General features: G+C 39.4%; 1 protein-coding gene across 1 annotated transcript; it reads right to left on the reverse strand.

Annotated features, from left to right (window-relative positions):
• Nucleotides 1-10,106: 10,106 nt before the first annotated feature.
• On the reverse strand, nt 10,107-36,292 carry HAS2 (hyaluronan synthase 2). Its single transcript, XM_081116879.1, has 4 exons — nt 35,551-36,292; nt 23,565-24,191; nt 14,366-14,467; nt 10,107-12,987 (listed from the first exon to the last, which is right to left on the reverse strand). The coding sequence occupies exons 2-4, from the start codon at nt 24,189-24,191 to the stop codon at nt 12,058-12,060; spliced, it is 1,659 nt and encodes a 552-aa protein (XP_080973005.1). The 5' UTR covers nt 35,551-36,292; the 3' UTR covers nt 10,107-12,057.
• Between the last annotated feature and the right edge of the window lie 35,797 nt (nt 36,293-72,089).

Below are 72,089 nucleotides of genomic sequence, written 5' to 3' on the forward strand. Positions count from 1 at the left end.
AAAAATTAAAAGATGTCCCCGGCAGGGCATGGCTCAGGGGTTGAGCATCGAACTACCATCCAAGAGATCGAGGTTTAATTCCCGGTCAGGGCACATGCCTGGGCTGCGGCCTCGATCCCCAGTAGGGGGCATGCAGGAGGCAGCCGATCAATGACTCTCTCATCATTGATATTTCTCTCTCTCTCCTTCTCCCTTCCTCTCTCTAAAGTCAATAAAGATATATATTTTTTAAACATTTTTAAAAAAGAAAAGAAAATACATACTAAGGTATTTAGTGGTAAAATATCATGATTTCTGATATTGCTTTTTCAAAATTCAGAGAAAAAAAGTTGAAGTAAATATACCAATTGTTCAGTGGCTTGCTGGTGGCACTGGGGCAGTTGTCCTGAACATCTTGGTCTTGAAAGTACAAGATAAAGGGTAGGTAACCAGGGAAATTATGAAGCAGAGCCTGAGGCAGACTTTTCTGAGAATGTGAAAATGAAGGTAGCAGTGAAAGTTTGACTAGTTCAGTTCATCTCATGGATATTTACTTAACAATTGAGCACTTACTTCATACAAAATGCTGTTAATTATTTTGGAGAATTCAAAGGTTTATAAAGCAGTTCCTCCTTTCAAGGAGCAAGAATGAGGTTCCTGAAAAAGTTACAATGTGTGGTAGGAAGGGTCAGGAAAGGTCTTTTGAGTCAGGAGGTTGGGGAGGGTGAGGGGGCATCCAGATGGAGAGATCACCTTAAGTAAATGTGTTCATTCATTCATTCATTCATTCATGAGTACTTGGTAAGCATGAAGATGCAAGATAAATTAATAAGGCCAATTAATAAGATGACTAAGGTGTTGTGTCATCCCTAACCCAGGGCATATTCTTCTTCTATCTTACATTGAGGCTCTTTTTTTCAGAATGACTTATGCATTCATTTTCCTAGGGCTCCTATGTGTAACAAGACAACATAAACTAAGTGGCTTAAAACAACAGAAATTTATTTTCTCACAGTTCTGGAAACTAGAAGTCTGAAATCAAGGTGTTGGCAGGACCGGCCTCTTTCTAATGGCTCTGGGGGAGACTGCCCCATGCCTCTTTCAAGCTTCTCATGGTTGCTGGCAATCCTTGGCACTCGTTGGCTGGAGGACTATAATCTCTGTCTCTTGTCACATAGCTATTTTCTCCGTGTCTCTCTTCTCTTCTTATAAGGACACAAGTTATATTGAATCAAAGGCCCGCTCTACTCCAGAATGACCTCATCCTAACTTATTATATCTTCAACAACTTTATTTCCAAGTAAGGTCACAGTCTGAGGTGCTGAGAGTAAGGACTTCAACATATTTTGGGGGGAGGACAATTCAACCCATCGAAACCTGTGATCCCAAAATCAGCTTCTTCTATAAAGCATGTGCCTGGGGTTTAACTCACTTAGAAAGATGACAGCTTAGCCTCAAAAACAATTTTCTCAACCTATGTTAAATTACACAGTCTCTGGGGTGACATGGGAAGCATGAGATGAAAATGATGACAGCCCTGGCTGGTTTGGCTCAGGGGTTAGAACATCGGCCCACGGACTGCAGGGTCCCGAGTTTGATTCTGGCCAAGGGCACGTACCTCGGTTGCAGGTTCAATCCCCGCCCCTGTGTGAGGAAAGCAACCAATTGATGTCTCTCTCTCTCTTTCTCTCTCTCTTTCCCTTCCACTCTTTCTGAAAAGCAATGCAAAACCTATCCTTCTGTGAGGATTAAAAAAAAGAAAGAAAGAAAATGATAAGAACAATATTTAGTCCCTAAATTTGTGTGTGTTTTTCTCTTAATTTATATTACTTAAACATGAACACACATTGTTAGGGTGTTGATGGACCCATCTTATATTGTGCAAACATAAGTTGAAGTTTTAAGGAGCAGTCTTTTACGGTTTGATTTCCCAACAAATTTGTGGATCTGTTTAGTGAGAACGTATCACCCCCTCCTAGGTTTCTTGGCAACTGAGCTATTTTTACCTACAGAGAACTAAGAAGGAGCCGAAGGGTATTTAAAACAACAGATTGCCAACTGTTTGGAGTTATGAATTCAGGTCCTTGCTTAACATCTTCCTGAACAGCTGCCTCCTACTATCCCAGCTCAGAAGCCCTGCTTCCAACTGAGCAGACACTTTCTGAACACCTGCCGTACAGGGCCCACCAGTCAGGCAGCCCAGGCCTCATATCTAGAAGATGCTCAATAAATGTTGGTCAAATGAGGGAATGCTGTGAAGAGGCAGGGAGGATTCTTACCTTGAGACACTATGCAGTTTTTTTTCAATTCTTTTCCACAAATAATTACTGATTACCACCAGAGTAGCATGGCGCCATGGGCCTGGATTAAATCCTGGTTCAGGGGCTTCTGCTTGTGGTAGTTCAGCAGGTTTCTTAGCCTCTTTAATGCTCAAATTTCATAATTATCAAATTGTAAAATAAGACCCATCCAACAAATGTGTTGTGGGAATCCAGGGCCTGGTGTATAAGTCATTTTGGGGGAAAGAAGGTAGAGAAATTCTTGCTTTGACTCTTTTCCTGTTTTTTTTTCCCTTCCCTTCTTTTTTTCTGTAACCCAGCAATGGTGAGACCTTAAGTGTAGCTTTAATTTTAAAGAGGTGGGAGCCTCATTCCATTTCCATCAGCTCAAGATGATAAATAGAAATTAAGAAATTTAAAAAATTGAAAACCTCCACTTTCCTGGATTCCTACCCTCAAAAAGTGACATATGCTTAAGAAGGATGGATGTATATTCTCTCAGATTTTATCATGATCACCATCATCTCATTCTCATAACTGTCATATCTCATCACTCTCATGAATAATAATTATAGCTAGCATTTATTGTTAATTATAGTCCGGGCACTGTGCTGAAACCTGCCTATGCAGAGCTCATTCAGCCTCATCTTTTGAGACAAGTACTATACTTTCCTATCGAAGCTGGAGAAGCAACATGTCCTAGTACTTAGGCACTTCATCACTGGAGTTAGACTTGCTGGACTGAAATCATTGTCTACTGAAGCATGTTACTTAATCTCTCTGCTCTCTTCTCAAAGAAATGGAAGTGAGGTTTATGATAAGAATATCTACTTCAGCCCCGTTGGCGTGGCTCAGCGGTTGAGCATTAACCTAGGATCCAGGAGATCTCAGTTTAATTCCCAGTTAGGGCACATGCCCGGGTTGTGGGCTTGATCCCCAGTAGGGGGCGTGCAGGAGGCAGCCGATCAATGACTCTCCCATCATTGATGTTTCTATCTCTTTCTCCCCCTCTCCCTTCCTCTCTCTGAAATCAATAAAGACATATTTTTTAAAAAAGAATATCTGCTTCAGAGAAATATGAAAATTACAAAATAAAGAATACCTGCTTCATAGAAATAAAAATGCTAGCATATAGTGCTTTCAACGTATTTTATAGAGTAAGAATTCCACAAATGTTTGCTATTTTTATCTCTATCTTTCATATAGAGGGACAAATTCAGGCTAGACTGAGCTTGTGCAATTTTTAACAGTGGCACTGAGATTGGGCCTTAGGCAATCCGATTCTACAGCTTGCATTCAAAACCTCCGCACCCACATCTAAACAGAGGTTAATCACTAAAGCTGGCAACCATCAAAGAGCTGGCGCAATGCCATCTAAACCTAAGGGCCAGGGAGAGGCACAGATGACAGAGGCTCATCACATCCTCACAGGCTGGAGTCAAATTAAAATGCAACTTTGTTTGGAGATTTCCATGACACTCTCCAAACAGGATGGAGACACTCTGATTTAAAACCCTTTAAGTCCTGGAGATTGAATTGCAGAAAAGGTCAAGAGCAAGAATATGGGAATCTCTCACTTGCCTTTTGAGGACTGAGCTCAGCTGGAGTTTTAAAGGGAGGGCAACAGTTTCACGTTGCCTTCCCTTTCCTCCTGAGTTCCATAGACTAAGCCTGAGGACAGCTTGTTCTAAGTGTGGGTTGTCCATAGAGGTTGGACACACAGGGTGGTTTAAATTACTAAACAGCTTGTGGAATCCAGTCTTTCTCTTGAAGAAAGCCAGTGGTCAGGCTGCCCTGCTTGGGTAATTAGTCTGGGTTTTGAAATCCACAGCTTTGTCCTACAGCAGTTTGATTTACATAATCCCAACCTAGGCACCTACCTGCTGGCTCTTTCTCAGATGCATTTAGCAACAGCTGTGACTGAGGTTTGACACTGAAGTTTAATAATGAATTAAAGCACTGACTCCCTAATTTATAAGAACACACACACTTTTTTCCTCTTTGTTATTTTTTATTACGTGCATAGGCTTGAGCCAAGCTTTTCTGGACTTCAAGAGTTCTTCCTGTTTTGCTTTTTTTTTCCCCTCTCAAATCTGGCACCTTGAGTATTGCAAGACAGAGTTGATTCAGAAGGAATCTCCAAGACTTCAACTTGGGGGGCCCAACCAGGCCTAAATGAAAACCATCATGGCCAGCCCTGGGGAAGCCTAAAGTTTGAGCACAAGCTTTGTAAGGGGGGCAGGTTGCCAGGGACCCTCCTCTGTGTTGTAAGGAGCTCAGGGCACCCAATTAGGTGTTCCAGAATGCCATGTTCTCTGCTAAGCTTCCAGAAAACTGTGTACATAGCCTGTCGCTCCTTGAATTTTTTAAAAATTTGACTCTTTTTCTGTTTTTTCAAAAAATGAAAACAAAGGGTTAGGTGTCTTTAAGAAACCCATTTGCCTAAGTAGTGAGCTCTGAACAACTAAAACTCCTGTCTGTCCCTCAGACCACATCTCCATTGCTTTCACTGGCTCCCTTTCCACAACTCATAGACCAGACCATTTAGTTTTTTATTCAAAGAACAGGCTTAATGTTGATTTTTGTACACTGCTCTTAAGAGTTCTGACCCCTGACGCTCAGCTCATCTGCAGGATGCGCAAGCTATAACTCAAGCCCACAAAAAGCCACCTTGACTTGAAGAATCTCATGTATGAGAGAAGGATTTTATAGGTTACCTCATTCCTTTGGCCTTTAATTCCAAATTTTTCATATAAATGATAAAGACCTATGATTACAAACTCTCCTTTGCAAGCCCCCGTTCTGTGCTTCAGTTGTTTTTTTGTCTCGAATGTAGGTATTAGACTCAATTATGCCCAGTTTCTTACTCTGAATGTATTATGTTTCTATGATTGATATTTTAGTGCCTCCTTCCTGCAGAGGAGCTTTCTTAACCTCATGGAAGAGTATTGTAAATAAGGAAACGGCAGATGAAGCAAAGTCCTTACAGTTTTTCTTAATTCTCACCTAATGATCAATCTCATAGGACTCTTAAAATCTAAAATGTCAGGGCAACTACTTAGAAATACGACTGTAAGGAAGCAATAACACCAATGCTTAAGAAGAGGAAAGAAGAACATTGGTGATTTTATCATGAAACCCTCCTCATTAGCAGTAAACAATCTATGGCTCATAGACCGAGGATCTTACGCTCTTTCCAATTTCCTCCCTTTCAATGCTGTTTTTCCCTTTTCTCCTGCACCCCCCCTCCTCTTTTTTCCTATCTTTTAATGTTAGTTTTAAACAGTATCAACACTAAATATTGGTGTGCTCGGAACTGGACCTGAATAACATACCGTACTAGCTACTGATTTATTGGCTATTAGCTTCAAATTCACACGTCTTCCCGCTTTTGTGAGTGTGAACCCAGGACCTTCAAATATTTTTCCTTTGGCTGGTTGGATGATGTTTAAGCTTTGTGGGGAGAGGGCGCTGTGACTGGGGCCATTTCAGGAGGAGAGCAATTTGCTCCCTGGTTGTGGCATGATCCCCAGAGTAACATAAAAGGACTCTGTTATTTTAACACCCTGCAAAAATGCATTTATTGATATGTGATTTAACATAATTCCATTAGAATTTATAGAATAAAACAATTATAAGGAGGTTATGAGAGACTGGAAAGAATAAATACGTTTTGAATTCTGCTTAATTGTGTTAATGAATTTTAGAAAAACTCCTTATACTTCTGAGTCCCAGTTTCCTCATCTATAAAATGGGGCTATTAATTCTTAATTTATAGGCTTGCTTAGTGTTAAATAAAATCTTGTATTTAAAACTGCGTCTCATTTGGTAAGCACTCAACCAATATTTACTTGTTATTGACCTATGGGCTTTGTTTTTTTTGTTTGGTTGGTTTTTTTGCTAAGTTATAATAAATAAGAAGATCAATTATTTATTCACTTATAAACAAATACGTAGTCCTTAGGTGTCAATAAACATTCCATGTTGGTAAGATATGTTCACAAAGATGAGTAACATGTAGTCTTCCTCCTGGTGCAGATCACAGCCTATTAGAGAAAAAGAAACTTTTAAATAATTAAATATAGTACATTAAGGGCATTATTACTGGAAAATACAAGTGTCATTTGGAACTAAAGGAGAGAGTCACTGACTCTTATTTAGTGACTGCTGCAAAGGCTTTCCAGAGGAGGTCATTATTTTCCCTGGGCCCTGCACAGGATGGTGTGGCCAGTGTAGTGAAACTTAAATAAATTAATCAAGTACATGGATAGGAACTAGCTAAGTTAAAGTGATTATCTACTAATTTTTACTCTAAACTTAAGCCTCCATATGCTGTATCATTCACACATCAACTTAGTTTAAACAAGAAAAAAAAGAATTTTATCAGTGGGTTTAGGGTAAAAAAAAATAAATAAATGATCCTTATGTTGTCATTCCCAGTGGCAGACGAAAAGAGAGGATGAGGCTCTAGCTGTAAGGTCTCATTTATCTGACTCCAGAAGTTCAGCTGGGTTCGATGAGCTCTGAAGAAATATTTCAATGTTGACACACAGATTCTCAACCAGTCCTAGTTCTGTAGATTTCCCTTATCTGGTCTATAAAAGAAATGACTCGAGTATGGAAAGGAAAGATAGGTAGGTAATACCTATGGCATTTTTTAATTTGTCTCTGGCCAGGTAGTATCACTCTCATGGAGATGCTTTCTTAATTGTAGCAGGGGAGTTCTTTATACTTTCACAAATGAAAAGATTGGGGTGTCTACTAAGAGTCAACCAGGTACGGTTGAGTCAGCCAGGACTCAAATCCATCTGATGACAAAGCCATGTTCTTCCTATTGGCCCATCTACCTCATTTTAGATATTCCAAAGCACTTATTTTGTCAGGCACAAAACTGAAGCCAAAACATACTAGATAATTATAAAAGTTCACCTGCTTTATGTCTAAAGGAGAAGAAAGCCACCTATTCTTAGAGAAAATCTTAAGGTCACGTAGAAGTCAACAAATGGGTGGATTAAAATGTATCTTTAAGAAGTAAAATTCCTTGGCATTTGAGTTGTATCCCAGCCCTTGGTCCAGTGATTTGTTGAGTAAAAAAAAAAAAAAAAAGAAGGAAAGAACAAAAGGAGAAAGGAACACTAAGGAAGCCTGTTGTTTAGAAAGGAGAGAAAAAAGAAAATTTTATTAAACTCCTCTTATGTCGCATGCATTTTTCCAAGGCACTCTCATGCTCTCTTGATTACACAATAACTCTGAGAGGTGACTGTCATTCTCATTGTTCTTCAGATGAGAAAAATAGGGCTCAAAGAAGAGTAATTCTCTCAAGTTTTCACAGCTAAGCAGAGGAGCCAGTGTTTGAATACAAGTCATTCTGCAACCAAACCCCAATTCACAGTGAGTCAGAGCTCCAAACTTGTTCTGGCCTTGTGAACATCCAAAGTGGGGTAATATGGCCACAATTTGTTTTAGGGCAAGAACTTCAGAAACTCCATTTTTGATATGGTATAGTATTTCTTCATGGTGCTGACAACTTCAGGTACTGTGATAGACTACCCACGGTGGCTTTTTATTTAAAATCTAAATGTCAAAGACCTATAAGCTTGAGAGCTTATAATTTACAATTCCTTTTGAGGGGGAATAGATTTGCACATAGTCTCAATGTCAGGTTTAAGAGTAGTTACCCAGAAATTGCAAATTTGAGGTTTCTGCATTATAAATGGGATTCAAAAATAGTTGAATCAGGCTATAGAAATTTGTTGTGTTTGGCCTACTTATCCCTGTTTTATTTTTTCAGATGTGCTTAATTTTATGGTGTAACTAAAGATTTTGTTTGTGTAATGCATTATTAAGACAAAATATTGTTTTATAGTCTTCCAAAAAACTTTTCTGATCAGGTTGTGAGCTTGGATGAGTTTTGTAAGGCTTTTGTTTTACAAACCATGAGTCAGCAAATTTTTAAGATTGTACCACATAGCAAATGTACAACTGTTGAAAAATAATGTATAAAAAATGCATATAACAAATATTAAATTGTGTACCTGTATGTTACTGTTGGCTACATTATTCTTTTGTTGACTAATAAAGTGCAATACTTTACTCTTCATCTTTAAACTAGGAAATGGAGATTTAAAAATAGCAAGCCCAAAACACCTGGGTAGAAGAGACCTCGGGGTTTGTAGTCAGCTGTGAAGCCTTGAGCAAGGTGCTAAAATCAATTAGATTGTAGTTTATTCCTTTGAGATAAGGAACCTGAACTTTCTCTTCTCTCCCTCTCTTGTTTTATAATTTGCCTCATTCCAACAAAGATTCGAGGCATTTTAATTCATCTAAATGAACTGTTTTCTTTTTTGCTATGATTCTAATAGCTTCATGAAAATGGGTATTCAACTTTGATTCTCAAAGATCCTTCTTCCAGGATTTTTATTCCCTTAAAACTTTCATCTATTTTTTTAATTGAATAAGTACCTCATATATTATCTGGAGAGGTGGGGATATGTAACTTCTATGACATACTCATGCCTGTGTTCTGTCTGAGAGTGAACATGTATACTGTGATTCTATCCTGACCTGATTACAAAAACGATAGCATTTGATTTTGTGACTCAACAATCAACTCAGTCCAAAATAGACAATAAAATAACCTTTCCTTTAGTTTATAAAGCAATTGTGCTTCTTTTCAGTAAGTACTATCATAACATTGCCGAAGTTGTTTCAAAGATTAGGCTTACCCACTCATTGTCCATTTCCCCAACATATCAGGGTTAAACTCCTTGTAGCCCTGAACAGCAGAGCTAAAACATGTCACTTATGTTTTCCTAAGCTCCAGTGTGGAGACTTTCTGATAGCAAATGGGTAAGTTGAACTCTTTTGAGAAGAACCTGTTTCCGTAGCTCAGAGGCTGAGCCAAATGGAGGCTCCTCCCTTTTGCCCGGAGGTCTCCACACCTGAGGCCGATTACTCTATTTAAGGAGGTTAATTAGCTATGTTTGTTGCTTCTAAATCTTGAGTGAAAACAAATTCCATCTGTGGCATCAGGTATTATATACCAGCATTACCTAAACTATGCACTGCAGGATGGTGATGTTAATCCCAATGTTAACCAACCTCCCTCTGGAAAGGGTACCATAGTCATCAAAACATGTGGATTTCTATATGTAATGAGCCTCTTGCAGATTCATAAAGCCCATCAGAACATTGAAGGTTTCTGAGAATTTCTGCAGCAAAGAACCTGATTTGCTCAATGTTTCTTAAACATGCATAAGGATAGAGGTAGTTTATATCATAGACAATCTTTCAATATCCTGAAGCAATGACATAGCAAACACTATGCTAACAGTTCTTTCTTCCAACGAAAAGCATTTCCTATAGCAAAGCTCCAAAAATGCCATAAACGTTCCTAAGAAGAGTCGCTACTTGAGTCTTTTTTCCTTCCTGGTTCTTTTGTGTAGTCTTTTGCTTACTCACCAAATTTTCAGCACCTGATTGAGCTAGTCACCACAGAGAATTTAAAAAATGATGAAAGCATAGCCACAGGCTAAAAAACCTTTTTGTCTCACAGGATACCGTGTCCAATAGTCATAACACAAGACTGCGTGGCCGAGAGTACAGATTAAAGGGACGTATAGGAATAGGGATAAGGGGTGTGCCAGTCTTATTCATGTTCTAGATTTCAGAACCACACCTATTTGGGGAATTTCTACCTTATGGGTAGTAAAATTAAATGACTTCTATTATCTTTGACCCACCACATTTGTTCGAGTTTTCTATATAACCCATTCTTATATCCATACCATTACAATCAGGCAATGTTGTGTTTGAAATTCCCCCTTCCCTTAGAATAAAACACAATAATCTTATCAAAAATATTTTATTTACAAAAAAATTAATTATACTATACATCCTATACTGGAAATACATTGAATAATTGCTAAAATAAATACAGGCAATTAATTCAATCTTCTATAAGAATGAGAGAATTTGACATTTGAATGTTATCAAAGCTTAACTTAGAACATAAATAGTTAAAAAGGCAAACTCAAGTTTTAGTCTCATTTATTGGCATGGTGTTTGTTTCCCACAAGCTCTCCTATTAGTGAGAGTTGGAGTGGCAGAATGTCATGTACCTTGTTGTCTTCCGAAGGTAGAATGTGCATCTTTTTCTTAGAAGAGATGGAACATAGACGTCTGTATGAAAAAGAAGCAGAAAGGCAGGAAGCACATGACCTAACATTTCTCCCATGACTCTGCTTCATCACAATATTTTCTATGCAACTATTCGTGGGTTCAGTTGTGTTTTTAACACAGGTCTACACAGCACCAGCTACAAAGCAAGATGGGTCATGTCAAAAGTCAAACTGGATAACCAAGGCTCTGGAGAAGCAAAATTAGCTAGACTACAGGTACCTGGTTCATTAGCTTTATGTGCCAATTCTTAATACACTTATTAAACCTTGATATCATTTCTACTATGTAAACATATTTATGTTGGCCAACAGAAAAAATGAAGAAATTATCTGTATAATTCAGAATAAAAGCCTCACTAGAAAGTAAAAGAGGCTGATAATTGGAGCTTGAACTTGCCATTTTGAATCTGTATGCTTTACATTTATTGTAATTTATCCAACTAAATCATGGAAACCTCATAGTAGCACGTAAAGGGAACTGGCAAGCTGTAAGTAAAGTATGTTCAATATACAGACAGGATGTGGTGATTCAGACCACAGAACAAAATGAACTGTATTGTGTTTGTCCAAATTATACAGATAATTTTTTCCACTTTCCATATTACTCAGCCTGGGAAAACACTGCCTGTGATATGCATGTTATGTCCAGTGCTGGCTGCCCAGTGTTTTCTTTTGAGGACTAGCATTCCCTTTTTTTAATCTTATGAAAAAATTGCACTTTTCTACCCCTTTGGCCTTGATTTTCAATTATTTACTTTTTCTTTCACACACAAGTATGTATTTTTACTCCCAAAGTGTGACAGGTATATTGGCCTTTCCTAAAAGAAATTTTAAAAAGCTAAAATATTGGATGTTTAAATACTTTTTCACAGAAATAAACTATTCAATTTGAAAAGGTAAAGAGAGAAACATTTTATTCTTTCTATCGTGAACAACATCAGTCAACCAAGCTTCACATTTTGAGTAGGTTTTCTAAGTTTGAATTTTTTTCAGAACCTATTTTATTTTTTTTAAAAAAAGGAAGAACAGGTGTAAATTTTGGCAGAGAAGTAAAATATAGAATATGCAAAATTTGTTTTAAAAATTGGCATACAAAATTTTAAAACACAGTACAATTATATAAAAATACAGCACAGCCAACAGCCTTTAAAATTTCCTTTGGCATTTCATTTGGTAGAATTAAACAGAAAACCTTTCTAAAAAAAAAATTAGCTATCCAACACAGTCCATAAGTTAGGTTCTATATGTTGTAAGAACTTTTCCTTGAGTTTCCAAAATCCTTTTCTTCCATGATAACCCACATAAAGCATGGCTAGTGAGGTATATAGGGCAAAACACTGTTAGGCAGATGTACAGTAAGGAAAAAGTGCATAAACAAAGATTTCTTCCCATTTTCATAGAAATAACAGGTTACATCTGAGTTTCTTCTTGTTGATGCATCGTTTTTACTTTGGCAGGATCAAAATAAACCCATAGAAATGTCTTTGTTCAAGTCCCAGCAGCAGTGATATGTCTCCTGTGGTGGCACTATCTGACGCCACAATACTGTACGGTCCCTACGGGAGCTCAGGTTTTGTCTGTGCCTGCGCGTGTGACTGCGGACGTCAAACAATGTAGGATCATACGTCAAGCACCATGTCATATTGTTGTCCCTTCTTCCGCCTGCCACACTTACTGATGAGAACCACATACAGAGTCAAAAGCATAACCCAATAGCATACATAGAGCAACGTTCCAACAATTAGAACTGTCTGTTTGGATTCTGAGAATGGCTTTTTAGATTCCTTATAAATGGTGAAAATCACACCACCCAGGAGGATTGTAAACCAAACCGAGACTGGAATGAGTCCTATGAAATTAACAACAATGGTTTTCCTTCCAGAGGTGCCCCACCCAGCTTTGTTTATCGTTGCGATCGCAAACATCTTGGCGGGGAGTAAACTTGACATGTACAACACCGAGTAGAGGGACATGAAGACCATGACGATATTTCCTCTAAGGCAGCTGGCAAAGGATGACTTTATGAGACCTACTAACTGCACAGTTAACAAGAAGAGCAGGATGTTCCAAATTTTACCCCGGTAGAAGAGCTGGATTACTGTGGCAATGAGAAAGAAAGGGAAGAATCCAGTGATAACCGCTTCGTAGGTCATCCACAAATGATGTTTATGAAACCACATGGCATTGTACAGCCACTCTCGGAAGTAGGACTTGCTCCAGCGGGTCTGCTGGTTTAACCACCTGAGATACTCGACAGGCGTTTCTGTAAGGCACTTGGATCGAGCCGTGTATTTTGTTGCATAGCCCAGGCTCAGCACTCGGTTCGTTAGGTGCCGGTCATCACCAAAACTGCACTGGCTGCCCATGAACTCTTGATTGTACCAGTCTTCCACAAATTCGTGTAGCAGTGAGTTTCTGTACATCCCCAGAGGTCCACTGATGCACTGGACACACCCAAAGTAAGACTGGCAGGCCCTCTCTATGTTAAAAGCCATCCAGTATCTCACACTGCTGAGGAAGGAGATCCAGGAATCATACTTGTTTAAAATCTGCAGAAAAGAAGAAAAGAGTAAAAGGTAAGCCTTACTTAAAAATGCCAACAGAATCCGTACATCCTGAGGTTACCAGGTAGAGTAAGGTGTGTTATTTTGGCATCCTATGTTGGCTTCCTTCCTCTTTTTGACATGATTATATTTTATTAGCTCTGCTTCTGTATTACGAGGTTAATTTGGTAAGTTGTGTGCATGCATGAGGACTTTGTGATGATAATTTTTTTTTTCCTACTTCACCCTGTCCTCTTTTTGCTATGCTTTTTGTTCTTGTTCTGTTCTCATAGTGAGATTTTTTTTTTTAAGGCGTTAGTTCTTAGTCCCTAATTTCTTCTTCCAGATACTCTTTCCTGCCATCTATGATTTGAAGGTTTTTAAAGCCCTATTGCCTCCTGTTCTGGTTAATTTCCAACTCATCTAATCTTTGGCTATAAATTTTCCTTCTCTTCCTTACTATTTTGCAATGCCAGTGATAAAAGGGTTTGCTTTGGCCTCCTTCCAAAATCTGAATCCTGAAATAATGCTCTATGTAAAGGCCATTCAAAATTATCAGCTTTTTCTTGGCAATATTTCTGAATCCTCTGCTTCTCAATTTTGTTCTGTTTTCATCTAGATTTCACATGCTTCCTTTTTACCACCAGGTTATTTTTTGTCCATTGTAGCACATTTTCATTACCTTCACTACCACCACAAATATACAAAATGAGTTATACAGTAACACAATGCCTAAACTTTAAAAATTCAATGTGCTTTTCACATTTTGCTAAAATCTAATCTCATGTTTCCAAAGAACTCGTTTTAACTTCCCCAGACTTTCGCATATTCATTTTCCCATTCCAATATTTGTTTCACTAATGGTTTCTCCACTGCTAGCAAATACTGTTAGATAAATAATAATTAGTAAAAAATAAGTAATTGGAAAACCTACTTATTAATTAACTGCTCCTTTGTCTTTCTCACTGGTATAAATTTGAGTTGCTGTTTCTCTTTTCTTTGTTTTCCAATTTGGATTTTTTGATCAATCACATATTGGTCAGCTTCTAAAGACATAAGTATATAATAGAGAATCCATCTCCTGCCATACTTTAGTTTATTTGCAAGTAAGTGAACTCCAACAACAGATTACACCAGAACATTAAGTTATGGCTCAAGAACATAATTTATCAACCACTACAGACATGGATTATACCCCAAGATTAATCAAAGAACACCTAAATTTTTTCACTTGTACAAAAGAGGCAGTATCCTGGTTTCAAGACACATTCTAATGTGTAATACCTGGCACAACGTTTGGCGTGTAGTAAACGTACATTCGGTGAATCAATGAGTCAGAGTGCTACTAAAGTGACTGAGGCAAAAGTGAAGCCATGCTACACACCTGGACATCTCCCCCGACACCTCCAACCATGGGGTCTTCTTCTAAAACTTTTACCATCTCCACAGATGAGGCTGGGTCAAGCATGGTGTCTGAATCACAGACCTGCAAAGAAGAAAGGAGAAAACGAATTAAAGGAAATAAAGAACTATAAGTATGATTCATACTGCCAAAATTTAGCATATACGTCTTCAGCCTTATTGTCACAAGGCCTCAATAAGCAAACATCATAGTGATGACAGTTTGTTATATCATGGCCAATACAAAGAGCTTGTTTTCCATCAAGTTCGATATTTAAGTTATTGACACTGCTGGATAGAACAGCTGAAGTGATGTTTTAGGTATCTTATAGGTAGGTGGCCAGCTTGTCCCAATTTGCCATGAGGCCCAAGGGGAGGCCCAAGTGGACAGGGTCATAAACAGTACTTTTCTTGCAGTCTGATTTCTGAACCAATTGGGGAAAAAAAGAGTAAGGGAGATGAGAAACCAAAATATCACCTGTATACCCATAAAGCTGGTATAGAGAATAGGCCTTATGCCTGTGGAATGGCAGGCTTCGTAATGATGCTCCCCAGTACACCAGTTATCTATTATAGGCAATAGCATCGAAGGGGCGCAGCCTCCTCCTGCAGATCCAGTGCATGCTCATTTTAAAGGTATGACAGATGCCTGCTCCTTGGCAATATCCCACTGCCAGGAAAAAGAAAGGAGAAGCTGGGCTGCCCCGGACTTCTTCCACCCTCGATCACTTGTCTTAGAGAGGAAGGGTGAGACAGCTGGGAAAGGCCACTACCTTTGCGGATGGAGCTTCTTCCACATGATCAAAGGAAATCAGAAGTAGGAAAAGTGCTGCCGCCTCTCTATCCCTGAATGATGCTAGTAAACACAGTATTCTTTTCTGGGAAATGCAGCATGGTCCAAATAGATAGCAAGCGATCAGTGTGGACATGTGATAAAATGCACCAGTTTCACAGCCCATCCAAACAATAAATGACATGATTGGCAGAGACTGGGGTATAATCTGCAATTTCCATTATTTTGCCATCAAATCTGGCTATACTGAATGGATTTAATCAAGATTAATTTATTCGTATCAACAGGATCTATCTTTGCAGTTCTCTAAACTACTTCATAAAAATAGTAGGGATGTGATGTACCAGTTTTGAACAACAACAACAAAAACACGTGGAAAATAATTTAGCTAAGGAATCGCAACAGTTTTAAAAATGTGTCAATTTTACTAACAGCTATTTTTTTCTGAAAATAAAATAAACATGAAGAATGTTGTTGAATACACCAATTTAAATTACTATTGGAATTTATGACTTAAGGGGATATATGGGGCTATCCAGCAGTTATAAAAAGCAAACTTGTCACCTCACTGAACATAAGTATAGCAATTTTAGGGTTAACTTCTGATTTTTTAAATTTTATTTAACATTTAGAAGAACCCATTTTCTAATAAAAATCATTCATTCACTTATTCATTCATTTATTACATTCCACACTTTGGTCCAATATAGTCTCACTTACTTTAGGGGGAAAAAAATTAGGTAGCAGTTTCAATTTTTTATTGCAGAAAATAGGATTTTGCTAATACTTGGATTTGTACCCAATCATCATGCCTCAGAAGCCTAAACAAACTCCTCCGAGGCAATGTTTCCCCTCTGCCATGCCTTGTCTATCACTGGTTTGTATTGGCTATGAGGAGGGCAGGCCTGTAGGGAGGGTAGAGAAAGGAAGGCAGAAGTCCAGTCCACCTTTAGAATCCAGCATCCTGAGAGCTTAGGGCTACACCCACCTCTATTGACTCAAGCTGGGAAAGGTAAAACCAGAAAGCTAAAATAAGACTAAAAACAACAGGAAGGGGGCAATCTAGAATTAATGTTCAAGTAACTCCGCCTGCTTGTGAGCATAAGCAGACCAAGGCAACTGCCTCTTTGAAATGACTAAACTTAAATCCAACTTATGAGGTTCTGCATATTTCAGTTGGCCCTGCCCCTCCCAGTTTGCAAGAGCAAAGTGCCAGGAGCTCTCAGAGAAAGACTGTTTGCACCGTGAGTTTAACTGTGCTGGGAGGGAAGGCCCTCAGAAATCCCTTGGATAGGAGTTTGTTATGGTGGGTTAAAGAGCCTTAAGAAGCTCCATTTCTGGATGTTATTTGATGATAGAATGCCAACTAAAGAGCCACCATCTATGACAGTCTGTAAAACCATGTATGTTCATGGACCTAATATTATTTTTTTTAGCGTATAAGAGTGTAATTAGGATAGTAGGAACAGGATTTCCAGTTGTCTCCTCACTAATTAATAAAAAGTATATAATTTCATGAATGTTGGTTGCCTGTTTAGCTCAAGGCCAGAAGCTGTGGGGGAGGAACACAGGCCAGTGACCTTAACACCACCTGGATAAAAACTACTGGGCATGATATGCACACCGGAAACCGTTAAAGCACAAATCAAAACGACTTTTTGTCCACCCTGAATGTATCACTGTGATTTGTTTCAACCACATGATCACTAGTCATAAGATTTCTAACTAGGAGATGTGAAAATGGAACAAAGTGACCAAATTTTGACTAAAACGAGTGGAAAATGTAAATAAAGACAAAAAAGACATTATTGAGAGGATCCAGCCATCTCATTTATAACCACAAAATCATCAACTAAAGTGCACGAGGCCAGGCCAGTGTGGCTTAGGGGTTGAGCAGCAGCCTATAATCCAGGAGATCACAGTTCAATTCCTGGTCAGGGCACATGCCCGGGTTGCGGGCTTGATCCCGGGGGATGGGGGGAGGCAGCCAGTCAGTGACTCTCATCATTGAATGCTTCTATCTCTCTCCCTCTCCCTTCCTCTCAATGAAATAAAAAAAGATATATTAAAAAATAATGATAATAAAAATAAAGTTTATGAGACCATCTCTCTTCTTCCTTCACTATCCTTGCCAAGAGTTAAACCCGCCTCTTTCCTATCTAGACCAGGAGGTGGCAAACTAAGGTCTGTAGGCCAAGTCCAGCCTGCCACCTGTTTTGATAGGGCCTCTGGGCTAAAAATGTTCTTTACCTTTTTAAATAGTTGAAAAATAAAAAAAAAAGAATATTTTGTAACACATGGAAATTATATGAAAGTCAAATTTCCATGTCCATAAATAAAGTTTTATTGGAACCCAGGCACACTCATTCATTTTTATATTATCTATGGCTGCTTTCACACTAAAACAGCAAAGCTGAATAGTTGCAATAGAGCCCACATGGCCTACAAAGCCTAATATTTACTACCAGGCCTTTACAAGCAAAGTTTGCCTTGGGACTAAAATAATTGGTTGCAGCAGGAGGGTTCACTTTCCTAAAATTAAAAAAATAATAATAATAAGTTGAGATTAAATATGTTCTAAGCCCCAATTTTAATTCTAATAGATTTTTTAAAGGTTGCCTTTATCTCCATGTTATAAATAACAGTAACTGTATAAAAAACGTAAAACATTAATAAATTAGATTTTTTTTTTCTTTAGCCAAGATTTGCTTAAAGAACAAATGCCCATAGAATCAAGAAGCCTCAATTAAATCTTGAGTCTTGTGTCTGATTACTTCTATCACCCTGAACAAGCCATTTACCATCATCTTGATACCAGGTGAGGCACAGGCTATAAAAGTACTTTGTAAATTACAAAGGACTGTAGAGAAGTATGCCATTAGCATTAAGTAATGATCTTTCAGTATTTTTACTCCCTAGGTAAATACACACCTAAAGAATCATGACAATCCTTACCACAAATACTTGGCTCAGTAAAGAGAATTTCTAACAGGAACATGGGAATTGATTACATATAGAGAATCTTTTATGTGCCTGGATCTATAATAATAATTAGAGTTTATAAGTGATTAGACTGTAAGTCCATTCCAACTTGTCTCACTGTAATTTGGGTTTCTGACCCAATCCCCAGTCGGGGGCATGCAGGAGGCAGCCCATCAATGTTCTCTCTCATGGGTGTTTCTATCCCTCCCTCTTCCTTTCTCTCTCTCTAAAATCTATAAATAAAAATCTCCTCTAGAAATATTCTACCAAATGCTTTTGAAATTCTAAGACCTAAGTCTAAAACACCTAGCCTCCGTGTTTGCTATACTTTTTATTGATTTTCAGAGAGAGAGAGAAGGGGGAGGGAATGAGAGAGAGAAACATCAATGTGGAAGCAAAACATTGATCAGCTGCCTCCTACACGCTCCCTACCAGGGATCGAGCCTGCAACCCGGGGCATTTGCCCTGACTGGGAAAGAACCAGCAGCCTTTTGGTGGAATCAAACCAGCGACCTTTTGGTGTAGGTGATGAAGCCACTAACCAACTGAGTGACACCTGTCAGGGCAGTTTCGCTTTTTTTTTTTTAAACTGAGGCCCATAGCAAGTAAACAGAGTTGAGTCTAGAATTCACATTTCCCCATTTCTAGTTCGGTGTGCTACTAACCTTATCCTCTAAAACGAAGGATACTACGAGACAGATAACACTCTCAACATCAGCCCTCAGAATATTTTGGTTGTTTAAGTTTCCTGTTCAGAACAGAACTAATCATATTGTACACAGTGGACTCTCATTACAGTAGCTACTATTCTACACTTTCTGCAAACACTAAATTAGCAAATACAGAAAAATTGCTTCTAGCCGTACAATAGGGTAAGGTTCCTCCAAGCCTCTGGTCACAACATTTTTGCCTGCTGATCAATACCTAACCTTGTTTTATTCATGTTTAAATACACTATATGAGTCATTAACATCAAATTCAAGGACAACAGCCCTATAAGGCAAGTCTAAACAAAGTTCCTGTAACAATTGCAGCCTTCTTGCTCTTACGAAGGCTAGAGTGTCCTTCAGCACTACGCTTGGGGCCATTTTAAAAAGCTACATCACCACAGAAAAAAAAGCACAAAAATGTGAAAAACATGATATTACACAGACTATAAGGAAGTTACTTGTTTACAGCATAAAAGCTAAAACAAGAAGGCAAAGCATGGTCTTGATAGAGTGAATCAAACTTTTTGCCACTCTGCATGCCTGCAAATGATCTCAAAAGTACTTGCAAACATTAATTTGGGGATGGCAAATAGGTTTCAGTGAGTAGCATAATTTACAAATACAGAAACCATGAATAATGAAGATCAGCTCTTATGAATGATTTAGTCTTTTCTCCTGCTCAAAGGATCTTGAATACTTACAATGCTGCCAAATTAAATTAATAACAAAATTGCTGTCCGGCTGGTATGGATCAGTGGTTGAGTGTCAACCCAGGCATCAAAAGGATGCCAGTTCGATTCCCTGTGAGGGCACATGCCCGGGTTTCAGGCCCAGTCCCCAGTAGGGGGCATGCAGGAGGCAGCCGATCAATGTTCTCTCTCATGGGTGTTTCTATCTCTCCCTCTTCCTTTCTCTCTCTCTCAAATCAATAAACATATTTTAAAATAATAATAATAAAATTGCCTCCTATATTTTCCCCTTTAGAAAATGTCCATACTTATTGTACATTTTCTACCTGCTAAATCCCTAATGCACACATCAGGGAATATTGATTTTTCCTTTGTTGCATAGGTGGGGGGCCACTTATGTTGGCCACTTATCCATGTTTGGTGAATGAGTAAAGCAATTATATAATCTAGATATCAGAGGATACTTAAAGTCTTCTGATATTAAGTATAAAAAGCCAAAAAAGTAAATATAATATAATCCCAAAATTGTTCTTAAAATAAGGGAAAAATAGAAAGGTATACACTGGAAAATACTAAATTTGATCATCTATGAGTCATGTATTTGTTACTGATGATTTAATTTTTGCTTTTCTATATTTTTTAAATACACTACCATAAACGTGCTACTTTGGTAAATAAAAAGCTAATATAAATACTATTTTGAAAAGTCAAAGACTTTTGCTCTACCTTAAGCCATATCCGGACAGGTCAGAATATATCCTACACTGGAAAAAAAAAGTTTCCCCAGAAAATACTTAGATTAAAAAGTGAAGAAAATCTTCCTCATTGCCTTTCTCATTTCCTTCATCTTCTTTTCTCACTTTATTATTTGCCTTACTCTGTTTCTCTCCAGCTCTGAAAGCAGCCGCTGGCATCTCAGATGAATTTGCTGCCACACTGGCTTTCTACTAGACTGAAGCTTTCCTCTATACTCCACGTAAGAGTTAATTCTTTGAATGGCTTTAGGGCTGAGACGGTAGTCAGAGAGGCACAGAGATAAACGCTGAGAGAGACGGAAAGGTGGTAATTGATGTAAATAAAGCCTGTTCTGGAGGAGACCAGAGGGAGCTGACCCAGAGATCCCAGGAGTATAGGTAAAAAGGTTAATCTGGAGATAGAAGTGAGGCCAGGTACCCTTGAACCTGTAAGTAGGAGAGAGTAAAAAAGATTATGATAGCTGCTGGGCCGGTGTCCCCGTGCCGGGGTTGTGGGGTGTATCTCTATCCCTGTCCCTTCCCCTCTCTCTAAAATCAATTAAAACATATTTTTTTAAAAACCATCTTGATGGCCTTCAGAACCAGTACTTTTGCTTTTTTCTTTTGTAGGAGGCAAGGTCATCTGTTAGTAGTTAAGCAGGGAGGAGTTTGGGTAGGGAGCTGGGAGAGTGGTGAAGGTATGCAGTAACACGTCATGAGAGCAATAAGAAAGACATCTATCTATTCAAGATCAAGTGAAGAGAGCTGACCAGTGCCAAAGACCCAGCTGCAGCTGGAAACCAACCATTCTGGCCATTTCTCTGCACAGTGAAGCAGTGTTCTCCAGCCGGGTTAGCAAGTATGTGAACAGATGGTCAACTCCTTCCCCAGGCCCCATTTTCTCTGGTGTATTAGCACCTGAACTTTGCTTGCTTCCTTCCTTCCCTCATCAACCTGAACTCCAAGTTTGGGTGTTAATCACTTGTAATGCTTAGTAGCCACCATCCTGCTCCTTTTGCCTTTCTGTGGCTTCTCTTCTGCAACGCTCAGACCCTGGGTCAGTCGGAATGTTAGACTGATAGTATTAGTTTGAACTCTGTGACATTCCCATTGTTAGAGGGCATACGTGGTTATCTATTGGGGAATTTGATGAGGGATGGCAGCATGGAATTCCCTGGCTTCAGAATGCCACAAGGTGCCCCCCACTCCTTCCTATTTGAGCACTTGGAATGGACCAAGAATCCCAGGAGGATTCAGGGCCCAGGTACCAGCTGCTGCTTGGTCAGTCTCTCCAGAAGCTTCAGCCTGAAGTTAAGGCAAGTTCTCTGGGCTGATTAGGGCCCTAGCAGCAAGCCTACTCCAACATTTTACATTGTGTATTATTTTTTCCTGGACAGACACAATGCCAGGTTGTCAAGGATACAAACAAATTCAAAACAAGAATGATGGGAAAAGGGGGTTTGGGAGGAGCAGGTTTATAAAAAGGAAGAAAATTCACACAATCATGTCTTGATTAGGAATGACAAGTATAGTGATTGTTTTAACTACAATTAAAAGCAAAATATCAACAGATGTTTTCTCATTTTAGGCAGAAAGCATCATTTTTCAAATGCTATGCAAGTTCCCCAGTCATCCCTTCCTTTAAATGGGTCATTTCATCCCTCATCTGGGCCTGAAGTTGCAGTATGTCAGTAGGTATAAAATATCCTTAGTTAGCTGAAACGACCTTATTTGTGAAAGTTCTAGAAATTAGGAGAAACTTGAGGGTGAAACTCTATCTAAACTCCCTAAAAAGAGAGATCAATATGCAGATTGGTATAAACTAAAGAAACACCCCCAAGCTCTTCAGATATTAACCAAAATTAACACTCGTAGCAATTGTCACGTACTATAATTTTTAAGTAAGAACTACATGATTATATAATATTAACAGAAAACTTGTAATAATATTAACAACCCATCATTAACAACTTTTGCTACCTTTGTAACTTTGGTACACTTTAGTTGTATTTTTTGAAATCATTGCCTCAAACTCCTGTGCCCCTTGTGAGATTGGTGTATTCTACCCAGAAAACTGAGGCTCAGGGAAATGGCCCTGCTCAATATGTAGATTCAAATCTTAGTCAACTGACTAAATCCAGTGCCCTAAGCCCTGGCCAGGTAGCTCAGTTGATCAGAGCATTGTTCCAATACACTAAGGTTGTGGGTTTTATCCCAGGTCAAGGAACATACAAGAATCAACCAATGAATGCATAAATAAGTGGAACAAATCGATGTTTCTCTTTTTCACTCTCTCTCCCATTAAGAAAAAAAAAACAAAACTAATTTAAAGCCAGTGTCCTTTCCTATCCTATTACACATATAAAGGCCACAAGGTATATGATAGATCTTCTGAAACCTAGGGTTGTACTTTTAAGAAAAAAGGAAGACAGTCCCAGTAGATTTCTTAAACCCTAGACATGTCTCCCTTCTCACCATAGCCCAAATCTAGAGCATCCACAGAAATTACACCTAAAACATTCACAGGGACTCTCTGAAGATCCTAAAGAAAAAAACTTCGGTAAGAACTAGGAGAGGAGAAACCCCCCAAGTGAGCAGTCAGGAAATTAACGAGACACAGCCTGTCTAATTTTCATGCGAGCAAACACCATCACAAATGCTTTCAAAGGTCAAGTTGCAGTGAGTGAGGTAATGCTGTTTGGGGAGTGAAATAAACATTACTTCGGTTTTTCTCAGGGAAGGTTTTTATTTTTTCTCCCTTTTTCATATTTCTTTTCTTTCTGTCTCTTTTCAATCAAAATTGTTCTCATCACCCCCATTTTGCCGGGTCTCTGTGAACACCATTTTATAGCCTTCCTTTGGGCCTGCAGATTTTTTTTTTTCCTCAAGACCCTCTGCTCTGCAGACACTATTTTCTTACAAGGCTGGAGTGTGGAAAATGACGTTGGATTTGACTTGGCAGAACCAAGGAGGTCAGAGAAGGGAAGGGGAGAGAAAAGAAGGAAGGGTCTCCTGTTTAAACTAATCTTGATTTCCAACCAACAGCATTGCACAAGCTAAGCATTTTCATAGATAGTCTTAACAGTTTTACAAGGCTTTCCTCCCCCCTCTCTCTTTCAAAATGTGCTTTCAACAGTCTTGCTGTTTTCAAATGAACTGAAAGGGGCACTGTGTTCAGAAGTGACAAGGATGGGCTATAAGCATATGACTGGAGAGATACAAAAGCTGCTTTATTTGAATGTATGTTTGCCCTGGCAGGAATTCGGAAACCTACCTGCACATAATCCACGCTTCGTCCCAGTGCTCTGAAGGCCGTGTACATGACTTCTCTTTTTCCACCCCATTTTTGCATGATGCAAATACTTTTGTTGGACAAAACCAACTGGGTGACATGCTGGGAGCTTTCTTTATGTGACTCCTCTGTCTCACCGGGACCCTTCTCGTGAAAGTTGTTCTTCCAAATATAAGTGGCTGATTTGTCCCTGCCCATGACTTCACTGAAGATGTCCATCATGTAAAGGTCATCTTCCGAGTTCCCATCTATGACCATGACGACTTTAATCCCAGGGTAGGTGAGCCTTTTCACAGATTGCAAACATTTCCGTAAGTAGTCTGGATCTTCTTGATACGCAGCGATGCAAAGAGCAACAGTTTTGTTCAATTTAATGGGGGTTTCTAGGGATTTTTTCATTTTTCGGTGCTCCAAAAAGGCAAACAGGCTTTGGATGATGAGGTGTGATGCTAAAAAGGCACCATACAGTCCAAAAGAGAAATAGTAATTATCTGTTTGGATAAACTGGTAGCCAACAATATAAGCAGCTGTGATTCCAAGGAGGAGAGAGACTCCAAAAAGTGTGGTTCCAATTATTCTCAGGATACATAGAAACCTCTCACAATGCATCTGTAATATAATCAGATACTCTTGGTTAATGACTCTGGTTCCAAACCTGTTGTATACACAGTTATCATTGGTTGAGCATTGGACTAGGAGCATTCAGGAGTTCTAACCTGGAGTTTCTCACTAACTAGCTATGTGACTTTCTGCATCTCAGTTTGCCCATCTGCAGAGTGGGAATATGAGGATGTCCTTCTATGATGCCTTAGAGGGCTGTTTCAAGAATCAGGTGACATGAAGGCACATCACAATATTGAAAAACATGTGTGAAACAAATACATGGAAGCATTATTTTTAGTGTGTTAGTTAGATCATTTGTCTAAGGTTGCACTCTATGTATGTCATCAGAGCTAGGTGTGGAACCTAAATTTCCTAGCGAGCGAGGTCATCTTTCTTCCTACACCATGTTCTCATCTTATCCCCAATACTGTCCAGTGAAAAATCCAAAAGAGGTTTTGCTAAATTGTTCATGTGTTATTTCATCCCATCTCGAGTACAAATCCCTCAGCTCACACCCTCTCCATGCAGCCAGCTGAGGTTGGTGAGCAGGATATCTCCCTGGATTCTAGTATTGGCTCTTCCATCAACTAGCTGTATAACCTTTAGAGTCACTTTACCTCTCTGGGACCCAGTGGTTTTTTAATCTGTTAAGTGAGGGGGGGGGGGTTGGATTCAATTCTTTCCAAACTCTCTATTGACATTAAAAATGCTTTGTGGTCAAGAAGAAAAAAAAAAGCTTCACGCCTAGGTGTCTTGCAGATACCTATCAAAGCCCTTGTAATTCTGCATCGCATTCCTTTGTTCAGATGGCTATCTCCTCCACCTGTCATCACTAACACCAGATGGGGATCAGGAACCTGACTGGAACACAGTAAGCACACAATAAATATTTGTAGAAATAAATCATAAATTAAAGAAATAGCATCACGCTTAATTTCAACAGTTAAGTTTCAGGTCCCCTTAAAAGCTATAACACAATAGACCTGAAACACATTTCATCTTTTAATAGCCAATTTTGTACTCCTCCCTAGAGTTTGTGTATCTCCTGGTTAAGGCTGGAACAATTAGAGTATAGGTGGGCCATTTTCTGTGTTTCCCACGGCATCTTCAAGCCTGAGCACAGAAGACGTGCTTCATAGGCCTTTTCATTTCTTTTCTCTTGTTGAGTTTCTGGAACCAATTCCAATGTGTGTGGGGGAGGAGGTTGCCCACATACCCAATGAACAATACTCTGGTCACCACCAGCTGGGTGTCCTATAATTTAACTCAATTCTGACCACAGGTTAAAGGTTCAGTCCCACACGACTGCCCTCCATCCCCCAACCTTCAGATCCCAGTCCCAAGCTCAGGTAGTAACCTGTACTTCTATTAATCAGAGGTTCCCAAGACCCCCTCCTTTGTTTGATTAATTTGCTAGAGCAGCTCACAGAGCTGAGGGAACCCATTTACTCACCACATTACCAGTTTATCACAGAAGGATGTAACTCAGAAACTCTTCCAAGAATGAACTATAATGAGGAACTGATATAAATGTACTGTCTCCATCTTCAGTCATTCACACCAACTTCAAGGTTTTTGTTTTGTTTACATATAATTACTGCTTAATCTTTTTCTTTAATTCAACTAGTCTTTGAAAGCTAAGTAAATTTATTATAAATGGAAACTTAGGCTAAGCAATTACCTCTGCAAAGCCTCTTGTTGGATATGTTATCTATACTTTCCAATTCCACATTAAGACTTAAAATTGCATGTCCACATAACATTCAATTATCTTGTATTATTATCTTGGTTGTCCCTAGTTGTGTGGCCACCACATTGCTCTCAGCTCCAAGAGGCACCATTCACATTCTAGTCCCTGTGGTCATACCCCGACGTGGTCCTGAGTGGACCTGCCTTATACTTTTGGAAAACTTCAGTGTGGCTGCTCACCAATTGTGTTTCCTCCTTTGGAGCACAGACTGCTTGATGCGGCCATGGTGTTCCAGCCTTTGGAAATTGGAGATGGGTCACTTTCACTAGGGACTTTTAAGAGACAGTGGGCATCCTATAATCTCTTTTCCTTCCACCGGCTGATACTCATACCAGCAAGGTCCTAGGGAACTGCACAGCCCAAAGAGAGAGAGAACATGGTCCTTGAACTGCCAAATGGAAGAAGCCAGACCCCAATCAGGAATAACTGCCTTGGAGCCTTATGATATCAAGAAATAATTTGAGTTTTTGTTTGTTTACCCACTTTGAATTTGGGGTTTAGCTCACCCTAAGAATATAACCAAGGCCATGCAATGCTGCCTGGATACCAGGATTCGAGCCTGTGGACATTACTTTCCTTTGTTAAATACAGGTGATGGTACTTGTACTTGTCCATGACCCTGCACCAGGCTGCACTGAGGAGCAAAATCAAAGTGTTTGTATGAGTGGTTTTTAAAAATGCAATGCATTTTAAAGTACTCGGCTAACAAGGAAGCTAAAATAAACGAACAACTGTGTGTTCTACTTCTAGCACTTCTATGGACACCATAATGTGTAACATGTGAGCCTGATAGAGGTAATCACAACACAAATGGAGAGTTCAAGCTGCTGGGGAATGGTGAACTGCCCAGTTTTCAGGGAAAGGCAAGAGAGCACAGCATCCCTTGCTAATTAAAACAGCTGTTGGGATGCTTAAAACTCCCAAAGGGTGCATTAGCCAATGTGGAAAGGTGCTGGGAGCACCAGACTTGGAACCTGTCCGTTTCCAAGACGTGAGTCATTCGCACAAGAGTGAAACATTTCAAGGGGACTAAAGCCCTCTGCCAGGGAGAAGCTGAAGTGTGTTTCACTTGTGTTTAAAATCACCATAGCCAGCAAAAGAACTGCCTGCTATTCTTTTTCCATTATTCACATTTTCCTTGCTTTTATCAGCACACGTGGATGGGGAGAGTGTTGGCAAAGCATCTGCTGGCCACAGCTGAAGTGGGAACACCGTCTGACATTACAGGAGTCCACAGAATGTCCTTTTGAAGCCTGGGAAAAGTTGCGGGTGACTTGCAGCAATGTGGCTAGAACTGAACCTTTCTATTTCCGCGAGGTGCCTCATTGTTGCCTTGAGTGACACACGCAGCATCTCAGTCCAGGCCAGAGGGCAACAGGCACATTTCAGAGGCAGCTTGACTGAGGGAATAGGTTGATCTCAGGGAGTGACATACAGGATGTGTTTCTTTATAATTTCCCCTGGGTGATTTCATAGATATGGGCACCATATGTGTGAGACTTTCTGAGACAATCCCCAATTCAAATACTCCATTTCATAAGCAAACTTTCCTTGTCAGACATATGGCTTTATTGTTAAATTGGAAAATCTGGTTAGTTTCACCCTAGATCATAAGAGCTGACTGCTAGATAAAAAGATGATTTAGAAATCCACCTTCCATAAATATTTAAAACATAAAAGTTGGATTGTTTTGCCCAGTATCAGACTTTAGCCTATTCATTAATAACTTTTTAAATACAGGAATTGGTGCATGGGACGATGCTCAGCCAACTAAGCCACACTGGCCAGGTGCCTATTCATTAATTTTTAAGTTGCTATTGGATTTAATAACGATTATTTACTAAGTACTATTCTTTCAGAATTCTAAGCCAAACCAAGTGTTCAAGAATGGCCTAATGCACCATAATTTAAACTCCATAAAGCCAGTATTTTTTTATATTTGTTTTCACTAATGTATTCCAAGGTCATAAACCTGGGTTATATTTTTTATATATATTTACTGAATACCAACCTGGCTTATGATTGCTATTCAGTAAATATGTGCTAAATGAATAGATGTAAATTCATCAATGTCATATTGGCATCACTGTTATGTAAGCTAATATTCATTCATCATTTATTAAGTTCTAGGCAGTAGGGCAGCTTTTGTTTGTTTTGTTGAATAGCATGATCCTATTTAAATCTTAATAACTTTAAGTGGTAAATGTATAGTTAATCTTGTGTTACAAATGACATATACATATGACAAGGAAATCAAGACTGAGTATTTAAGTAACTTGCTCAAACTCACAAAACCAGGAGTAGGATTCCCCCCCCAGTGGCATAATGCCAGGTTATAAGATTTGAACCCTCATGACAAAACAAGCAGCATCCTTTTTTTTCTGGCTAATAAAACATGTTATATAAGAAAAGATTAGAAAAGAACTTTGAAAACTATTTTCCTGCTGTTATGGAAAATGAGGAATTGACATGAACTCAGGCACAGACACAAAACTAGCCAATCATCCGATATCTGGGCTCACATACATCCCTATGTACAGCCAAAAGGACATGAAATGAGGTTGGCACAAAGGAAGCTGATGGTTCCATCTATATAATAGCAGAGTTGCCAAAACCCTGTTTTAGGATAAGAAAGGCACTCCTGTTTCATGGAAACAGGATATAAGCCTTGATGTTAGCTTATACACCTCAAGTGGATGTCTATAGGTCATTGGGCACCAGAGCCTTTTTCTGCCCCTTGACCTCCGTGTGTTAAGCAGAGGGCAAATGCTGCCTGAGAGTAACAGCTGCTCTCCCTGCCCTGGTGGAGTGGTAAGAACTGAGTTCCCATAGCTTTCATAAAGTGGTCCTTTTGTTTTGGATCTGGGAGAAGTTGAAGTGATTCAGATTAGTGGAATCATCATCCGGGAAAGGCTGTAGACTTTAGTCCAAAAGATACCTCTTCTGAGAGGTCCTAGCTTACCACTCTCAACTAACTTCTCCAATCTGCCCTCTCTTCACTCCCTGTCACTGCCTCTCCCCTGACATGATTTGATTTTCTAAATGGCACCATGTGCACTCTATGGTTATACGGATGTGTGTGTCTCAATCAACTGTGCATTCCTGTACCAAAAAAAAAAAAAATAATACAACACAGGTTCTGGCACATAGTAGGTACTCAATAATACATTCTGAATAAATGAGTAAGTCCATTGGGACTCAGGCAGCCAATGCAGACTGACAGAGCACAGGTTCCTCCCCGATCTTTGGGGCAGTGTATATATGCTGAACCGCTAAAAGGTACCCTTCAGCATCCAGCAGTTATTTCTTGCTAAAAAAAAGTGCCATAATTTCTCGCTCAGCTATCTAAAGATAATTGTTATGTGTGTGGAAGGGGGGGAAGAGGGGAAGGATACCAGACCTGTTCTAGGATACCTTTGGAAAACAAAGTTAGAAAAGGCAAGTGGAAGGAAACAAAAAACTTGAAAAGACGTATGCACCCTCATGTTCATTGCAGCATTATTTACAACAGCCAAGATATGGAAACCACTTAAGTGTCCAGGGATGGATGAATGGGATAAAGAGACTGTTGTGTGCACATATGTACATAATGGAATATTATTTAGCCACTAAAAAATAATGCACTCTTGCCAATTGTGGCAGCATGGATGGACCTTGAGGGCACTATACTGAGTGAAATGGGTCAGACAGGGAAGGACAGATACTGTGTGATCTCTTTTATATGTGGAACCAAATAAAAAAATATAAATAAATAAATAAATAACCAAGGTCGTATATATAGAAATGGGTGAACTGGTTTTTACTGTTTTTAGCTTAAATAAATTGAAAGAAAAAATCATAATATCCTTATGATATGATTAGAAAATTATCTTTGCATCTATATTCTGAAATAATAATAATCACTATTTATTGAACACTTTCTATATACCAGGCACCTTGGTAAGTAAGCACTTCTATACATTGCATTTCATCTCCACAGCAAACCTGGGAGTAGAAAACTAAGGCTCAGATAAAAATACACAACTGCTTAATGGTAGACTGATATTCACATCAAGGATTATTTGCCCCTGGAGACTGTAATCTTGACCACTACACCTTATTACATCTTTTAATAAAAATATGCTCACAAATGTGAAAGATGATACCAGTTTACTAGTTCTGGACAGAAGTGATTTCCTCCAAGTTTCTGGGAAATGGGGAAACTAAAGTTTGCTTTGTTAGGTAGCAGAAATACAGAAATCCTAAATTATCTTTTCAATTTTTTTTATTGTCCAAAGTGCCAAATAATAGGTACTTAATGAGAATTAAATCTTAACTTGTTGAATCCCTTCTTCAGTGTTAAATGAAATTAACTTAATGACTCTCCCTTGAGATAGTGTAAATATCTAGCAGACTTCAGTTTCTTGTTCTAGAATTCAAAGATCATTTGGTTCTGCTAGAGTACTTGTTCCCCACAGTGGGGATGGGGGATTTCTTGGGGCAGTTAACAACCCTCTGTAATGTAACTAGAGGAACAGTTGTAAGAAAGAATACGCCCTGACTAGTATGTCTCAGTTGGTTGAGTGTCTTCTGTGCTGAAAGGTTGCCCATTCCATTCCTGGTCAGGGTATATGCCAGGGTTTCAAGCTTAATCCCAGGAAGGGGCGTGTAGAAGGCAGCAGATCAATGTTTCGCTCTCACATTGATGTTTCTCTCTCTCCCTCTCCCGTCCTCTCTCTCTGAAAACCAATAAAAAAAAAATTTTTTTTAAATAGACAAATATAACCTCAGACATAAATTCCCCAATTATTTTTCAAAACTGACATTTCTCATCCCTCCTTCACTATCTTACCATCTTTGGTAAGTTTTTGTTTTTTTTTTTAATATTTCAGCATGATCCTTCAAGATAACTTCCTATTAAGCAACTGTCTTGCACATATGCATTATAGACATTTGCAGTAAACTAATTTAAATAACTGGTCACAAGATTTATTTTTTCTAACAGAAAAATAAAGTATTAAGTAAAACTATAAATTTTTTATTCATTCATGCCCAATTTTAAGTTCTAGGTAAAACTTAGAACAAAATTCTTACCTTACTTTGAAATCTATACCTTTCAGTCGGATACTAAATTGTCCATAAGTCTAAAGGTTGAATTCGGGTATGAGAGGGAGGGATGATTAATGTAGGAGAAGTCAGGGACTAAAGTCTAAGGTATATTTGATTACTTACTTAGGTCAAGAAAACCAATGATGTTATGCAGGCCTCCTTCCAAGTAAATCTCACCCAGATCAGAGTCAGTACAGATTTAAAAGTCCAGAAATCAGAATTCCCAGTTAAGATAAATGAAGCAACTAAGCTTGACCTATGGAAAGAGTGCACTCTGATTCCCATGCTATGGGCTTTGAAGTCGGCCTTTTTTTCTCCAGCCCCACTGCAGTTATCCCAGCAGAGACCCTGGAGCCGAGCTTGCAGGGTTCAGCAATAGCCTTTCAAAGGCCTTGTCTTCCACAGCTGTGCCTGGATCCACAGCTTTAAGTTTCAGATTTATTTTCATTTGCATCGCCAATATTGATCAATTAATCCTAGGATGCCAATACTCCCAACTGCCCTATATGGCAAAGGGGTAAGTTATAAAAAGACTTGAGATGGAATCTTAATTCTATGTTTCTCCATTGGCTCTTGGGCACTATTTCTATAGATCAAAATCCTATGTGGCCACATATACCACAAATGCTAAGTCTCTTCATGATCTCTTTCCTGATCTCTCTCAATCAAAATGATTTGTCCTCAACTTGAGCCCCCATAAAACTTGACTAATCCAGCTGTGGCATGTCCACTTCAAGAGCATTATATTTACTATTCCTTGCATTAAATTTCATCTACACTCCTTGCTAACACTGTGACTTTGAGTGAGTTGTTTAATCATTCTGGGCAAGGCTCCTTTATAAAATTTTCTTTGGAGGCGAGAGGTACGGAGTAGGGGAATAGATATAATGTATGTAAAGTGCCTAACTCAGTGACTGAGATGTATAATATTAGACATGAGGCCAACAGTAGCTATTATTTTACATTTCTTATGGGTCATCTCATATTCTGCCTTACACTATGGTTATTTAAATATTTTTTTGTACAATGAGTTCCATTAAGATGTGCACTGCATCTTATCAACGTGCAGCGTAGATGTGTGTATTTAAGAGGCATTCATTCATAAATATTTCTTTAATTTAAATAAAATATTTAATAATATGGCCTCATTATATTTATTTTGACTCATATATGAGTAACATTCTTCTAGATGGTGGGCAAGGCAGTATATGTAGTGTCCACATAGGTGACATTCAAAATAGACTTGAATAACTTAAGGTGCATGCAATGGGATGGTACTCTATGCAGACTGCTGCTAGACAGTAAAGGATTAAGACCAAGTTGGGGTGATGGAAGTGATTTTTCTACAGGGAGCTGTCCCCCCATTCAGCTGTTATACCAGCTGCCACTGGCTCTGTCCTTGCAACCTCTTAGTGAAGCACAGCCTGGGTGTGCATGGATAAAAAAAGAGGACCCAGAAAGGGACAGTGGGGTTTATGCTCTATTCTCCAATTTCATTAACTCATTCCCCTCCATATCATGCAAAAGTCAGGAAGCTAATAGTGTAACAATACTTATTTTAGATTAAAAATGTAACTGTGTAATATAACGTTTTGCCAAAGGGGGTCTACACATTGATCCATAGATAAGGGCTTTCCCCACAGTGTCAATAATAGAAAATAAACCAGTGAAAAATTCAAGAAAAAATTTATTTTGAAAGTAATCTTAGTTGGCAAGGAAACCATGTGTGAAAAAGTGTTCATGAAATTCAATAGTGTGAAGTATTCTATAGACTGACTTAACAAAAATAATTACACAATCTGACTTACTTTCTAGTAGCAGTTTCCTATTCATTCATTGCACAATTCTTATTACCCAGGAAGTTACCTGACTACATATCTGTGCTTTGTGGAGTGTCACTCAAATTTGATACTAGTCACTGATTTTCACCTTGGATTTCTATAAGCTACACATAACTCTCGTAAAGTAAGGATTTCGTTCAGCCCTGGCTCAGTTGGTTGAGCGTGGTCCCACGCACTGAGGGATCCCCTGCTGATTCCCTGTCGGGGCACATGCTGGGGTTGGGGGGTACGGCAGCCCATGGGTGTTTCTCTCACATCGATGTTTTTCTCTCTCCCTCTCCCTTCCTCTTTCTAAAATCAATAAAAAACATTTAAAAGGGGAAGAAAGTAATAATAATAATAATAAAGTAAGGATTTAGTTCTAAGTGCAATACAAGCAACTCAGGTAATAAATGTTTATCAATATATCTACAATACATTTTTCTATTTACCCCACTCAGGTAATATAGAAATTTAAAAAGAAATGAATGAGTGATGATATCCTAATTGCAATCCTATAACCCAGAAATGTCTACTTAAAATTCTAAAATTATTTGTTCCAAATTGCATACACAACATAATATACTTACTAAAATGGGTACTTTAAAGAGTTAAACTTTTATTGAAAATGTAAACGAATAGCCAAAATACTAGGAAAACCTTTAACGGATTATGATGGGGATTAAAATACCTGGGTTGTATAAGTAATCAATCTTATTTCGACTTTTAAAAAATGCAGTGAAAACTAACATAATGAATGCCTCAACTTGCACACATTGGCAGGGAAAAGTTTAGAATTTAGAGTTCTTTTCGACCCTATTCTGCAAAATTTTAAATTGCATCTACAAATGATTTGATGGGCATGTAGATTTTTGTTCCAGCCAATGCTATGTAAATAAACATTTTAATTTTTAACATTTAATCACTGGCACGTCTGAATGTGTTGACTTTTAAAGTTTTGTTAAAATGACTTTAAAAGTCATAATCCCGTTTAATACCTCTCACTGTACATTATCATGTGCCTTGACTGCCCCGAGAAATCCGCGGGAGGGAAAAAGAAACAAGTCTGCAGGGGGCAGGGAGGTTGTTCAGCCTCTTATCAACCGCCTCACTCGTCAGCAAAACAAAACTACCCACTTCCCTCGCTTTAACCCTGAGCCGCGAGTCTATAAGCACTTAGGCCTTGAGTTCGGGGAAGCCCTTCCGTGGCCAATCAGGGCTCCCCTGTCTATTGCGTCACACCTCCCCCCGGGGCGTGACGTCAAAGGCAATCCCAGGCCGGCCACGTGGGTTGGAGGAGTGCGGCGTTTCTGGGCAGCTGCCGGGGAGACACCGCGGCCTCGGTCCCCAGGGGTGGAGGCGCGCAGGGGGCCCGGGAGGCGCGGGGCGCGGGCGCTCGGGATGGAGGGCGCGGCCGGGGAAGCGGGCACCCCGGCTGTGTAACAGGAGCCGGGCCTGCGGGCCTCCTCCGGCGCCGCCTCTCGGCTCCCAGCCCTCCAGCCAGCCTTAATGACGCTTTCAGCGCCGTTTCCGCGGCCGGGGGAAGCAGCCTCCCCGGCCTCGGCGCGCTCACCCGCGCACAGACCCTCCTTTCAGACCCGCCTCCCGTTCACAGGGTCCCATTCGGAGCCCGGGTTCGCGCTGGGCGGGAACCGGCGTGACGAATTCCGCCCGAGGTGTGGATGATCCGTCCCGACCCGGCCTCTGGCTCGCCTCCCACCTTCGCCCCCGGCGCTCGCTGACCCCCGCCCGCACCCCCGCGCTGGGCGCTCGGCGCTGCGCCCCCCAAGCCTCCCACCCGGCCGCGCCCCCCGCGCGCAGCGGCCGAGAGAAGCTCCAGCGTGCTCGGTGCCACGTCGGAACTGGCTCCCTGAACGCTGCGGCTGCCCGCGCGCCACGCGCGGTCCCCGGGCTCGCCCGGCCCCGGTCGGTCGGCAGCGGGCGGGCGCGGAGGGGAGGGTCGGGGCAGCCGCCGCTCGCGCCCCGGACCCCGGCCTGAGTCAGGCCTCCGGAGCGGGCTGAGCCTGGACAGACCCCGCCTGACACTTTAATGGGGTGCAGGGTGTGCAAAGGAGGGGAGGCTGGGGAGAGGGGGGAGTGGCCAAGGGAGGCCGGTAGCAGCCAGGAGGTGGGGAAGGACCCTCCTTCCAGGGGTCCCAGTTAGGAGCCCCGATCGCTTTAACCCCTTGCATGACAAGTAAGAGGCGGGCTTCCCACTTTGGGAAGTGAAGTCCCAGGGTCCCTCTCCCCACATCGGGCGGGTGGGAAAAAGAAGAAGCGGGATGGGAAGGGGTGGGAAGGGAGAGGAGGGCGGCTGCGTGGAATACGCTTCCCCTGCTCAGTGGAAATTCTGGTTCCCTAACTCGGGAGCCCCTCGGCGCCGGAGGATGCGGATGGAAAAGTACATCCCGGGGCGCGCAGTGCTCGCCGGCCCGGAGGCTACCTACCTGTGCCCCGGGGCAGCGGGTTTCTGGGGAGCGCCGCGGGGATGGGAAAAGACAATGTTGCTCATAAGCCTGACAGTTATCTGCAGTACCCACCGGCGTTTGGTCTGTTGGAAATTTTCAGAACTCAAACTTTCCTGCCGAATACTGACTATAAAGATTTTTTTTTTTTTTTTTTTAACACTGATGTGGATCATTTCTTCCCTCCCCCTGCCCTTTTCCAGGACCCTCCGCCTTCACCCAACCGCGCCAGGGGAACGTACCTTGTTCAGCTCTTGGTCATAAAGTTGTCCTCAGCCTGTCTGTGTGGTCCCGGAGGGCCGGTGGCGGGCAGTTTCCAAAATTGAGGTAATAAGAGATCAGATGAATTTGAGACGGCCGGCCAAAAAAAATAAAAAATTTAAAAACAACATTTAAAGAAAGGTGGGGGAGTCTTAAAGGTTTGCTTCTCCCCCACTTTAAAAGAAAAAGAAAAGTAAAAACACCACTATTCTCTGATATTTCCGTTGCGCTTAAGTCTCCTGGTTCTTAAAAGAAAAATTGGTACTTTGAAAATAAATTAATTTTTAAATTTTTATTATTATTCTTTTTGCTCCAGTCTTTCTCCCCTGATATCGGAAAGTCTCTTCTCTTTTCCGTATATATATATATATATAAAAAGACCGGTGAAGCCTCAGCAGAACCCAGGAAGCGCAGAATCAGGAGAGTCTTTGGCTGGGGCTGGTTCAAGTCTCCGGTTCAATGGGCTGCTGGAAGCCAGGGCTGGGTAATTCTTTCCAGACGTCCTGACTTCTCCTTCCTCGCAGTTGTTGCCTTTCTGCCTCCTCCAACTTAAGGGGGTCTTAACTAGTGAGCTGGTGGGTGTTTTAATAGGGCGGAGGAGGGGGTGAGGGGTGAGGGGAGTGGAGAGGGAGGTGCGCACTGGGGAGCCGCGGAGGGCGGGCCGGCGGGAGTCGGGGAGGGGAGAGAGAGATTGGCCATTCAAAGCCCTCTCCGAGCTGGAGGCCGGTTCTAAACGCCAATGAATTCAATTAACTTGATTGCTAACGTGTGCAGAGATGCTGGGCGCTCGCCGGGCCACCACCTGAGGCCCTCCCTCCTCCGGCGGCCGAGCCGGGGGGCCACGCTCTGTCGCTTCGTAGGCATCCCCGATTCCGGTCCTGGTCCCAAGGGTCCTCTCTTTGCCATCAGCTCCCCGTCGGGTTTAAGTAATTTGCTTTAAGGCCAAATGGTACCCTTAGGCTAAGGAACCGCGCCCGGGGAGAACTAGCTGGAGGGTGTGTGAGTGTGTGTGTGTGTGCGTGTGTGTGTGTGTGAGTGTGTGTGTGTGTGTGCGTGTGTGTGTGAGTGTGTGTGTGAGTGTGTGTGAGTGTGTGTGAGTGTGTGTGTGTGTGAGTGTGTGTGTGTGTGTGTGTGTGTGTGTGTCTGCGCGCGCGCGCCCGGGAGCCTCTAAAAAGTCGGCGACCGGTCCATTCGCTACTAGTTAACTCTTTCTTCGCTCCAGCTCAGGGGTCTCTGAGCTGCTATCAAGTGTCCAAACCCCCCTTACACAGTCGTCTCCGCCTTGGGTGGGCGGGAAAAGTGGAAAAATAATTGTGTGGGGTCTTTTTAACCTGGTCCCCTAACTGGAGAAATACCCGAACAGCGTGCATTATAAATAAAATTTAATAAAATAAAAATAATCCTCCAGAGGACTCGAAAATAGCGCTCCTAAAAAAGCCAATTCTAAGAGAACAGCTTCAGTGGCTTTTGCTTCTTGAGTGCCTTCTAAGAAGAAGAGGTAAAATACTTATTTTCTCTTCGAGATGTCGTTCTCTCATCTCTCTCCCATTGTCCCGAGGCTGAAAGGAGTTCGTTTTCTCGGTTACTTTCCCCCCCCTTTATTTCTCTTTGGTCCTCGCCAGCAACCCTCCTGATGACTTAAGATGGACAGTAGGTGGCACTGTTTAGGAAAAAATGAGTGTGCGTTTACAAATAACTCCTGTGGCCTTTGGAGATCCCTCTGAAATGACTACCGGGTATAAGAGGTGGGTTTTTTTTCTTTTATTTTCTTTCCAAGGTCCCTCTGAGGTATGGATTCCCGCTTTCGAACTTGATTGAACCTTGAAAACTGGATTCTTGTTCCTGATCACCTATCTTGGACAACAATGACCAAGTCAAAACAGAAAAGTCGAGTCAATAGGGAGCGATGCTTTGAAACACGTCGCTCAGGATGTGGTGCTGGGGAGATGTGATTAGAGGCCAACATGGTATTGCAATACCAGGTGGTCAGCCAACCCAGCCCCCAGCACTACCCGTCTGCATCCCCCACCGCCCACCCCAGCCCAACCCCGATAAGGCTCTTACACCCCTGGGAAGCATTACCTTGGCCTGCTGACTTCACAGGGCTCTGGGGAAACCCACTTAGCAATTTCCCCCTGCAAACCTTCAAGGCTTCATTCAGCCTTTGAACCCTGCCTTAGGTGGTTCAGCTCTTAAGGAACTGGCTTAAATTTCAGAACACAAGCTCATCCCACTTAATCAGATTCTCACTTCTTGATTTTTAGCTTTATAGTCGTTTTTAAATGCTAAATTATGATTTTAAAATATATTATGTAACATATACTCTTACACATCATGTGGATCACACTGATTTAGGGGTAGGGTGGAAGCTGTGGATGTCGAGAGTCCAGTTGTGGGACCCCATGAGGACTTAACCTCAGCTCTAAACTTCCGTGAATATTATATGCAATGCAGGATTGCAGGTTATTACTTGGTTGCATATAACTGTTTCTGTGCTAATAGTTAAGCAATGAGAATGTTTAGTAAAACTGGGTTTCTTTATTAAACAAAAACACATTTGTTGTTTACCCCCTTGTACTTGTAATTCATGGCCCATAAAGTCAAAGTAAAATGTTTTCTGGCTCTGGGTGAATTTAAAAGCTAATTACACATCCATGCATTTCTATCAGTTTTAGTCCCAACCGTCACCCCCTGCCAAAAAAAGACAATAGGGAAGAGGACAGCACAATTTAAAGCCGGAGGTGAAATACTGCATCTATCACATTTTCTTAGGGAGGCCTGAAATTCAAATCCCACCTTTGATGTGGGATTGTGTGATATGGGCTGTTTGTGTGACCCCCGAAGTTTATTTCATCTCTCTAGACCTTTATTTCCTCCTTGATAAATGAAAAAATACCTGCTTTACAGAGTTGTTATGATAACAGAATGTATTAAATTATGTTAACAAATTAGCACAGTGCCTAAACTCTACACTTAGGTAGGTCTTCCTAATATGACCATTGTGGATATTCAAAAAACTTGAGTAACTTCTTCCTGGCTCCCTGTTCCTTAAATTATTCTTGATAAGCATTAGCTAAGGTTTCATCCTATGAGCTCTTATTTGACCTACTTAAGCTTCCTACAGTCTCCTTACTCATTCTCGTAGATTTATATAGATTTAATTATTCCACGTGCCCATGGACACACTCCAAACCTTCACATGTAACCAAAATGCTTTTCTGAGTCCCAGGCCTGAATTATGACTACTTGCCATCCAGCAGCAAATTAGGAGGCTTGAAATTCAGTTTCATAAACAAACTATGGCACCAAGTTGAATTACATTTGATAAGCAATTTAAATTGTAACTTGTTTCAAACATGAGCTGTTTGGATCAGAAGATGATACATGTTTTTGGTTTTGACATCCTAACACATACCTTATCCAACCTATAACTGTTATGTTTCAACTATACAAGAGACTGTAGCAAAGAACTTCAGAGGTAGGAATGCTGCTTGAGTCAGTGTGAGCTCACTGTATGTTGTTGCTAATCTCCTAACAGCACAAAACAAGGGTTCATATGTCTGATAGACAAAGGATTTAGTGCCTTCATACTTCTCTGTATAAGTGGTTCTCAAATTTTTTGGTGTAAAGGACCTCTATACAGCCTTAAAAATTATTGAGAACTTTAAAAAACTTGTTTATAAGGGATATGTCAATATTTTCCATATTAAAAAAATAAAAGCTGACTGAAAAAAAATTTAAAATACTTATTAATTCCATTTGAAATAACAATAAATGCAATGATTTGTCAACTTAATAACATAAATGTTTGAGAAATGTGACATTTCTCATTTTTCCAAATCTCTGTTAGCTGACTTAATAGAAGTTAGCTTACTTTCTATCTGCTGCATTCATCGTTTTGATATATATACAGACAGACATACATATATAAATCATCTGGCCTCAAACATATGTAATTGAGAAATGAAGTATTTTAATAGTTTTTTTAGATATTTTTCTTAGATACTACATCAAAACTTGACAAATAGTAATTTTTAAAGGTAAGTTGCAATGTTGAATCTAAACCAATAGGGATGAACTTTGTGTACTCTTGCATTAAAATCTTTTGGCCTATCTTACACTTTAAATACACATCTTTTACAATCATTCATAAATGTATAATATATATTGATCATTTGGAAAATATCTGTTCACTGAGTAATGCAGATTTTCCAAATAATAATATATTTCATTACTTCATATTAAAAAATCACAATCATTAAAATCACCACCAATCTCATCCAAAAATGTCTTCAAATACTGGGGAGCTGTCATGGTCATGGCAGCAAATAAAGTTTTTCAAATTTCTAATTTTCTCTTGAAAGCTCAGATAGGCCCTGGGTGGGTAGCTTCAGTTGGTTAGAGCATCATCCCTATACTCCAAGGTTCCAGGGTTCGATCCCCAATCAGGACACATACAAGAATCAATAAATAAGTGGAACAACAAAATTGATGTTTCTCTCTCTCCTTCTCTCTCTCTCTCTTTCTCTCAAATATCAATCAACAAATAAAAATTTTAAATAAACATAAAGTTAAGAAAGCCCAGATAGTATCACTAGCAACAAGTACTGTCAGTTGTTTTTACTGTAGTGACAAGTTCACTTCATTCATTTTTCAAGAAAACGAAGTGTCTTCCAAATATCTAAATCTGAATAACTGTAGTTTGTCCATTAGTTGTTCTTTCAAGTAAAAATGATATTTCATGCCAGGCTGGTGTGCCTCAGTGGTTGAGTACCCACCCATGAACCTGGAGGTCGTGGTTCAATTCCCGGTCAGGGCACATGCCCAGGAGGTGGTGTGCAGGAGGCCGTGGATCAAGGACTCTCTCTCATCATTGATGTTTCTATCTCTCTCTCCCTTTCCCTTCCTCTCTGAAATCAATAAAAAACATATATACATACATATATATATATATGTATGTATATATGTTTTTATATAAAACATATATGTTGTATATGTAAAACATATGTATACATATATATGTATATATTTCATGACGACAGTGGCCAGCTCAGTCACAGCTCAATCGCACGAAAGCTTTTCCTCCAGACACCAAGGCGGCTCGGTGTACAGGAAGCCGTGCACGTTCCATTTCTTCACTTAGAACATTAAAAAGACACATACTCAAAAGCTGATAGTTAATGAAATTAATATTTTTTACTGCTTTATCAAGGACTTTCTTAAATGAAATTTACTTTTTATTTCCCTGTGAGTGCATGGGGTAAAGAATAGGAAGGCCGCTATGACGGTCCAGTGCGGTGCCGCGGCCTGGTTTCGTGCTAGGGCGCTAGCAGCTTGATCCCCATTATTTTTGCACTATTGATACCATTGTGATAAACTCAGTTATTAATTAACTGGAAAGAAACAGAGGGAAGGCCGAATAGTATCGGCATGCCCAGTAAAGCCTAAATGACCTAAAGAGCCTGCTTGTCTGTCAGTCATGCCTGGGAACAGGGCACTGGCCACAGTAGGTGTGTAGGCGTGGCCACTGCCAGCAAGGGAAGATGTGATATTTAAGCTCCTAAACTTAAATATCAAAAGAGAGGGGCTCTCTCTCTTGCTTGCTCTCCTGCTGCTTGTGCCTGACGCCTGACTCCTAGCTTCAGGGGCTCTCGCTCTCGCACTCAGCACTCACCCACGTGGCCTATAGCCGCGTGGACCCCACACACAATGGACTAATGGACTTTAGCCTGATGTTACATCAGACTCAGCGCCACCATGGAATGGAAGCTTTGGACACACTGGCTTTGCTTTTAGCTCTGCTGAATCTCCAGCTGCATATTTTCCAGGATTGGTTTAAGGGAAATGGGACTTTTGAAAACAAGGGTTATAACACCGCACAAATAAAAATCACTCATTTGCCCATGCAATATCTTAGAAAATTCTTTTCCTCAAGATATCGTAAGAACCCAACCCCCAGCACCTAGTGGGGAAAGGCATCCTCCACTTCTACTGATAATGCTATCAGCGTAAATGTCTGAAAGTATAAGATGCAAATAATTTTTTAATAGTATTATACAAATAGTGTTGATCTTGTGGATCCCCTGAAAAGGTCTTGGAGTCCCCAAGGGTCCACAGACCACAATTTGGGTGATACTGGTTTATATTAAACAAATCAAATGTAGCAGTGTACAAACCTGGGTGTTTTACTTTAAGAAGAAAATAGACAAAGTGTTGCATATTGAGACCTAGCAGTGAGAAGAAGGATATCAATAGTAAACCTGTCCTATGAAACATGACTATAGGAAATAAAGATGCTTAGAAAGACACAGAAGACCGAGAACCTGACAGGTATTGGGAAACTTTTATAGGGCTTGTATATATATGAGAAATTTTTTTTTAATGGTATGATCATATCTGTTTGTGGTTTTTTTGTTTGTTTTTTAAATATATCTTAATTGATTTCAGAGAGAGGGAGAGGGAGAGAGAGAGAGAAACATCAATGATGAGAGAGTCATTGATGGGCTGCCTCCTGCCCGCCCCCCGCTGGGGATCGAGCCCAAAACCCTGGCACGTGCCCTGACTGGGAATCGAACCCTGATTTCCTGGATGCTAGGTCTGTGCTCAACCGCTGAGCCACGCGGGGCTGGGCATATACATGAGAGATTTAATATGTTCTCTATGACCCTAAGACTATACACCTGTGGGGATTAAAACACAACATATTCCAGCTTCAAAAAAGGTAGACTTTTGTAAGAGGCTGAATTGTGCAAAAATGGAAAGATTGACCTGGAATTTAGTTCTCTGGCCTCAGTTTGGGTGATGCAAAGGGCTTTACAGTGCCCCATAGAGACTGGATTACTGGGTTTGTAGTGTTAATTCCAAGGCTGAACTCTTGAGGCTTCAGAGTTAATTCAGACAAAATTTTGAAAAGGGTATTACTATGTTTATTACTAGATTTGAAGATGTGGATAGAGGTAAATATTGAAGCATCAGACACCCAGGAAATTAGAATGAACAGATTGGAAGAGATCGAATTACTTGTTTTTTGTAATTTCATTAATTTAGGTAGAGAGCATAATTTTATTTCTCATCATAGGTTTTGAAGATCTTACTATATAAGACAGAGTAGTAATTTGTCAATTGTTGATCATTTCAAAGTAGACTCTGAATATCATTAAAGCTATGTTTAAGGTTTACCCAAAATGAAAGGAAAGGGAGAAAAATTCAAACATTATCAGAGATTCTCTCTTTAATTGTCTTTCAACATCTCTTTCCATGGGTGAGAAAAGTAACTTTAAAATATTACGACTTAGTCTAAACCCTAAAAGGTGGGTATTGAGATTAATAACTGAGATTTGATTGACAACAAAACCTCCAAGTACAACCACCTGAATGATTTGTTTTAAAAGAAAAAGAAAATCCTATATTTTGGAAATTCACCTTTAATTATTGAATAAATATGTGGAAGCTTTATTTTAATATTATTGTACTGTTTAAATTTTAAGAATTATCTCCAGAACAGTGTGTGTGTTTCCAAAGGAGGGGAAAAAATTATATTACATAGCCTAAATGGCAGGTTCATCTCTTGCATTTTTCTGACCCAAATTATAGAAAAACACAAAACTAATTATCCTTGATTTAAATGCCAACAACTTTTGTCAACGAGGTTTATAGTTTACATGGCAAATCAATAAAAGCAGAAAGTGATACTCAAGGTGCGAGTCTGAAATCTAATTGCCCTTAAATATGTTAATAGTCTCAATTGCAATAACTAAGGAGATTTTGAAATGTCTGTCTTTGTACACAAGCAATTGCTAATAGTCTTAACTGTGGAAATAGATTAAGTAACTACATAGTTTAAATAAACTTCCTTGGAGGTTATGTGGCATTTCATGTGCTTCCTGAAAAGTTTAACTAACTTTACAGCTTCTCAAACCCTTAAAAAGAAATATTCTTAATTTCTGGAAACTAGTTTATTTCTTATTAGAGGGGGTGGTTGGCAAAGTTTTCTAGGTAGAGGGTCCTTTGCTGACATATATTTTTTAATAACCTTTTCACCAGAAAAGTGAATATGTACTAAAAAATCTCCATATAATTTCAGGGGATTCACAGATTGTTTTCTCTGAAAATTTACTAAACAGATTAAAAATTTCCTTCCCAAGAGAAGCATTGTGTAGTCTTGGGAAATATTATGAAACCCTAAATCTTCCTATTAATTAGAAACCACATCATATACTTAAAACTTTAAAAAGAAGACAAAGGGAGAAAAATTAAGCAAACCTATTTTTTTTTCTTGATTTACACTAAAATTTTTTTTAATTCATCAATTTGTCGGAAGAGGAATCTCAGATGAAGGGAATTTTAGGCATTTTGGAGAAAGCTATCCAAGGGAAATAGGAATCTGGGAATATAAGATTTTTTTTTTTAAACCCGTTACAGTTCCCTTTCCTTAGGCATTGATTTTATATTTTTAGGAGGACAAGAAAATCCAGACTTCAAGATTCCAGGTTAAGAAGCCTGCCTTTAAATATAGACATATGGATGAAATCCTAGGGAGGAAAAACCTGAACCAATTTTAAAAAGTGAGACTTCCTACCTTTATCCAAGAGAGGCTTTATTTTCAAGATAGAATTAGCAGAATCACCATTTCAATGGCACCTGAGGGCTGGTACTGCCAATCTCAGTCCTAAAAATGCCCTTCCAAAGTGTGACCATGCTTCGCTTTAGTTACATCCTGCTTACCAGGGGCTGCGAGGTAACTTGGGGATCAAAGCAAGCATTCGTGATGCTATTTGGAGGAATTGCATTTTTCTGAATTATAGGAATGCTCTCTCCCACAGCATTTTCTTTTGAGTACTTTCAAGTTTCAGGGTTCCGACTGGAGTGGATTTGAGAACATTGTATGTAATATTATGCTTAAGCCAAGAACCAGGACATTTTGATTTTGTGCCTGACTCACCCCTTGCAGACATCACCTGTTGTTTGTTCACAACAAGTTTGTGGGACTTCTAATTAGACAATTTGGACAGTAGTCTCTTTGTTTGTTTGGAAAAGTCAGCTGGCTCCAAGTACTAGAGGTGAAAAGGAATGTAAAGCTGTGTCTCTCGAAGTGCTGACTGAGTGCCGCCTCCATCTCAATCATCTGGTCAATTTTAAAAACAGATTCCCTGTCCAAACCCACACCTCTTTTATCAGAATGTGTAATGGTAAGTGTTGAGGAAATACCTGTTTTGAAAGCTTCCTCGGGTAATGCTTATGCACTTTGAAGCTTAAGAGATTTTGCTTTAGAAATGCCCTAGATGAAGAAATTACTTTCCTGGGCTTTTTACCCACAGCTCTTTAAAATTAGACTTTTGTACTTAAATCTACGTGGATCATGAAAGGGTAATAATGCCTTTTTTGTTTTGTTTTTGCAAAATACAATTGTGAATTTCAAAGAATTTCTCTATTTAATGACAGTATGTTTGTTGTAAACATGAAGTTTATATCATCAATAGGTTATCTGATGACCTATTAATCCCGTGATTTCTACAACAAAGGATGCAGCATCTAGTATAAAAGTGAAGGCTCTAGACTCAAACTACTGTTTTGGGTACCACCACACTTAATATCTATGCTCTTGGGCCAACTGCTTAATCTCAATAAGCTTCAGTTTCTCTCTATTTAAAGTGGGAATGTTACAGGACAGAAAGAATTTGTCCACCTGGAGCCAGCAGAGCCAAACACTTAACAAGAATTGCAGTAGAGAAAAGTTGACTATTTTATTATGAATGGTGCCACCCAGAAGAATGGGAAGCTAAAGCTCAAAAGCCCAGACTCCCCAATTCAAGGTTTGGGGTGGGTTTTTAAGGGTATAGGGGAAACAGGTATTTGAAAGCACTAGATGGGCACATTTTAATTGGAGGACCTCGAAGCTTAGTCATTGATGGTAAAGGGGATCTTCCTGGACAACAGACCCTTTGTTTCAGAAAAGATTTTGGTGTTCAAGGTCTGGCTGAGTCTCTGTCCTTTGGTTCCATGGAGTGGGGAGGGAGCGAGACTTTGGTTCTGGGTGCAGCTGGAGGTCGAAGTTCTCTCCTCTGTGCATGCTTCTGTTGCATGACTTGAGGGTTTTGTCCGTTGTCTTTGAAAAGCAAAGTTTCTATAGTAACAGGAATGGTAGTAAAACCTTCTCTTAGAAGTTCATGGGGAAGTAAATAAAATTATTCATCTAAAACTCTAAGTGTACAATATCTGTTAACGTCATTATGGGTGATGTTGAAAACAATTAGGTTGGAAAACAAGTGCCTAAAAACTCGCCTCTTGGTTGCAATGGAGCTATTCGGTTTCCCCTGGTGTGGTAGGCTTCCTAGACGTCTAGATTATGCTCATGAGGAAGAGAGTAAAGAAATAAAATGGACTCACTATAGTCAAGCTGCTAAATTACTGAAATCAAGTAATGTGAGGCATAAGGAAAGAATTTTTAACTAGTCTGAGGACTCAGACTTTTTAACTTTCCAGTCCCGTGTCAATGACTGAATATACATCAAACCTCCAGATAATCCTCTGATTACCCACTGCAGGACTGAGGAAAGGATGTTCATTCATGTGTCCGGGCCATCTGACGTCGATGATCCAGGCCACCTGTCTTCCAGAGGATCACCGGATCAGGCCAATCCAGAGGCTGAGAGGCAGGACTGAATCTTCTCAAAGACGCACTTTTTACTATAAGAACTCAGAGCTTTTCTTTCTTTTTCAGAACACTGTGGGTATTGCCTAGTTGTATTTCCACTTTTCAAACTCTAAGACCCTTGAATAAATCTTTTTTTAAATGTTTATATTAATTTTAGGGAGAGAGGAAGGGAGAGGGAGAGATAGAAGCATCAATGAAAGAGAAACATAGATCAGCTGCCTCTTGCACTCCCCCCACCAGGGATCAAGCCCAAAACCTGGGCACGTGCCCTGACTGGGAATGGAACCGGTGACCTCTTGGTGCAGGGGTCGATGCTCAACTACTGAGCCACACCGGCTGGGCGAATTCTTTATCATTTATTTCTAATAAAGCCTCTAGACACTTTTTGAGTTTGTTTGACAGAGTTCAAAAATTAAGAACAAAACAAAACAAAAACCTGTTCAAGTCTTCTTGAAGACTCTAAAGCTAGTCTTGTGGGGTGTTTTTGTAATTCCCAAGGAAAATCCTTTTAATGTACTAACTGAGCACTAGCAGTAAATATGTACTACAGAAGGAATTTGCTGTATGAGTATTAACCAAATCTACCTCAATTTTAGAAAGTCCTATGTTTAAGAAAAATTTAAAAACAATTTTAAAATACTTCTTTCAAAGGGTTGAATGTTCTGTTTTTTTCTTCCTCGATGTATTTACCCAGGAAAACTAACTTAGGTGGGGCACCTGGTTTTCAGCACACCCTTGCTTTGCACCCTTGTTTCTAGCTGAGTGCTCTGGGGTGCAGAGAGGACAAGTGACTGGCCCCAGGTCACACACAATGAGTCAGTGATTCAGGCCAGATTGAATCAAGAATTTTTAGGCCAGGACTTCTGGTAAGTTTCTTTGGTAGGAACGTCCAAAAATAAATGGTTAACTAAAAATAAATTTTTACACCTCTGCTTTTAGGACAAAGAGAAGGATACATTTGCTATTTTTCAAATCTTTATTTAAGTTTCTAAATATAATAACTTGTACATGGCTTCCCAACTCTCTTCAAAATTACTGCATTTATGCTGTTTAACTTACTACATTGAGTTAAAGTATAGGAGAGGAGTTTTTCTCTTGGAAATTCTGTCCCATTTGTTCCCCTCTCTGACATTGGTCCTCATATTGAGTCATTGTGTTCATTGTTGCCAAGTATTTATTCACCAAAATTGTATTGAGCACCTACTATGGGCCACTATAGTCTTGCCATTAACATTTAGCGTACTCAGTGCAAGACCATTACTAAAGGCTCACAAGTCATATGTCTTGTTAAAGAAAAAAACCACAGGCCCAAAATTATATCACTTGTGCTAACAGCCCAGGACACCAAACCTACCTCTAATACATAATCTAATTGCAGTTTCAACCTCTCCCAGAAATGTAATTTTAACCAGCTTGTCTGGAATTTTCTGGTCAAGCACCAGTAAGGAAATCTGTTACATGGGCCCTCTCCATTTCCCACAGAAAGGAGAGGTGATCTGCATGATAAAAACTCTTCCTGTTCTTTTCCTTGAAAGAAACATGTCCTGTCCCAAAAATAATTATTTTCATTTTTAATGCCTTCCTTACACTACCCGTATTCCTATAAAAAACCTTCCATTTTGTAAATCCCTTCAGGGTGCCCTTCTAGTTGTTAATTGGAATCCCTTAATGAAGCCCATTAGACTTCACATTTACTTGGTTGAACTTTGTTTTTTAGCAGTCTAATTGCTTAATATTCATAAATCAAGTTGCCAAAATATTTAATAAAATTAGTACTTTCTACTTTGACAAATATACCTTCATAAAAATCTGTAAGTCAAGTTTCAAGTTGAAAATTCTCTAACACCTCAATGTGTCCAGGGAAAGAACAAAATGGGACACCAGCACCCCATTGTACCCACTGTGTGAAAAGGTTTTGGGTTCCCAGTGAGGGTTCAAGCCTAGGGACCCTGCCCTTTTTGGTCAACCTTTATTTTAATTAACTGGCCCAAATGCTGCCCTAAGCAATTGGTGGTAAGGTTTCTCAATAGAATCTTTGCCTTCTGACTTAAAAAAAATTTCTGAACAGGGGTAATTAGGGCAGATCTGCTTGGGGGCCCAACAGGTGGTTACTTTGGCCCATTCAGCCTTTGGTAGTGCTATAATAACTCTTATTTTAACACCATCAATGTCCATTTTATTTATCCCATTTAAAAAATAATAATAAGTAATGATAATTCCCAACCTACTGGGATGCCCTGTGACTCTTGTTTCTGCTTTCTCTTGCTTCAGCCCTCTCAATATTTAAAAATAGGTATCTCATTATGTTTATTTCATTTAGATTCCCTTCCTGATGTTCCAAGATTTCTTCTTTTATTATTTCTTTCTGGCTAGAGAACATCGTTTGGCCATTCTTTTGGGGTAAGTCTGCTGGTGACAAATTAGTTTTCCTTTATTTGAAAACATCTTGATTTCCCCTTCATTCTTTTTTTTTAATGTATGTGTGTGTGTTTTGATTGATTTAAGAGAGAGAGGAAGGGAGAAGGAGAAACATCGATCAACTGCCTCCTGCATGCCCCCTCCTGGGAATTGAGCCAGAACCAGAGACTTCTCCATGCCCAGGACGATGCCCAACCAACTGAGCGACACCTTCTTGAAGGATCTTTTCATTGACATCAGCCCAGCATGGAGTCCAGGGCTGCCTGGTTATTGGCAGGTGGGGTGGAGGCCCAGGCGTCCTACATCGTCTCCACTGACACCTCCAGGATGGGAGGCCTCATTTCCACCAGGCAGGCACTACCGGTGTCCTGCTTAGTCTTCTCTGACACCATCCCGGCAGGAGCCTGGGATTAGAGCATTTTGCTACAACCTGATAAAGGTGGAAGTCTAGGCTGCCCCTTGATATTTGATGGCATAAGTGGAGGTTGTATCATAGTTTTTTCTGTGGTATTTGGCTGGAGTAGAGCAATTTTTTTTAATCCAAAAGTTATCCATCTTACTAGGCTACCCTTTTCTACTCCCTTTGGCTAAAGAGAGAAAGCTTCAATGGGGATTTTTGTTTATTTGAGTTTGTGGAATTTTTAGGTGGCCAGCTTCTTCAGCTCTATGTCTGAGATATGTGACATTAAAGGGGCTGTCCGAAACTTACCATTGTGTCATTACTTAGATACCAAGTCCTCTAGCCTGTCTGCCTTCTTTACCTTTCAAAGTCTTCATTTGTTTAGTTATATTTAGTAGGAGGAATAGGGAAAAGTATATCTATATTCTTAGAAGTTGAAGCTTACTCCATTTTTTCAGCTATTATTGTGATTACTTTACTAAATTATACATAAATTAATAAATCATAATGTGTGTGGGAGTAAACTAATGGAGACATAAAAACTAATATTGTTTAAAATAATTGCTATCAAGTTAGATATGAATGTATAGATGAGAAACAATTAAAAATATTGAAGGTTTCTGCATTGAGATTATGATCCAAGCATTTCTAGAGTTCTCACTCTAAGGAAACCCAAACTGAAAATTATAGAAGTTGTATTACTAATAAGGCTTATAAAAGATAGATGACACAGATTAGTTCACTTATGCCTACCTCCTCCCCAAAATGTCATAACTGTACATCAAAAGACTGACAAATTAATGACTTTTAAAATCTTAATTGAGAAGTTTAGGAGAGAGAGCATCCTCTATATGCTCTTTGAGTTTGATTTCTTATTTTTAAACATATTCCTTTCAATGAGCTGAACTGGAAAAGTTACGTTGTCCCTTAGAAATTTTAGATTTTTTTTTTTTTTTTTTCACAACAGTACCTAGGTCATTATTGACTGAACACTAAACGGCTTTGGCAGGTGACCGACAAAAATTTACCTGAAGAGCAGTTTTAACTTACTATCAATGAGTTTGTAACTTACCGTTTATGAGACCTGGTCTTTATTTTGTGTACACACACACACACACACACACACACACACGAACATGCTTCATAAAACAAAGCTAGCTATATTCTTGCACCTGCAACTTCTGGGTGGTAATACTTGAATTACTTTGAAACCATGTGATGGAGATGTTAATTTCTCTACTCTCTTTGGACAGTGAAACAGATGCTGTTTTAAACTTCAAAGGGATTTGGCTACTTTCTGAGTTTCATTAATGAAAAACAACTTTTCACAGCCTGCTTTAAAAAAATCTAACAAAACATACAAAGGAAAAAGACCAATGAGGAATCCATCAGTCTTTTCCTTCTGAAATGTTTTTTAGGGATAGAGAGGAAGTCAAACTCAAAACATTTGATCTTTCCCAGGAAACTGGACTGAACTGTATTTATTGCTTTTCGAATTTGACAGGTCATTCTGTGGTCTCACATCATCGTAAGGGATCCAATTGTATCAGGAGATGAGCTTTGGGAGGTAACTCTTTTGTTAAAGAGTTTGATGGAAAAAAAAATGAAAACATGGTTGGTGATAAATATTTCCATTTTTGTTCTCTTTACTAGCTTACCTAATTCTGGCTATTGAGTTTAGCTCAGGTAATAACTACTGTTTGAAAAGAGTACACAAAGAAAGGAATAAAAACTGACGAGTTTTGAGTGTTTGGATAGAGTAGGTAGGTTCTGGAAAAAAAAGAAAGAAGGTTGATTAATGTTCTAACTCAAAAAGTTAAAAAAAATTCAATTCTGTTAGACACTTTTACATTTCTGTAACAGTGATATATCAGAGAAGAGGTTGTTTTTTATAATCAAAAATTTTTATTTGTTAGTATCTTACCCACAATTGTAAATATCTTCAAGAGAAGCAGCTAAAGGTTTCAATTCTAAGTTTGTCAGACATGGATTAGAATATCAGCTCCACCATTTAATAGTTGTGTCTTCTTGAGCAAGTAGCTTCACATTTCCAACCTTTAGTTTTGGTTTCTGTAAAACTGATGTGATAATAATGACCTATAACTCCTTAATCAAAACTCAGGTTCAAGTTGCTTTGGAATTTAAAAGAAAAAAAAATTTTTAAGTGTAAACTTTTATTGAGGAAGTGTTTCAGTATAATCATATATTCATTAGACCCCTATTTAAGAGTTTTTTTAATGTGCCATAATACATAATTGAATAAAACTATCGCTGCTGTCTACAGGCTTACTATTCTGTAAAACAGATGCAGATGACTAGAGCACATTATTAAGTTTTATTATAAAGTCTTAAAATTCTATGGAAGCTCAGAGGGAGAAAATAAACTCTGATGGAATGGGGTTATTAAAAAATATAAAAGAGGTGTGGTATTTGGACATTTTAAATTTCATTAATTTTTCGTGAACTCCCTTTATACTCTTTTAAATTGTTTGTGGTTTTCTTTCTCTTTTGTGAAAAATATTACAGTACTTCCTAATATGTCATTATGGATTTAAACCCTGTATGGATAGCATTTCTGTCAGCTAAATTCAGCTTCAGTCAAAAACACCACAGTCAGTGGTAATGTTAAACTTAAAAGGTTATAAGTGTTACTTTATTAATTTTATTACTCCTAATAATTATATATATTTCAGTGTCCTTTTGAAGATAGGTTTTTTAAGATAGGTATACTCTATCTACTACAACATTGATCTGTTTTAGGTGTATAATTCAATTATTTTGAGTAAATTTTTAGAGTTGTACAACTATCACCACAATCCAGCTAGAAAAAACATTTCCATCATTTTAAAAGGATAGCAATTAGAAGTTATGAATGATAAAAGACAACTCAGTGCAAACACTATACATCATATTAACATTCTCAGGAGATTTGGGATGGTACTCTCATAAAAAAATATAAAATTTGTCTAGTGAATCATATAAATGTTTACACTAAATGGAATAAGGCCTATAAATAGCCTATGTCATTCCAAGTCCTATTTTTGCCTCCAGAAGGGTTCAAGTCAAGTCATCCAATGAATTATGAAACACTTTCACTGTTCTCAGCTTCTCTGATTTTGAAATTGCAGGTAAGATGTCATAGGCTTGTAACACTCAACTTACAGGGTCATTGTGAGAATTACAGAGAAAAGGAGGTACAGTGCTTAGCATGACACAATACATAGTAGACTCAGTCTCTCAGTGTATGTAGATGTTGATAATTAATTAAACTACTATGTTAGAGAGCACATGGTACAGTTTAAACAGCATTGTTTGTGTGGATGGGAGACTTGGTTCCAGAATCCTCTGTCTCATTAACTGGTGTGAGATACTGGGTAAGAATGAGAGCTCACATTAAATACCTTTTATGAATCAGGCACTGGTCTTTGCACTTTGCATCTGTTAGTTAAATGTTTATATCAACCTTATCACATATATCTTATTGTCATTCCCATTTTATAGATAATAAAGAAGCACAGAAAGTTCAAGCAACTTTCCTAGAGCGACAGAGCAAGCAAGCAGTGGAAACAAGATTCAAACCCAGACATTCTTATTCTAAAGCTCATGCTTTGAAACACACTAATAATTTCTGTTTCCTAAATACCATTAACATCGCTTAAACTCTCTAAGCTTTGGTTTTCTAATTTTTAAAATAAATGGAGCATAAATCTGCACATTTAAATTTACTCAATGTTACAAACTCATAGAATTTGGAACCAAAAAGGATCTTAGTGGTTATATAGTCCAAATTTTAATATTGTGAACCTAAAGAAACTAAGCTCTAGAAATTAAGTATCTTCTTCAGGGCCACACAATGACAGGCTAAAATCTGGTCATTGGTACCCAAAGAGACAGTTCTTTTTGAACTCCAAGAAAATGTTTCTAATAAGGATACACATCTCAGTATGATCAGGCATGATAGCCCAATTTTTACATTTAGAGAAAAAGTAATAAAAACATTAATCTATTTTATATTATGTACTATAATAGAGAGATATGGTAGAGTGCACCAGAAACACTGATGACAGTGGATTTAATATTGCTAAGAGTGCTTGGGCAAGTAGAAAGAAAAAAACAACAAAGAGAAGGTTACTTTTGGACTGTTTTTTGAGGGATCAATAGGAGTTGTTTTGAGGACAAAGAAGAAAGCTAATTGAGGATGAGAGAACTACTTGATCAAATCACTGGCCCAGGATAGCACACTAAAAGAAAAAAGGTGTCTACTTTCCTTGTTGATAAACTTCAGGCTACCTGAGTTCCAAATTGGAAGTTTTGTGATTAGGGTAAGACTGCAAACTTCTTTTGGCAATGAAGGAGTTCAGAGGAGGCTTTCGCTAGACGTGCTACTTTGATATGTGGATTATTTTGAACTGAATGCAATTGACACCCTGTGGGCTCTCAAGAAACTTTTACCTCTTCCTTAAAGAAGTTAAATTAGGGACCTTGCCCATAATAAGAATTATCACCAGAAATAACTTTTTATGACCTATTTAGAGGGCAGGACCAACTTCTAATTACTAAACATCTGCTCTTCTTAGCATCCTGCGAATAACCTTCCTTCCCTCTGAAGGCTCAAGGTGCCTTACCACATCTTTAGTTCAGAATGTCATATATATTCACTTTTCCTTTGTGTCTCTGAACCCCTCATGTATGTGAAGTCTCTGACTTTCCTGAATATGGTATTTTCATACATACATGTGTAATTAAATTTGAGCATTTTCTCTTGTTAGTGTGTCTCATGTAGATTTAATTATTACACCAGCCGAAAGAACCTAAGGAGGGTAGAGAAAAATTTCTTCCTCCCCCACAGCTATTAGAATCTCTAGCCTTACGAGTATCCAAATCAATAGAATGTTTTTTTTCAGATGGAGTTTTAGAAATGTTAAGACATTTACTTGCTTCTGGTGCCCACATTATCTGTCTGTCAGTAGTTAGAAGATAGTTTTAAGTCTCTCAACTTCCTTGGTCCTTTCTAAATAAAGTAGGAGTAAGAAAGTAAGAACAGGACTCTTTTCTTATGTTTATGTCATGATCTGATGGAATGCCTGAAACAGAGTAGAAACTAATTATCTATTTTTAACACTAAAAAGAAATTTTATTGTGCATTTATAGGTGTTATGCACTATGCTAAGCATTTTATGTGCTTTTTCTATTTTCACCCTCACATCAGCCCTATGAGAGAGGTACCACAATTCACCCAGTGATTTAGAATCTTAGAGAGACTAAGAGTTTGTCTGTCCAAGGACCCACAGGGATGAAAGGGGCACAGATTCCTACAGTTCACCTGCCTTCAAAATCTGTGGCATTTTCAAGGTGTGATGAATTCATTTACAATTATTTGAATAATTTTAACGTGGCTCATAATTTTCCCAATGTAAAATGTTTTTATGAAAATTGACATGTAATTTTAAAATACAAGTTTGTATGCAATGAATAAAAGTGTTTATTTGCTTTAAAGACAATTAAAAATCAAGAAGAGGTCAATATGTTTTTGCAGGAAAAAAATTAAAACATGATACCAATGTGCATTGAGATATTTTTAATGTATAAGTACTTTTCTGAAATAATAGAGATGTGTGTGTTTTTTTTTATCATTAAGCATTTTCTTTTTAAGTATTGCTTTTACAAAGAAAAGATTATTCTATTAAAAGCTCTTTTTAAAAGCCTTTTAAATAAACTTTTAAACTTAACCACATACGAACAATGCAACTTTCTTTTCATTCTGCTTGTTTTCAAAACCAAACCTATGGACGGGGCTCAGCTCTCTGAGAAGACGCTTTCAGGATTAAAGATATCCAGGGAGTTGGAGGGTTCATACATATTCCAGTCAGCTTGTTGATTAAACCAACCCTGTGCTCAATTCATCAGGCTGACTCCTTTTAAAAGAAAAAGGTAGAAGGAAACTATAAATCTCTATGAATAGGGTGTGGCAGATTCTTGGTACTGGTTGGCATGTCTCTATAATACTGCTTTTAAATCTCTTATAATAACCCTTAGGCAGCCCCAAGCTACTCAATTCTGTTTCTTTTTTAAATTGAGCATCTCAAAAAACTAAACTGACTATGCAATTCCAGTAAGAGCAAACCATCAAATTACAAGGAAGTGAGAGGCAACAGAAGTGGTTTCACAAACCCATTAGTTCCAACTAAATCAACCCAATGTGATTCACCAAATGGGACAGAGGCCCGCCATGTTCCCTCCATTGGGAGATTTAAAAAGAGATTAAAAAAAAACATGAAGATGACTTTACTGGCCAGAAGTTCATCATTTAATAGAGATAAGCCATAGAAGCCAATCAGGCAATTGCACACAATGCTGTGAGGAAGGTGTGAACAGGTTGCCATGGAGTAATGAAGGATGAAGAGACTTGGAGCCTGTTGTATTTGGAAGGCGTGGGGATGGGAGACTGTGGAAGGTAGATGGGAATCCAAGAAGACATCACTAGGGTCCATGCATTCAGTTTGTATCTTGAATAAAAGAATACTGTTTTTAAAGGCTGAAAGGAAGTTGCATTTAAAACGGAATGAAATGGTTTTGTAATCACAGCAAGAAGGACACACTGGGAGACACCCAGAAGGGTGTGGTTTGGTTGAGGTATCCTTTTGGAAGAGCCAGAGGGTCCCAAGGCCTTTTCTCATCCAACATTTTTTTTTTAATCCTCATTCGAGGATATTTTTTCCATTGCTTTTCAGAGACGGTGAAAGGGAGAGCGAGAGAGAGAAACATCGATGTGAGAGACACACATTGATTGGTTGCTTTCTGCACATACCCTGACTGGGGATCAAGCCTGCGACCAAAGTACTTGCCATTGGCCAGAATCGAACTCGGGACCCTTCAGTCTGCAGCCCAAAGCTCTAACCACTGAGCAAACAGACTAGGGTTCATCTAACTCAATCTCCAGGCTAAATAATATGAAATTTCTTGTGCATTTTTTGTCAATTATCTTATCTCCATGTGATACTTTTTAATGTTTTTAATGAATTTAGAGAGAAAGGAAGAGAGAGAGAAACATTGATGCATCAACATCAATCAGCTGCTTCCTGCACTGCCCCTGCTGGGGATCAAGTGTTAAACCCTGGGCATGTGCCCTGACCTACAACCTTGGTGTATCAGGTCATGCCCTAACCAACTGAGTTAGCTGGACAGGGCTTATCTGGGACTACTTCTTATTGCTCAAAAGATTTCAACAGCTTCGTTTAGATGGAGGAATAAAGCCAGTAATCAAAAGCCGATTATAAAAGGCCTCTTACTCTTTGCTACACCTCCATGTAATTAAGTGGCTAAAGTGAAGGGGAGTTGGTCCTGTCCGGTGTGGCTCAGTTGGTTGAGCATAGTCCCTGCACCAAGAGATCACTGGTTAAATTACCATTCAGGGCACTTTCCCGGGCTGTGTGCTCAATCCCTGGCGGGGGGCATGCAAGAAGCAGCAGATCGATGTTTCTCTCTCATTGATGTTTCTCTCTCTCTCTCCCTCTCCCTTCTTCTCTTTAAAAAATCAACAAAAACATGTTTAAAAAAAGGAGAGGAGGACAGGGAGTACTACCTGAGAAGAAAGCAGAGGGAAGAGGTAAAGATGTCTGTGTATGAAAAATAGGATGAGCTAATCAGACCGGTTTATAGTGTTGATGATGGGACATCCTGGGGAATAAAAAATAAACACATGTATTAAACTCCTGATATACTGCGAGCTTCACATTATTACATCCATTGGTTCATGCAATTCTCACAACAAACTTGTGAATAGGTATAAAGATCCTGTTTCATAAATAAGAAAAATAACAAGGTTCGACTAGTAACTGGAGACCACATTATAGGAAGCCTTGAAGTCTGATATGACCAAGCCCCATCCCTCTTTTTAGCTGGTTACCTCCCAGTTTAAACATTCGGCTGCAGCCCTGGCTGGTGTGGCTCAGTTGGCTGGGCATTGTCCTGTGCACTGAAAGGCTGCCAGTTCAATTCATGGTCAGGGCACATCCCCAAGTTGTGGGCCTAATCCCAGGTAAGGGGTGTGCAGGAGTGCAGGAGGCAGCTAATAGTTGTTTCGCTCTCACATTAATGTTTCTCTCTCTCTCCCTCTCCCTCCTCTCTCTCTAAAATCTTTAAAAAACGAAACAAAACAAAAAACATTCTGCTGTAGATTGGAAATGAGTATTTGGAACCATGGCAACTCTAGAAACATTCAGAACACAACAAATGTATGTGGGATGAGAGCCTGTCCGAGAACACAACGTTATTAGGGACAAGAAGGTTTGGGGGCACTTCCTTAAAGGACTGAAGAGCTCAAGTGGAGGCTTGAATGGGAGCTCCCAGGAGGAAAAGCTAGGCTGCCTTAGAAACAGAAACGAGGCTTTTCTGAGAAAGTTGGCAACGAGTTTTTCGACTCTCTGCAGAGATACGACTCAAGGAGCTGCTCTCTCAACTTCAAGTCGCAATTTGTCTTCCTGATATTTAATAACCACAATGATGATAATAATTACCATTTACTGAGCACAAACAGTGCCAAACACCATGTTGGATCCTTGCCATATATTATCTGGAATTCTTTTGTCAACCCTACAAGGTGAGAGTTATATCTGTTTTATAGGTTTAAAAAAAAAAAGCTGTGGTTCAGAGTTTAAGTACCTTGTCCAATTTAAGATTAATAGAGCCAGGATTAAATTTATACTCTTTCCATTAAGCCATCTAGCACTTTTTATACACTATTATTTCATTTTACCATGAGAAACTAGTGGACCACACTGGGCTGATGTAATCCAGTGAAAAGCAAATACATTGTTCCAGTTAACATGCAGCCTTATTTCTGCTAAAGGTGGCCACAAACAACTGAGTTTCCTGAGATGCTGAGAGAGGTGTTGCGTCCTTGCCGTGCTAGTCCGTTTGTGAATGCATCACTGTGCTGGGAGCAGGTTTTAAACCTCTGGCTTTACCTCTCCAGATCTTGGTTTCATCATCTCTAACACAAGAGTATTGGGTCAGAAATCTAAGGTCTGCCACAGCTCTGTGATGCTTTGACTCTTACTTTCCATATTCCATTTCCCACAGGACTGAACATCTCAACCAACGGGGTATTCTGGATTTTAGGTTCAGAACCTGTGATTTCTGGACATGTAACTAAATACAGGAGCCTTTCCCTGTCTGCAAGGGTAGGTTTTCTCTTTCCCTCTTCAGGCGCTGTGCTCAAGTGCTTCTCAGGGTGCAGAGATGAGTGAAAAGCTCTTGGTTATCTGTAGGTTACCCCACTTCTTGAGCCTATCACTTTGCCCTGTCAGATAGCCTACTGCCCTAAACAGTAAGTTGGACCTCATGGCTTCATAGCTTCCTCACAAATCATCACATGTGAAAACCGGAAATGTAACAGAGAAAATTATCTTTTCCCTACAATTAAAAAAAAGTTCTAGGAAGCTTGTCTGCTGAAGAGCACTTAAGGGCACATCTTAGGGATCCTTGGAAATCCGCATTCCAACGTGTCTTCCTATCTACCGGGCAGAATTTGAAGGGGGTGTAGTCTGCCTTCTCTCCTCTACGCCCAGCTGATAATGTAGACACGTCAGATTTGGAGCAACTGGCGGCATGCCTCTATCAGGCTGTCTCAGAGCTGGGAAGTGGGAAGAGGCAATTCAGGGGGTCAAGATACAATCTAGATTCAAGCTGGACCAGGTCTCCAGCCAGATCCCAGCTCAGCCAGTGTCTAGACGCGGCAGCCAAATTTCCATCAGCTTTACCCTAATTAACATGTGCATAGACAGTCATTTCTTAGTAACAGAATACGAAGCCAAACAGGAAGGTTACTAACTAGCTGTTAGGGCTTAGGTTTCATTTCTGGGTAAATCAGTAGTCATCCCACAGAGGCACTCTTTCTGTGTATAATCGCGAAGCAGCTAAAAAAAAGGGGGGGGGGCTGGGCATGAAATAAGAGAAGGTGTGTTAGCAGCTGCTCTTAAATTTCCCCATCTTGTTGGGATTTGTCTTAGTTTGGGTTTTAGACTCTTTAGAGTAGCAGTTGCCACGTTCAACTTTTGATAACCCCATAAATCTGGAAATGGCTAATGTGACTCATCTGGGAATCAGTTAGAGTAATGACCTGTGTCCAAATGTTGGTTTCTAGTCATACCTATCCCACAAACTGTGTTCTGTGAAAGGATGGCAAGTCATGTTATGCGCCTTGAGTCACTGCTGTTACCTATATAAAACCAGTGATCTAGACTGATTTTGAGGGTGGGAGTGTGGGAAGGGGGTGGTCTGCACATTCAGATGAGTAAAAAGTGAATCAGCCATGAGTAAGAAGACGTTTTAAGGGTGAGAAAAATTATAAAATTTCCAAAGGATTATTTACAGGAACTCTGTGAAAGAAAGCCTGAGGCGTTTTTTGCGAAGATGAAAGAGAGTGAAAGTCCTGGCTAAGCTGACATACCTTCCCTTTCTCTTCTTCAGAAACTTTATCACCTTTATCTCAATTCACCAAAAATGTACTGAGGAACTGCTTTGTAAAAAGTTCCCCTAACCAGGGCTTGCAAATATGAAAAGGACAGATTGCCAGCTCATTCAAGGCTCACAGTCCAGTGGAAACAGACACACGCATATGTGTTTCTAAATCAGGGCAACCTGGGATGGGTGCAGAAATCATTTCCTCTTGGAATCTTTTTTGTGGACCTCTATTGAACGGACTTCAGATTTAAGGGATAAAATTTTCTGTCCGTATGTCATATGTGAAAATTAACACCTCATTAACTTAAAAATGCTTTTAACAAAGATTCGTTTATAATTAACAGGTTATTTCTTTGTTATTAATTCACTGTTGTTTTTATCAAATTTTAGGTGATGTGTTGGTAAAAACACTGTAGTAATTTTGCCTACATAACTAAATATTACAGACCTACAACTATAGCTTACATAGTTAAATCTAAGAGTCACCGCTTGTAAACAATGTTCAGCAAATGATTACCACGTGATCACACTGCATCCCCTGTAGTAATTGGTTCTGTTGTCTCGTGGAGTGACTTTTTGTAGCAGTTTTCATTCATGCTGGCTGATGTGCCTATGTGCGCTAAGTCACAGCCCAGCTGTATGCATCTGTTTACTCTCCGTAACTGGTGAATCACTCATTTACTAGACCTAGTCAGTATAAATTTAAAGTTAGAGTAATACATACAGAAAACTTTTCTGTGAAATTAAACTTTTTATACATACTTAATTTTAATTACACAAGTGTGTCTACATAAGTAAAAACGAGTAAACTAATTTGTTAATTTTTTAACATACACATTCGGAAAACCTACTTTTTTATATAATGGACTTAAGGTTTTAATGGACAATCCCTCCCCGAATTAGTCCATTATATCGAGGTTTTACTGTACTATGGTATAGAAAAAATTCAGCAAGATATGTTTGAATCTTCTTGATCTGGAACACCATTCCTTCTTCATTTTCCAAAACTATCATGTCTTCAGAGCATAAATTTTAATTCAAGTAATTAGGTTGCTGAATTTTTTTTTTCTTTTTTCCCTATTTCATTTCATGTTCAAGATCATATTCTGGCTACTTTGACTTTATTCTCAGGTGTTATTATTAGGAACACATTCACATAATACAACTTAGGGTGCCAGCGGCCGTTATTCCCTATTGACTGAATCTGAAGAGTCTGCACACTGCTGAAGTGCCTACACATTTGGAGGAAAGAGCAGGCAGAAGGAAGATCTAGGCTATAGAGTAGTTTCAGGCACAGAGGGAAAGTATATACTTGCTTTAGAGCAGAGACTTCCTGTTGCACCCCTCCCTTCTTGCACCATTGCCAGGGCTTTTTGTGAGCAATGGCTTCTGACTCTAGACCAGGAATAAGCACAAGGAGGTGGCATAGTTATGGGTTAGTTATGTTACTGAGGATAAATCAAAGTCACAGACTAGGAAAGGGCTTTGCTACTATGGGAATCCTGTAAACCTCACAGAAAGGTGATCACTTGGCAAAGAAAACTTTGTTTTTATTAGTAGGGTCCTGCATTAGGCAGCCCTCTTTAAAGGAAAGAGACAAAATCCAATTCAAAGTTGTTTAAAAAAGGCATAGGCGTTGGCAAATTTCAGCTAGGGTTTTTTTTAGGTATGGCTACATTAAGAGACACAAGCCATGTGGCATATTAAAAATGTGAAGAGTTTATTTGAGCCCAGCCCATGTGGCTCAGTGATTGTCAACCCAGGCACGAAGAGGTCACCGGTTCTATTCTGGTCAGGGTACATGCCCCCAAGCTGCCAGCTTGGTCCCTAGCGGGGGGCCATGCAAAAGGCAGCCAATCAGTGTTGCTATTTCTCTCTCATTGATGTTTCTATCTCTCTCTCCCTCTCCCTCCCTCTCTCTAAAAATAAATAAAAACATATATTTTTAAAAAGAGTTTATTTGAGCAAAAATCAATTTCAATCAGGCAGGGCCCAACCAGAACTGGGTAGGAGCATTTCCCCCACAGGAGCCAAGGGAAAGACTTACACAGAGAAAATATAGAAGCAAAGAAAAGAAATTATTTGATTGACTATAGCTTAAAACCTGGTTGGCTGTTTGTGATTGGTGGGCTGACCCTAACATTTTGACTCTCTAACCTTGAGGCACTTATAGGCTTAAATTTGGATTTGCTTCTGCAGGTCAGCACAGCATTACAGCCGCCTCAGTCTAATGGCCTGCTTGCTTAATCAACTTAACATGTCACCGGGATTCTATCTCCCCCTGCCTTTGTTGGCTGGACTATTGTCTTAATTATTTGCTTTTAAAGCAGCCAGCCCCTCTCACCCCATCACTATCACAGTGGCAAAATGATGACAAGCGTTTCTCTATCAGTTAGAAAATGGCTGTGTCTAATTCTAAAACTTAGTGCTTTCTGCACACTCCCTCCTTGGGATCGAGCCCAAAACCTTGGCATATGCCCTGACTGGAATTGGAACAGGCAATCTTTCCATGCATGGGAGGACACCCAACCAGCTGAGCCATACAGGACAGGGCTTGAAACCTTCTTATCCCTAAAACAATCCCTTATCAGGATGATAGTGGAAAACCCCAGAAGGTAAGGTAGAGTCTGGGAAAATAAATAAATGAATGAATGAATGAATGAATAAATAAATAAATAAATAAATAAATAAATAAAATTAGTCTGGCAGTGAATGAATGTTGAAAGAAATGTGGGTAGGCAGGACATGAGCATTTCTTTGGTTTATTATTGATAATTCTCAGAATAACCCAATCAAAAGATTGTATTATTTTTTAAAAATTTAATTTTTATTATTTTATTTTATATTTTATTTTATTTTATTTTATTTATTTTATTATCTTAACTGTCACAAAGTAGGCAGGAAACTTAATTGAGATCCTGGCTCCTCCGACTCTAAGGCTTTTTCTTTTCCTGAGGGGTATCCCTGAATATTGATTGGGTTTAATATATGACACTGATATTAGAGAGGGTGTAAAGCAGTCAGGATCACTCTTTTATCCCTTGTTACCTTCTTTCAGATGCTGGCCACTCTGATGCTTGCCGAGCTTTCTCTCCATATCATCTTACTCTTTAATTTTCCTGATGTGATTTTTACTGTTCATGCACCAACATATGGTCTGTATTAAGTATAAGATTTCCTTATATTCATAGAATTCAAGCTTGAATACTCCTGGATTATTGAGCAAGGTGATCAAATGATTAAGGACAACACTCATTGGTTACTTGCTTCATACCCAACACCATCCTAAGCTCTTTGTATGTATTGTTTCATTGAATCCACTAAACAACAACAACAACAGAAAACAAGATGTGTGATAGTCTTTGTTTCTCTTTACAGATGAGGAAAGTGAGGCAGAGAGCAGTTAAGTAACTTGCTTGAAATGGTGATCTTAACAAGTAGAGAACTGGGATTTGAATGTAGGCATCAGAGCAAATGTTGGATAACATTACTTCTCGGTGAGACCTAAGGCCACAAAGGAGGACTCAGCTGCAAAAACTGAGGGCAGTGGGCCGGACATGTATTTACGGATGGAGACAAGAATCTGCCCTCAACCGATAGGGTGGTCTCTGAAGACGGGACAGAAAGATAGAGATCCTTCTGGACATGAGATAAAAAACCATCTGGAGAGCCAGAGGAAATAAACCAGCAGAAAACAAAATGTTACTAGTATTGGGAAAGCATTAAGTAAGCTATCAGATAAACATAGTAAGACAAACTGGGATGTCAGGAGGACAACCTGGAGAGAGAAAAGACAACAGCTTGTTGCTCTAGTTTCATTCAGCCAACATGATATATCTATCTTGCTTCAATGGGCAGGGAATTTGAGGCATTAAATGACCGGGATGTTTAGGTTCAATGTGAGTGATATATCTCAGGCCAGCACTGGTGTTTACAAATCTAAACTTCATTCAGTAAGAAAAAAGAAGCATTTCTTGGTTTGCTCACTTGTGGCCTTCACGCTATCTTCTCCCTTTAAGCTGTCTGTTTCCTAAACTGGCCTGTCATTGTAACAGCTCACACTAAGATTGGAAGCTTGTTTCATGAATGACTTCATTTCAGAGGTGTCTCTTAGCATCTATTGGACAAAGGAGGATTGTCAGAATCTCAGACAACAAAGCTACCGCCAGTAATCAGAGGATACAAAGCTACAAAACATGTGTTAAGGTCTTTCCAAACATCAAACTCTTAAAAGCTGTGCTGTGTGTAGGATAAAAAATTTCACCCTCTGCCCAGCCAGTGTGGCTCAGGGGTTGAGCATCAACCTAGGATCCTAGGAGATCGAGGTTCGATTCCTGGTCTGGGCACATGCCCGGGTTGCGGGCTCGATGCCCAGTTGGGGTGTGTGGGAGGCAGCAGATAAATGACTCTCATCATTGATGTTTCTATCTCTCTCTCTCCCTCTCCCTTCCTCTGTCTGAGATCAATAAAGATATGTTAGAAAAAAATTTCACCTTCTAAAAGAAGATAATGTAGGTGACAGAAAATTATGTAGGGCATCAGCAGAAAAGGGAATAATTGCTACATAGTCACTGGAAGGATCTAAAACAATTTATGGGGGAAAACATACATTTTAATTCTTCTCCTTGGCATTCGCTAATTGAGTTGCGCGCGCACACACACACACACAATCTGCTTAAACTTAGTTTACAATGACCTATTTTGCAATATGTATCAGGATCAAAGTCCTTCCAAAACTCAGCTTAGTTGGGAGGTATATTCATAAATTTCCAGAGAGTTGTCTTAAAAAATATCATCAGTGTCATCAATATTAATTGAGATTCTGTAGTACATAACCCAAGATACAATTAACTTTGCATTAAGATTGGAAGTGGCACAGGCACTGCCTGAGAAAATCATCTCTCAATTTGTAAATGGCCAGAGCCTGGTGACAGTTTGGCCCAACTACAGCTATGTCTGAGGGAAGTACTTTCCCTTTGGTGCACTAAGGAATCTGCTAGTATGAGAACTCCTTTCCCTCCTTTAGGTTTATTTTTTAAATAATTTATTAATTTTTCCCTCTGGTAAAAGTAATTCCAGAGTTTGCCTTTTTTTTTTTTTCTCTTTTGAGGAGGAAGGGATAACTTTTTAACTTTTCAGGCAGTTTCCTTAGTCATTCTAGGCAGCCAGCCAATGAAATATAGACTAAACAACACAGAGGATATTAATTTTACCTCACTATACATGCACACAGCTAGTGATGCATAAAGTCTTCATTCCAGAACTGACAATGAAAGGGTTGTGCAATTGTCTAGAGTCCAACGTCACTAGCTTTTTTCTGAGGGAGCTGGAAGGAGATAAGAGAACAGACCTTGGGGAATAATTGTAAAACAGCTAAATAGTGATGGCAGAGCCAAACTCATACCTACATCAGTGGGCTGCAGAGAATTAATCTCTGAGTATCTTTGATGCTGAATTTGAAAAAAGAAACTTTAAAATGAACCTGAAAGAAAAAAATCTATACTTCATGGATATATTTGGTGTTTCCTGGCAGTAGAAGAAGCTGGGTAAAAAGAGGCTACAAAAAAATCAGACTTCTTGTGGAAGTATAATATGCATACAGAACAATTCACAGATCATAGGTCTGGGGCTTGATAAGTGCTTAAACATGAACATACCATGAAAACAACTCTCAGGTCAAGAGACAGAACGGCACCCACCTCCCAGAAGACATACTCACACTCCCATGCCTTCGCTAACCTTGCTCAGGTGAACTGTATTCTGACCTCTATCATTAGATTAGTTTTGTTCATGAACATTGCATAATTAGACAATACAATGTACAACCTTTTGTGATTGGCTTTTTCTTTTCCCCCCCTATTTTTAAATATGTTTGTATTGATTTCAGAGAGAGAAAGGGAGAGGGAGAGAGAGATAGAAACATCAATGATGAGAATCATTGGTCTACTGCCTCCTGCACGCCCCCGACTGGGGCTCAAGCCCAACACCAGGGCATGTGCCCCGAGGGGGAATCAAACACTGATCTCCAGGCTCACGAGTCAACGCTCAACTGCTGAGCCACAAGGGCTGGGCTGGCTTTTTCTTAAGTTAGTATTTTATTTGTTATTTAAATGTGGTTGTAGTACATTCATTCTCACAGCTGTATAGTATTCCCAACAATTTATTTTGGGCATATCAACAAATTTATTCTACAGTTTATATGGAAAGGCAGAAGACCCAGAATTGCCAACACAATATTGAAGGAGAACAGAGTTGGAGGGACTACCTGCCCTCAAAACTTGGAATAAAGCTATAGTAATCATGACAGTATTGAGTATTGCTGTTGTAGAAAAAACAGAGAAACAGATCAGTGGAACAGAATAGAGAACACAGAAAGAGACTCAGATAAACATAATGAACGAATCTTTGACAAACGAGCAATATGATGGAGCAAAAAAATGTTCTTTTTAACAAATGGTGCTGGAACAACTGGACACCCACATTTTTAAAAAAATGAACCTGAATACAGATCTTGCACTCTTCATAAAAATTGAGTCAAAATGAATTATAGAACTAATATAAAATGCAAAATTATAAAACTTCCAGAAGATCACATAGGTAAAAATCTAGATGACCTTTGGTATGGTGATGAATTTTTAGATTCAACATCAAAGGCACAATTAATGAAAGAAAGAATTGATAAGCTGGACTTCATTAAAATTAAAAACTTCTGTTCTGTGAAAGACAGTGTCAATAGAATTAGAAGACAGCCTCAGACCGGGAGAAAAAAATTTGCAAAAGACAAAGTTGATAAAAGTCTGTTACCCAAAATGTACAAAGATCTCTTAAAACTCAACAGTAAGAAAAAAAAATTTTTAAATCCTTATTAAAAAATGTGCCAAAGAATTTAATAGAAAACTCATTAAAGAAAAAATATACAGATGGCAAATATGCATACAAAGAGATGCTTCACATGGTATGTCATCAGGGAAATTTAAATTAAAACGACAGTGAGATACTACTAGACATTTATTAGAATGACCAAAAGAACACCAACAACGCCAAATGCTGGCGAAGATGCAGAGCAACAGAAGCTGCCATTCATTCCCTTCTGAACACAAAAGGGTGCAGCCACTTTGGAAGACAGTTTGGCAGTTTGTTAATAAACTAAACATATTCTACACATATGATTCAACAATCATGCTCTTTGGTATTTACCCAGAGGATTTGAAAACTTATGTCCACATGATACCTGCACATGGATGTTTATAGCAGCTTTATTCATAATTGCTCAAACCTGGAAGCAACCAAGATGTCCTTCGGTATTGAATGGATAAATAAGCTGTGGTACATCCAGACAGTGGAATATTACGCAGCACTAAAAAGAAACGAGCAATCAAGAGATGAAAACAAATGGATGAAGCTTAAATGCATATTACTAGCTGAAAGAAGCCAGTGTGGAAATGCTACAATATTCCAACTATATGACATTCTGGAAAAAGGGAAACTATGGAGACAATGAAAAGATCAGTGGTTGCTGGGATTAAGGGGGAGGCTGGGATGAACAGAAGCACAGAGGATTTCTTAGGGCAGTGACACTGCTTTATATAATACTATAATGGTGTCTTTAATAAGTTAAAAATGTATCTCTTTGCCCACATTGTCTTTTTTTTATTAGCTTACAATGAAATAACAGCAAACTTTATGTGTGAGTGTTCTTCTAGAAGAGTCTTTATATCTAAAGTGTAGTCAATATATAATATAGCCGATGTGTTGTATGGATATGCCTAATGAAATGTTTTATTACCGATCTCATTTTTGCACCATTTTACAATGAACTGGTACCAAGATTTGAGTTTACTTTTTTGAGCGTGCTTTTAAAATCTTAACTGGGAAGGGGCACAAAGCGATTGAGCTGTTCTGACCGGTAGGCAGAGGTCTGGAGGAGCCTCTGGTGACACACACAGGGAACTACCTTGCTCACCATACATTGTGGGAAATGCCAGGTGGAGAGAGCAGGCGTACTGAAGAGACCTGGTGTCACATAAAAAGAAGCAAAATAATTTTGATGCGAGAATACCTGTGTTAGTGCTATTGCCATACATCTGTTCAAATTTGGTATGAATTAAATAGATAAGTTCTATGAATTCTCTGTGCCTTTGCTTCCTCATTTATGGAGGTTTTTATGAGAGTAAATCAATTTTCCTCTAGGGCAGAAGGAGAGTCAAGAGCACAGACTTCACAGAATGCCCAGCTCAAATCTCAGGTTGATCACTAGTAGTTGTGTGACGTCGGGAAAATTCCTTGACCTTTCTGTACTCAGTGTCTTCATCTGTCAAATAGGGATAAACTAGGACATACTACTTCACACGGGTGTTGGAAGATTAAACAAGTTAATATTTACAGAGTGCTCAGAATAGTGCCTGAAAAATAGTGCTATGTTTTTACTAAATATATAAAATTAAAAATGGGGAAGAGGAAATAACTTGGTCTCAATAAAAGCTTCTTTCTTTCTCTTTTCTTTTCAAAATTTTTTTTAAAAAAAACAAACTTAAAAACATCTCCGTTGCATGAAATATATAATTTAAGTCATAGTAATCAGTGAAAAAGAACTTTAAAAAAAATAGTTGTTTACATTTTTTTCTTTGGCATCTCTTCCAGGTGTCCATATGAATGTTTATTTATGTAGCAGTGTGAATGTATGCTTATATCAATTTTTATATACATAAATAAGTGTACTTTTATTTAAAACTGTGTGGTCAAGGACCTCTGATGACACCCTTTGTTGCTGTATAATTCCTGTGACGCCATTAGTTTCTGATTGGCTCATCGGTCAATACGTTCTTGTCTTACCCTCGCTCTTCCTGTTCATTGACAGAACAGAACTGGAGGCTCAAAGAAGCAACAGTGCTCGGATCTAATTCTGATCTATCTTGCTTTCCAAAAAGGATTAGTGTTTACGTTAGAGTATTTGGCAGGGGAGAAGTAGAATTTTTTGAAGGCCTGCTTTTGAGGTCAAATTTGCTCAGGGTGGGGCCCTGCTCTTGGCTTAGAAGCCACATTCACCCCTGGCCCCTTAGCTGGAAAATACAAATGTCCAATTATGTTGTGACCGGTTGCTGGACTGTTAACGGCATGCAAAAGTGAAGGTTCTCAGCAAACAGCCTTTAAAATGCTGGAGGATCCTAGGTGTCAAGGGACGTCCATCACATGCGAACTGAAGGGAAGCCAAGTTTCGCCGCCCTGAAGCTGCCTTTTTGGGATATTGGTTTTAAGCTGTTTATTAAGAAACAGGACTCAGAAAGAACCTTTGACCCTCCCCCCTTTCCTGCCCCAGTGATTCAAACATAGAAACCTGCTTCAGGAAGGAGATCTCAGGATGTTAGCCTTAGCCTAATTTGAATTAAGTATGGTAAATAGAGGGCTTCACAGGGGCCTGTTAGCTAGATACACCCCCCCCCCCCCCTCGCCCCGTGTCCCATTGTTTCTGAATCGCCGAGCTAGGATGGTCCTGCCACCCACATTCTGCTCTTACTCAACTACCTGTAAATCACCCATTCTCACATCTAAAATCGAAGGCCCCCACCCCCCTCCTTCTCCTTTGTCCAAAATGTCTTACATACCCAATGGTGTCTCACTGATTGGAATTTCCATGTTTATGTGAATGCCCCTTGCACGTGTATTAAAAACTGATTTTCTCCTGTTAACCTGTCTTTGTTAATTTGATTATTAGGCCAGCAAGAACATAGAAGATGAGAGGAAAAGTATTAATATATATTTTTAGCTCCCACAGAAACATTTGATCACAATGCAAGTCTTTCCTACTTTTATTTTTTTAAATGGTGTTTGTTTATTTTTAAATGTATCTTTATTGATTTCAGAGAGAGGAAGGGAGAGGGAAAGAGAGAGTTGAAACATCAATGATGAGAGAGTCATTGATCTGCTGCCTCCTGCAAGCCCCCAACTGGGGATCGAGCCCGCAACCGGGGCATGTGCCCCGACTGGGAACCGAACTGCGACCTCCTGGATCCTAGGTCGATGCTTAACTGCGAGCCACAGCTGAGCCACACCTGGCTGGGCGTCTTTCCTAACTTTTAACACGGAGGGGCTATAGTGACTATTTAATTTGGCAATAATCAGGATTATCTTGTATAATGAGAATGAACCATGCCATAAAATGGTCATAGACATTTTTATTGACTATGCAAGCACCTCAACACTGGTAGAATTTCCCCAAAGACGTTGTTTAGGGTTTTCATGTAGTCTTCAGTTTGCCTACCATGATTTGATAGTTGAGGGAAACTTTTTTATTTTGGAGCTTCCCATGACAGCTGAGGGAGATGGAGGGAGGCTGTGGGGTAGAGCCCGAAAGAAAAGGGTACAATGTACTAAATTTCCTTCATCCCAAGACACCACTCCTCATTTTAAGCTTTCTGAATCAAGACGTGCCAGACAACTGCCATTATGGTAATTGTATGTGTGTGTGCTCTGCAAAGAGCTATTAGCTCTTACTCTTTCCTCCAATTTCCCTGCTCCAGTCCTACGAGTTCCTCCCTAAATTGCCCCCCGGAAACTGTCGGGATCGGCGGGGAGGTGATTACAAATGATCGCCCACCTGCTGGGTGTAAAGAGTTTTACTGCAGGGCTGAGCCTACCCCTTGCCATTCATTTTATTTCTCTTTGCCTCCGTCCCGCCCTCTGTGGAAAGGAGCTTTACATGCTGTTTCCTGCCTCCAGAGGCCTGGGCGATAATGATCTGGTTGCTTTTCGCTTCTTGGAAGAGGTGCTCAAGCACTCAACATCTACTCCAATTATTTACTGGAGCGTCCATTGGCAGGCTCCCCAAATCCTTCCAAAGTTTTAGAGCTCTTTATTTTTAGTAAGCACTGCTAAGCTTTCACCACACACCTTAACAAATACAAATTATAAGGACACAGCTAGACCCATGGTGTATTTATTTATTATTTTACTAATCTGTTAAGCACCTATGCTTCCTAAGAACACTACCACTTAATTCTTGGGTTAAGGCGAAGCTTTCCTGCATTTGCATATTTGATATCTTGGCGATTAACTATTTTACTCCTTTAATTTGTCTCGTTTGTTGCAAGAAATGTTGTGGCATGGAGGGTCTTATTAGTCATATCTTCTTTCAGAGGTCCCTTACCTATATATTCACTTTATGTATTTTTATTTGTCAACGCAAGAAACATCCAAACCTGTAGAGAATTTTTATGAGTTTATTTGAACCAAACTGAACAATTGCCGGGGAAGCAAGATCTCAGTGGATTGAGAAAATGTTCTGAAAAATGGCAGTTTTACCACTTACACATCAGAATCAAAGGGGAAGATGTAAGGGGGTGATTGCATGAAATTTATTGGTGATAGATTAGAGAAGCGGGAGAAAGCAAAGCTGGAAAATCTCTGGAACTGGATAAAAAGTAAAACAAATAGACACTTCTTTTATGTAGGTGGATAGAGGATAGTTAGCAGTTAATTAACATGATAATAACAAGAGCTCTCTGCTCAGGTACAATGGCTGTGCTTTGAGGGGTCCGGAAAAAGGATATTGCTTTGATTTTACAAAGGTACATTATAAGGTATGTTACTGAAGATGCAAAAGAAGACGACAGGCTCAGTTAAGGTAAAGATTGACCTTTGTTAGGGAAAAATACCAGCCTAGGACCTAGGACATGACTACCCGCCATGAACTGCGTTTAGTTAGAAAGTTTGAATTTCAGACCATCCTATGTGGTTACTTTAGGTCTCTGAGTTTGTAAGGCCACCAAGCAGGCCTCCCTGAGCTTGTCAGATTTAGTATGTGGCCCCTTTTGGACCACATTTTAAGTTTTATTTTTAATAAAAGTTGTGTATCTTTAAGGTACATTATGATGATTTGATCAACGTCTACATAATGTAATGATGACCAGTCAAGAGAATTACATATTGTCTCCTCCCATAGTTACCTTCTTTCTTTTGTGATAAGAGCACCTGATATCTAGTCATTTAGAATTTTCAGAATTCATTAGTGTTATTAACTGTAATCACTGTGCTGTACATTAGGCCTCTAGGCTTTTCCATCCTACGTAACTTTGTACCCTTTGGCCAATACCTCCCCTCCCTGGTCACTACTCTTCTATGTATTCAACTCTTTTAGATTCTACATATAAACGAGACAGACAGTTTTTATCTTTCTGTATCCTCTTACCTGTATTTTCTATAGTTTAGGAGAAAAATAATTCTGTGTCCATACAGAAGATTCAGGCATTCCACTTGTTATTCTGAAGACCTTGGCATATGTGATGGTCAGTAAAAGACTAAAATAGAACTGACAAAAATAAAACTCACAAGCCTGGACATACTCTTATTTCTTAACTCTGTGGGGCTTAGGGCAGGTGTAAGGCCTGCTGTGAGGACTGTGACTAATTACTTTTTAAATTCTCTTCCTGGGGTTTAGGCTTTGGAAATCCGTAAGATAAGAGCTTTGATGATTGTGTTTTTTTTCCTTTTCAGAAAGGGCAATTTAGGCCTGCCATGGGGATGGCCCTTTAAATCAGGAAAAAGGAGGCTTAGGAAGACTAGTATCAAATAAACCCATAGTACTAAAA

Source organism: Miniopterus schreibersii, assembly GCF_964146895.1.
Source record: "Miniopterus schreibersii genome assembly, chromosome: 17".
Classification (NCBI taxonomy): Eukaryota; Metazoa; Chordata; class Mammalia; order Chiroptera; family Miniopteridae; genus Miniopterus; species Miniopterus schreibersii.

Excerpts from the sequence above, each read along its gene's own strand:
- HAS2 (XM_081116879.1), bottom strand. The coding sequence starts at position 24,191 with ATGCATTGTGAGAGGTTTCTATGTATCCTGAGAATAATTGGAACCACA. Across the intron at positions 14,468-23,564 it reads GAAGCGTGGATTATGTGCAG|GTCTGTGATTCAGACACCAT; the intron begins GTAGGTTTCCGA and ends TCTTCTTTGCAG. Across the intron at positions 12,988-14,365 it reads GTGTCGGGGGAGATGTCCAG|ATTTTAAACAAGTATGATTC; the intron begins GTGTGTAGCATG and ends TCTTTTCTGCAG.